This window comes from Vitis riparia, chromosome 9 (genome assembly GCF_004353265.1).
Source record: "Vitis riparia cultivar Riparia Gloire de Montpellier isolate 1030 chromosome 9, EGFV_Vit.rip_1.0, whole genome shotgun sequence".
Classification (NCBI taxonomy): Eukaryota; Viridiplantae; Streptophyta; class Magnoliopsida; order Vitales; family Vitaceae; genus Vitis; species Vitis riparia.
Window position 1 is genome coordinate 20,989,407 of NC_048439.1, and position 72,089 is coordinate 21,061,495.

At 30.0% G+C, this 72,089-nt stretch overlaps 2 protein-coding genes and 1 pseudogene across 2 annotated transcripts; all 3 read left to right on the plus strand.

The window, feature by feature from the left end:
• Positions 1–6,147: 6,147 nt before the first annotated feature.
• LOC117922780 lies at positions 6,148–9,935 on the plus strand (annotated as a pseudogene).
• A 4,864-nt stretch (positions 9,936–14,799) lies between these two features.
• Positions 14,800–19,954, plus strand: LOC117921916 (receptor-like protein EIX1). The gene is made up of 4 exons (XM_034839864.1): positions 14,800–14,813; positions 15,137–16,196; positions 17,703–18,548; positions 19,635–19,954. Exons 2-4 carry the CDS (start codon positions 15,167–15,169, stop codon positions 19,952–19,954), a joined length of 2,196 nt encoding a protein of 731 aa, XP_034695755.1. The 5' UTR covers positions 14,800–14,813; positions 15,137–15,166.
• Positions 19,955–26,217: 6,263 nt separating this feature from the next.
• On the plus strand, positions 26,218–30,002 carry LOC117921684 (receptor-like protein EIX2). The gene is made up of 3 exons (XM_034839637.1): positions 26,218–26,376; positions 26,591–27,592; positions 27,733–30,002. The coding sequence occupies exons 2-3, from the start codon at positions 26,620–26,622 to the stop codon at positions 29,907–29,909; spliced, it is 3,150 nt and encodes a 1,049-aa protein (XP_034695528.1). The 5' UTR covers positions 26,218–26,376; positions 26,591–26,619; the 3' UTR covers positions 29,910–30,002.
• The last annotated feature ends 42,087 nt before the right edge of the window (positions 30,003–72,089 follow it).

Sequence of the window (72,089 nt, forward strand, 5' to 3'; positions counted from 1 at the left end):
ATGGTAAATATATGGCTTGGGTTCCTTAGGCTTTAGGCTCACTATTTCAGACTGCACCATAAGGAGGAAGTGAGCATAAGTTGATTATTACCCCTTTAGGTGTTGGAAATGAAGTGGGTCAGTCCTGTGTCTTTGTGTCCTATAAGAGGAAATTCGTAATGATGTTGATGATCATGATAATGAGTTAGGTCATACTATTTAGAATCATGCATTAAATTAGTCTGAGAATCATAAATTGGCGCTTTTGGAGAACAATGCTCTTAATGATGACATATAGCTAGTTGTGAGCCAGAGTGGGGAAATCAGTATTGTAGATGCCCTAGGATTTCCTAATGTATAGACATGCAGATGAACCCAGTAAAGCCAGTAAAGCCAAATGGTGTTGTTTTCGTAGGATTGTTAACAACTTGTACACATGCATGGTTGGTTGAGAAGGAGGCTCAATCACCGGATGGATCTGTTGAAATCAAAACAGGATGGTCAGTGAGAAAGAGCTCTCCAGTGGCAATCCCAGATTTGGGTTCAATACTGGAATAAAAAAAGTATGAAGATCTATTGACTGCTGGAATTGTTACTGCTTTTCACCAAAAAGGATCCATTTCAACTTTTGAATATATTGAAAGTGGAATTGCGAAATTCTTGGTGAATATAAAAATTCAGTTCATTATGCATGTGAGCCCAAGCCAGTTCCCTAACTCTAGTAACCTGAACCATCAGTTTGTCTCCCATCACCATATTCAACAATCATTCCTCACACCCCCTACCTTCAATTTCAAACCTATCATACTCCCTCCATGATCCTCACTTTCCTTTCTCTCCATAGCATGTTCTTCAAACGATAAGCATAATTCAACCAGAAGCAGCTCGTGGTTAGGCCATGGCTGGCTAACCTCTCTCATCCGGCCTCTCATCATTACCCAAGATGATCCCAGCATACCCATAGCCACCGTTTAGCTTGAAGACGTGTCTGAACTCCTGAGTAGTTGCCATCGGGACTGTGATGGAATAGTGCAACCATATTTAGGGTATTCAATTTGTTGTTGACGATTTTGGAAAATTTTTCGACGTTATTGTTGATTTCCTAGAGAATATTGCGGACGAACATATAATACCCCGATAATGCTCCATACAATCTAGGGCCCTGAATCCTACATGAATCGCAGAAGTTGTAGGAAGTTTTGGTCCTTAATGCAACCTCATGATGACATAACAAATGCAGGGCCAAAAAGTTGGGCATTATATTATGGTTGAAGTTGTGTATTAGAATTCTGGCCAAATAGCTCCATTAGATGGGGTTATACAAATTAAAGGAAGAATACAGTTTATGTGTCTTATTAGATAAGAGAAATCTTGTGTTATGGAATGCATTTAAGAAGAAGGTGATTATGGATGATCCCATAGCTTGCATGGCCAGCTTCTTAGGCTCAATAAGAGGAACAGAGACTAAATTACCCTGTGTTTGTCCAAGTTGCAATTCTCCATGTTGTGGTGTGTTTTTCCATGTTTGGGTCTATGAGGAATTTAATATATCTAAACTTATTGAGTGTTGGGTTCAGTGGAGTAATTCCTTCAAATTTAGGGAATCTTTCTAACTTGCAATATCTCGATCTTTCTTTTGAGTATCCTATCTATATGAATTTTGGATATTCTAATGATTTATTTTGTTGAAAATATTAAATGGATGATTGGTCTTGTTTCCTTGAAGTATCTTGGTGCATAATATGTTAACCTTTCATTGGTAGGAAGTTAATGGGTTGAGGTGTTAAACAAGCTTCCAATTTTAATTGAGTTGCATCGAGATAGTTGTAGCCTCTTTGGCTCAATTCCATTTCCAAGCTTTGTTAATTTTACTTCACTTGCTGTTATAGCCATCAACGTCAACAAATTCAATTCCAAGTTTCCTAAATGGCTTTTAAATGTCAGCAACCTTGTATCCATTGATATAAGTTACAATCAATTGCATGGGAGAATTCCACTTGGTCTTGGTGAGCTACCCAATTTGCAATACTTAGATCTATCTTAGAATTTGAATCTCAGGGGCAGTATCTTTCAATTGTTGAGGAAGAGTTGGAAAAAGATAGAAGTTCTAAATTTGGCTCAAAATGAATTACATGGTAAGCTTCTTTGGGTTATTAGAAAAATTGATATTTCTTTGTTAATATGTTAATGTATAGTTAAATATAGTTCATAACTGTGTATATAAGTGTTGAATATGTATCAATATACTAGTATCGAATAATCACTATATTTGGGTTACCCGTTGGAAACAAAATTCTTCTTATTAAAAAAATATTATTTTTAATTGTAAATTTCTTAAAAGGAAGTTTAGTTTCTTTTTTATCAAGAGCATTTAAATTATTTTGTTGTGTGAACGTAATGTAAAGAATATGCTTGATTTGATAAGTTTGAAATAGACGTGGGAATAAAGTTGGTTTTTTTCTCTTAATTTCCACATAAAACAAAAATAGGACAAATGAAACTTTGTCTTGTTACGTGGGAAAGGAAATTATGGGAAAAAGAAAGAAAATTGCCAGTGGAATGATTTGTCACAAAAAAATTGACTTGTAGAGTTTGTTTCTTTTTTCTTTTCTTTTTTCTTTTTAAAAGAAGAATATTATATTTGTAACATTTAAACTTGATTGTTAAAATCAACATCATAAAATCCAATCATGAATGCTAATATTAAAAATAATAAATAGTGTAATTAAAGACAATGTAAATATTAGCTTAATTTTTTTAAATGACATTAAAAATAATAAAAAAATGCAATTAAGACAATTTAAATATTAATTTTTTAAATAATTTTTTAGTAATCTATTTGGATTTAATTTGTGGAACCAATTTCGACACCATTTTCAAGTGGTAGTTATCTTTTGTTTAGATTAATATAAGAATCGTAGTGATTTTCGGAAACGCTCCCATCTTTTCTAATACTTGAAAGTTTTTATTTTTCGAGTATTAGAAAAGTTAAAAATGCTTTCTGAAATCATTGTCAAAATGTATTTTAAGGCGTTATCTATTTTTTCTAGTTCTTGCAATAGATTAAGTATTGAATTATATAAGATGGAGACATCTTATGGATTATTTGAGGGCCTGTTTGGAACAATGGCAATGAAAATGAAAAAAGAAAATTCCATTTCATTTCTCATTCTCATTCTTATTTTTTGTAAAACTTGGTTCATCCATAATTTCCATTGATTTTTTTAAATGTTTTTTAGAATTGCAATTATTTAATGCATGAAACTTTTTAAAAACTTGAGAATAGCTTTCTAAAGTCTAAAATCTTTTCACTTAAAATATTTAGAGGAAATTTCTTTATGATATGAAAAGAGGCTTCAAGCTCGAATCTTCCCATAATTTTAAATGAAGTTTTCTAAATATATACAAAATGGTAGAAAATAAATAATGGTAGAAAGTCAAACGCGACTCATAATAATTATGGAGACTTCCCATCAAAATAAATTTATACAATCCATATTTTCAAATTTTATACATAATATTCATGAATCTCAAACATCAATAAAACAACTTGTAATCATAATTAACAAATTTAAATCATAAAATTAATAATTATTTTATCTACATTATAAAATTCATTTCAAGAAAGTTTTTTGGGGCTTGTTATAATACTGAATCAATACATATCGAAAAGCGGTACTAACAAAAAATGTCACATATATATTTTAGGTATTATACTTTGTATATCAATCTCATTTATTCATATCCTTATTTAACGATCTAAGTTTTACCATTTATTTTGAATGACCTGACGATTTTTCGTATTTATAATAGTGATGAAAGGGGAGGAATGGGAAAAAACAAGTATGAGATGGGCTCATGTATAATACATGATCTCTAGACTCAAATATCTTGGCTCAATATCAACCCACTTGGGATGGGCTGGTTCTTGGTCCAACCCAATAATTTAGTTAGACCCAATGAGAACTTTCTAAGTTGCAGTTGATGGTTGGGAAAGAGTGTAATTTTTAGATTTAAAAATAGATAAAGTTTGTTGCCAACGTGTCATTGGATTTTATGTTGGTAAAACTATATTTTAAAAATAATTTTATTAAATAAATTTTCATATTTTTAAAAATTTTAATTAAATAAAAATGTTTTCCCAGTATAACATTTAAAAAAAAAAAAACATTAATCTATATGTTTCTTCAAAATTCAAATGGTAAATATTTGACTCATGGTTAAGAGTTGTATTAGAACAATTTTAAAAATTATAATTAATTTTTAAACCCTATTTTTAGCATTTTGCATGGATTGAAAATAGAGTTATATTGTCTATTTGATGATTATGCTTGAAAAGAGAAAATAGTTTTTTTAAATTAAATTTAAAGAACAAATTATAATTTGTCGTTGAAACATATTTCTAAAATCAAATTTAGGTGTTTTGGGTTTGTTTAGGAATATTTTTGAAAATGGTTTAGTATGTTTTTTAGAATAAAAGTTTGTTTGAAAATTTAGAATATTTTTAATATTTTTTTTATGATCTTAAATATTTTTTTAAAAATAACTTTTATATTTAAAATTTTATTTCTAATCATTCTTTATATTTGTATAATTATTTTTTAAAATTACAGTAAAACATAACCATAAACATTAAATATATGTGTTTCAGAAAACACTGTCCTCTGAATTAGTTCTCAAAAATCTTTTATTTTTTCAAGAAATTGACAAATATATTTTCAAATTTGAAAACAACTTTAAAAAAAATCGATTTCCAAACAAGCTCTCTAGTACCATGGCTTCAAGCGGATCAAATTCGGAACGCGCAGAGATTAGGAGGAAGAAAGCACCGATTTCTAGAGTTTGGTTTCAGGAAGGAGTTTTTCGAATTTACGGAAAGGTCCTTGGAATTTACTTGAAATATTTTAGTACACCTTCTTTACCCAGTGCTTTAAAATGGGAGGCTTGGACTTCGGGTGACAATGGGATGGGTGACCCTGACAATCAACACGGGGCCGGGCCTTGGGCTTGGGCTTGGGCTTGGGTTTGGGTGCGGATTAATTTTTGTTTATATTATTTTATTTTTTACTAAGAGAAGTGTATAAATTAAAATTTCATAAATTATGAAAATATTAAAAATTTAAATAAAAAATATTAATGAAATTAAAATTTACAATGAGATTTGGGCCGAACAATACCCAGATCCATACACAGGATAATGGATCCGGAATCGGATACGGGACCCGGCTCATTTGATCCCCGACGAACACATTTGTATATCCAACCCCTAGATCCTGCGGCCAGGATCTAATCTCTCCCTGAAAAGAAATGTGAGCCGTTGGATGACTGAATACAAAGCCACAATCAAACCCTACGAAACCCTAGTTTTTCACTCTCCTTCTTTTCAGACTGCTTCTGATTCTCAAGACTCCTATCTTCTCTACTGATCACAGCGGCCACTCTCGGTGAGTAGAAGCTATTTTCCGTTTGGTTCCTTAGAAAATATGGAAGGAAATACCTAATTTTGGATCTTATTACGGTTTTTGTGGGTTTGTTTTGGTTCCTACTCGAATGAAGTTGGTGGAAGTGATTGTTTCTTGTTTGATTCCCGAGAAAATAGAACAGCAGTTGAAAGACTTTTGATCTTGTTACGTTTTATGCTGTTCTGGTTTGGTTCCTAAACAAATGAAAATCTTCATTTAAACCGAGAGATTTCAGGTATCTCAGTTTCCTTTTTTTTCTTTCTCTCGACTTTCCTGGCATCCAAACATGGTTTTGTAGTTGGAGTTTACCTATAAGTGATTGTTCATTTGTTTGTCCCTGAAAAAAGGGACAAAACCTTGGATCTTGTATTGTTTTATGTTCTGGTTTGGTTCCAGGAGAATACAAAGGTGACCGAGAAATTTCAATCTCACTTCCTTTATTATACTGTACTTTCTTGGCAGCCAAACATGGGCTTGTTGTTTAGACTTTGCGTATATCTGCAAAAAATTGCTTATTAATGTTGTCCATCTGATTTTTACACATTCTACATCTCACTGAAATATCGACTTTGATTTTTCTTCTGGTGAATCTAGGGTAATGCGTTTCTTTATTTTGCTTTCCAGTCAGTGATTTCTTCATGTATGTTTGGTGCCTGACAAAAGTTTGAATATTCAATTTTCTGTTTTTCCAGAAAATGTGAGCGCTCCTAAGTTAAACCAGATGTTTATATCAAGTTAAGTCGAAAATGGCTTTTTAAGGATTCCCGTTTTCTTTTTCTATGTAAATGCTGGTTATAGGGAAATCTAGGGTTTCAGGCTAAATTACTCCTGATAATCTTTAATTGGTATAGTTCCTTTGGTTGTTGAGAAAGTGGGGGAAAGAAAAAGGAGCCCTAAATATTATATTTCAATATGTTCTGGTATTGAAAAAAAGAATGAACTGAAAAAGAGAGATAATCGAATTAGAATAGTTTGGTTTTTAACTTTCTTTGATCCTCAAAAAAATCTAGTTTATTATTAATTTTCAAAATTTTTGTACATATTTGCAGCGTCCAATTTGTGTTCTACTCAGTGTTTTAAAAGGCTGTTGAGGCTTACGCCTTGAGGCTAGCCTCAAATCAAGACTCTACAAATTAGCCTTGGGGCTATAGCCTTAAATAGGGTAATTGAGGCTTAGGCCTCACCCTATCTAAGCCTCCAATATCCAAAGGGTCTTCAGCTTTTATGAGCTTTTGTTATATATTTTATACGAGGCTTAAGTCTCAATTTTCAATGAGTTTTAATGGGTCTATAATCTATGCTTTTGTGAACTTTTGATAGAGATTTTATGAGTTTTGTATTGGGTCCCTACTTGGTTAAGCCTTTTACAAAATAAGGGCTTAGATGATTTCTAATTAATCCTTTAAAGGGTTAATTTCATTTACCTCTCTTGAGGTTTTGGCTATTTACACCTAGTCCTCGTTGGTTTGAAATTTCATCAAATACCTCCCTTCCCTTTATCATTTGTTGTTTTCACTCACCTCCCCTCTAATTCAAAATAAGGGAGGTATTTGACAAATTTTCCAACTAGTGGGGACTAACTATATTTAGCTAAAATCTTAAGGGAGGTGAGTGAAATTAACCCATCTTTTAAATTGAAAGGAAAAAAGAGTGATTGAGAAGAATAAGGGAATTGATGTTTTTAATGGCTGATCTCATATATAATCTAATCTAATTATTGATAGATAAAAAAGATACCACTACAATTGGTGGATAAAGAAGAAGAAAGATGAGTGGATATTAACACTAATGGGGAGGATAATATAGCAATTGCATATAATAATGGTCCTTGGAGGGTCCTATTAGTGCTAGTAATAGCAATGTTGAAAATTATTTTTGATAAAATCATGAGAGAAAGCTAAATTTAATGAGAAAAAAAGAATTAAATTAGAACTATTAACAATGAAAAATAATTAGTTTTATCATTATAAAATTTGTTTACCTATAAACAAATCATTATGAAATTTGTGTTTTTTATTATTTAACTTTCTTGTGACTTTATGAGTATATATTTTAATTTTTTTTTTTGATAATTTTTATTATTTATTTGTTTAAGTTGAGGCTTACACCTCATTTTCCATGAGGCTTAAGTCTCACCTTGTTTAGACAAAATGCCTTGAGATCATCTTTAGCCATTTAAAACATTGGTCCTTCTCTTTTTGATGTATTCATATCTCTTTTGAGCTTTTGTTGTCTTTGTAGTGCTTATTAATTATAAAAGGTTTGTGATGAATTTAGAATTTGTCATTTGATTGGTTTTTGGCTTGGTACAGAGATGGGTGAAGAGGAAGCCAAGGGAGGACCAGTGATTCCAGAGTCTATGCTGAAGAAACAGAAGAGGAGCGAGGAATGGATATTGGCAAGAAGCAAGAGGTTGAGGCGAAAAAGAAGAAGAATGCTTAGAATTGGAAACTGATTTACAGTAGAGCTAAGCAGTATGCAAAGGAGTATGAGGAGCAGGTACTCGTAGTCTTGTCTCATGTATTTGTTTTTCTGTTTTACTCATGAAGATGTGGGTAGTTTTAACTAATAGATGACGCATTTTTCATGCAGCAAAAGGAGCTGATTCAATTGAAGCATGAGGCTAAGCTGAAGGGTGGATTTTACGTTGATCCAGAGGTTAAACTTCTATTTATTATTTGTATCCGTGGGTATGCACTTGGACTATAGTTATTTCCATTGATACCTTTACTTTCATATTAATATTCTGGTTCTCATTTCTGTTCACTCTGGAACTTTCAGTATCAATGCTATGCACCCGAAGACGAGAAAGATTTGCAGCTCTTGCGTTTGAGACAGGTTAGATGTCAAAGCACTGCATCTGGAAATGAGAAATAAATGGCCGTTATAAATCTAATACCATGCTTTGTGCTTGACAGCGTTAAGTTTCTTCTCATATCTTATATAGATATTCCTCTTCAAAGGATATAGTGGGGTAGGGAATTGGGGTTGAACACCAGGGTGCCCTTTTTAGTATTGCCAGTTCTTGCATTGTTAATCAGAATTGTTTTCTTACTGTATCAGATCATATATACATATATATATATATGTATATTTGTTTCACCTCAGAATCTGATGCTTATACCTTAGCACTGCGGCTGTGATGAAAACTTTGGGCAGATGGAAATTGGTATTATCTGTATTTTTTCTACGCTTTTGATAGTAGATTGTGACAGTAGTGGCAGTATTTGCCAGCTTGCTATGCCCAGGTACTATGCGTGATACTGTACCATATTGCTTCTGAGATAGGTTATGGAACTGTGGCCCATTAGCATTCATATCATGTCCATAAAACACTCTTGACACTCAAATGGCGAAGACAAACTACAATTTTCATTAACCAAAATTAATTGTCTAGTGAGAGCAAATCATCTAGATTGAAACGTTGAAAATCAATGCCTGGCTATAGTACTCAAGAAGCTGAATTAAATGAATCGAGGATCAAATATCCCAAACTTGTATTCTTGATGCTATTTTGGATGGTGAATCATTAGTTCATCTAACAAACTGCTTCCTTAGTGATTGAACGTTATTAGTTTTATGTCAAATGAATTAGTTATGCATCATCAAGGAGGATATAATGTCTCTTATCATGAGCTTACTAATCTAAGCAAGCTATCCCATTAAAAAAATGGAGTGTTCTTTGATGACATAAGATCTTCTCATTCGCTTCTTTGAATACAGATATTCAATGGGGTGTTTCTTAAACTGAACAAAGCAACAATGAACATATTGCACAGGGTTGAGCCTTATGTGACTTATGGGTAAGTATCTCTCACTCTTTTGTTTTTCTTAAAATCCTATAAAAAGTCTGAACTTGTATATTATTCATTTCTAATGTATTTATATTGCAAATATTTTCAGGTACCCCAATTTGAAGAGTGTGCGAGAACTGATTTACAAGAGGGGCTATGGAAAGTTGAACAAGCAGAGAACTGCCTTGACCGACAACTCCATTGTGGAACAGGTTTTTATGTCATTCTGTATCTTGGTTTTCTATGAGCGATTGTTTGCTATATCTTGTTGCTAACCTGCTTTTGTGATGATAGGCTTTGGGGAAGTTTGGTATTATTTGCATGGAAGATCTTATTCATGAGATCATGACTGTTGGACCTCATTTTAAGGCGGCCAACAACTTCCTATGGCCATTTAAACTGAAGGCACCATTGGGGGGTTTGAAGAAGAAGAGGAATCACTATGTTGAAGGAGGAGATGCTGGAAACCGTGAAAATTACATCAATGAGCTCATTAGAAGAATGAACTAGACAGCTTGCGGTACTTTTGGCCTTTTCTTATTGGAAGTTTGATATCTTTTGCTTCTTATTAGCAATGATAAAGTTGGAGAATTCTTTTTCGGGTCATAAATATGAACAAAGTGTTGAGAAATTTAATTTGATATTTGTTTTTAGACTTTGATAGTAGATAACTTTTTTACCTCTTAGAATTTTATCAGCATCCATGGAATTGATCAATGAGTGATTTTCTATTATAGTTGCTTACATTCAAATTTTTGTGTTGCAAGGTCAAATTTATATATGCCATTTAAATTTATGTATGCCACTTAACAACATTTTCCATATGACCCTCTTAGAATGAAATCTATCTTTAACAATCAAATGTATATATATGTATTTGCATGTTTGTGTGTAGGATAAATTATAAAATTACCCTTACAATATATGGTGCTTCAATTGAGTTTGTAAACCTCTTTATTATGGTTTTTGGAGCAAACTTGTTGGAAAACCTCTATATTTACACTTCTATTTATCTTCATATGATATGTTTGGATGTCTAAAAACACAATGTTTAGTATTAGATTGACCCGATAAAAAGTTTGTTTCAATTTAGATGGTGTTTGTTTTTTCTACTTAACTTTAAGAACTCAATTTCACTCTTAATACAATATAATAGTATTAAGTTGATTTTTTTATTTTATTTTATTTTTGTAAAGTGGTAAGTATTAATAGGGTGAGGCCATGCTGAGATCCTAGTTGGATTGTTTTAATAGTTATTTTTAGTATGCATTAAAAAGTCAAATATTTTAACTTTTTTATTTAGTCAAAAAATTTTAAAAAATGAATAATAAGTGAAAAAAAAAGTTAAAAGAAAATCATATAAAGGCTCGACATTATGTTAAAAAACAAACAATACCAGTCTTTAAATTTTTTTCTTATGTTATGTGTAAACCATGTTCAAGTTTCAAATGGATGTTTTATATTAAGATTTTTGGTCTAAACTTGTTTGACTATCACATATATAGTTGTGATCTTTTATAATATTTATAATATATGTGTGTATCTCTTTAAAAATGAAAAAAAGAACAACTTTAGTGTCTAAATTGGCTAAGTAATAATATTGTATAGGACAAAGAGAAGATGATAGTTATCGGGTGAACATTTTTTTTGCCTCAAATCTTAAAAGATTTAAGATGTTTTATTATTTTTATTTTTTTTAAATTTAGTCTTAATTCTTTAAATTGAGTCTTATTTTCAAGTATGTATATGAATATACCAATTAAAAAATTTAATTTTTATTTGGAATATGAGCTTTGAAATTGAATGATATTTTTTCATCAATTTCAATTTTAAACGAGTGTTAGACATGTTTAGACCATAGATGAAAAAGAAAAGAATAATAGTAGATTATGTGCAAAATTGTCTTGATATAATGATTAACCAAAGGATGCTATATCTTCTTCTATATGGAATTAATTTTCCTTTACTATTGATATATTTCACTATTTTTATTTTAATTCAATTTAAACAAAAATAGTCGTGTGAACTAAAATCGATATTCCTTTTATTATGGTGTTATTTGACAAATTTCTTTCAATATTATTTTTTAAAAAGTTATAATGTAGGGTAAGACATTTTGGTAAAGGTAATAATCAATTCATTTCTTGACTAGTTGATTATTTTCTTATTTTTAAGATGTAGAATGATTTGAATAAGAAAAAAGACGTAGTGAAGGTCTTTTATTTTATTATTATTTTTATTTAGAGGATGTTTTACTTGAAGACGGTTTAGCTTTTTGACTTGATAACGTGGTCAACACTACATAGAGAATAAACTTCCTTTATCATTGGTCATCATCAAACAACGTGATCTACAATTCATACAAAATTGATGGGTCGTGAAAAAGATAAGATTTTTTTAAAATTAAATTTTAGAGGATGTTTTACTTAAACATGGATTAGCTTTTTGACTTGATAACGTGGTTAATACTACATATAGAATAAAGTTCTTTTATCATCGATTATGATCAAACAACGTGGTTTATACTTCATACAAAATTGATGTGTCATGAAAAAGATATAGACTATCTTAATTTCATTTTAAATAGTTATTTATTATCTATTGTGGTCAACACTAGATAGAAAATAGAGTTCATTTATCATCGGTCATGATCAAACAACATGGTCTACAATTCAAACAAAATTGATGGGTCATGAAAAAGATGCAAACTTTTAAAAAATAAAAATAAATTTAGAGGATGTTTTACTTGAACAAGTATTAGCTTTTTGACTTGATAACGTGGTCAATACTGCATATAGAATAAAGTTCTTTTATCATCGGTTATGATCAAACAACGTGGTTTACACTTCATACAAAATGGATGTGTCATGAAAAAGATACAAACTATCTTAATTTGATTTTAAATAGTTATTTATTATCTATTGTGGTCAAGACTAGATAGAAAATAAAGTTTATTTATCATTGGTCATGATCAAACAACGTGGTTTATACTTCATACAAAATTGATGTGTCATGAAAAAAATATAGACTATCTTAATTTGATTTTAAATAGTTATTTATTATCTATTGTGGTCAACACTAGATAGAAAATAAAGTTTATTTATCATTGGTCATGATCAAACAACGTGGTTTATACTTCATACAAAATTGATGTGTCATGAAAAAAATATAGACTATCTTAATTTGATTTTAAATAGTTATTTATTATCTATTGTGGTCAACACTAGATAGAAAATAAAGTTCATTTATCATCGGTCATGATCAACAACATGGTCTACAATTCAAACAAAATTGATGGGTCATGAAAAAGATGCAAACTTTTCAAAAATAAAAATAAATTTAGAGGATGTTTTACTTGAACACGTATTAGCTTTTTGACTTGATAACGTGGTCAATATTGCATATAGAATAAAGTTCTTTTATCATCGGTTATGATCAAACAACGTGGTTTACACTTCATACAAAATTGATGTGTCATGAAAAAGATACAAACTATCTTAATTTGATTTTAAATAGTTATTTATTATCTATTGTGGTTAAGGCTAGATAGAAAATAAAGTTTATTTATCATTGGTCATGATCAAACAACGTGGTTTATACTTCATACAAAATTGATGTGTCATGAAAAAAATATAGACTATCTTAATTTGATTTTAAATAGTTATTTATTATCTATTGTGGTCAACACTAGATAGAAAATAAAGTTCATTTATCATCGGTCATGATCAAACAACATGGTCTACAATTCAAACAAAATTGATGGGTCATGAAAAAGATGCAAACTTTTAAAAAATAAAAATAAATTTAGAGGATGTTTTACTTGAACACGTATTAGCTTTTTGACTTGATAACGTGGTTAATACTGCATATAGAATAAAGTTCTTTTATCATCGGTTATGGTCAAACAACGTGGTTTACACTTCATACAAAATTAATGTGTCATGAAAAAGATACAAACTATCTTAATTTGATTTTAAATAGTTATTTATTATCTATTTAACTTGACAAACTTTACCACGTGGTCTACACTTCATGAAAAATAAATATTCTTTATTGTGGATCATGATTGAGAAAAAAATGGGCTGTTATTATTTGATTTTAAATGGTTATTCATTGTCTATGATTAAATCTAGGCAAATGAAGTTATTTCCTTGAACACGTAATAATCAATTTAGAGGATGTTTTATTTGAACACGTAATAATCAATCCATTTCTTGACCAGTTGATTATTTCCTTATTTTTAAGATGTAGAATGATCTGAATAATAAAAAGGACGTAGTCAAGGTCTTTTATTTTATTATTATTTTTAAAATTTTTAGAGGATGTTTTACTTGAAGACGGTTTAGCTTTTTGACTTGATAACGTGGTCAGCACTGCATAGAGAATAAATTTCCTTTATCATCGGTCATGATCAAACAACGTGATCTACAATTCATACAAAATTGATGGGTCGTGAAAAAGATAAGATTTTTTTTTTTATTATTATAAATTTTAGAGGATGTTTTACTTAAACATGGATTAGCTTTTTGACTTGATAACATGGTTAATGTTGTATATAGAATAAAGTTCTTTTTATCATCGGTTATAATCAAACAACGTGGTTTACACTTCATAAAAAATTGACGTGTCATGAAAAAAATACAAACTATCTTAATTTTTCTTTCATGAATTTTTTTTAATATTAATTGGATTAGCTTTGAGTTTGATGGCTGTTTAGTATTAATTGGATAGATTTTGAGTTTCAAATTATTTTTGAAAATGAATAAATCCTATATTTTAATATTACTTGATTTGGAATCTATTTGCTTGATAAAATTTTTTAGATAAGTTAAAGAAAATAAAAAAAAATGTTATTAAGAAAAAGATCATATTTGATGATTTTTGGTATGGTTGGTGAAGAGAAAATGAAAAAAAAAAGAGATCGTGTTTACTTTATTTGTTTTTATGATTTTTTAAAATTATTTTTATTTCTTTATGTTTTTTCTTTTGCTTTTAAAAACAAGTGAACACAATTTTTATTTGTTTTTTGGAAATTGTTCTCTATTTAACTTTGGTTTTAAAAATTGTTTTCAAACAACAAGGCCAAATAATGCTATAAATTTCTAAATTACACCACCAAACAACCTTATGGATTTAATACAATTTTTGTATGCTAAAGACCTAAACTCTTAACTTATTCCTAATACCTTGATTTACATTTTTTGTTTCCTCCGGTTTAGATTTTTTAGCGTTTAGAATTAATATAATTTTTTTAATTCATAAATGAATTTTCATGTTTATCTTAATCTTATTAACCTTGACTTAGTGCCAAGTCATGGTCTTTCTTTTGTCCACACCTTTTTATTTTTTATTTTTTTAGTTTTTCCTTTTTGTCCAAGTCAACGTCTTCAATCAAGGCACTTGGTTTTTGTGGTGAGGCAAAGATTCAAATCATTTTCCACTCAATTAGAATTTAATATGATACAACTCAAATAATACTAAAAACAAAAAGAAGTGAGGCTATCATTGTCATTGTTAAACCACTTTCTATATATTTTGTTGAATTGAAAATGCAAGGGAAACAAGAAAGAAGTTTCAGGTAAGGAACTAATATTGGTAAATTATTTTTAATCTGTTTTTGTATCTAATCCTTCTAACTCTAAGTGATTTAGGTTTTCTCCAATCAAAGTAAGGTTGATCTTTGAGATGATTATAATTGTTTTTCTTAATATATATTTACATATGTTGTTAGTAGATTTTTTTAGACGGGTGACGTTTGTTAAATGTGTTGTTTAAAATAAGTTCTTTATGTTGTGCAATTGTCTTTTAGATTTTGCCAGTGTTTTCATTTTTATGTTGGAAATAAAGTTTTAATTCAATTCAATAAAATGCTGATTACATATTGGAATTCAATTTTTACAGGTGCTCCTTACTAGAGAATTGCATATTTACATGGAGAAAATTTCGATTCTTGGTTTCATTTTAGCTATTCTCTATTTCATAACAACAGAACTTGCATGTAATGGTCATACCCGTATCGACAACAATGTTCAATCTGAACAAAAGGCTCTTATCGACTTTAAAAGTGGTCTCAAAGATCCCAACAATCGGCTTTCATCATGGAAAGGAAGCAATTATTGCTACTGGCAAGGAATTAGTTGCGAAAATGGCACAGGATTTGTCATTTCAATTGATCTTCATAACCCTTATCCTCGTGAGAATGAATATGAGAACTGGAGCTCTATGAACTTGAGTGGAGAAATTAGTCCTTCATTGATAAAACTCAAGTCTTTGAAATATCTAGATTTGAGTTTCAACTCATTCAAAGCCATGCCAGTTCCTCAATTCTTTGGGTCTCTGAAGAATTTAATATATCTAAACTTATCGGGTGCTGGGTTTAGTGGATCAATTCCTTCAAATCTAAGGAATCTTTCTAGCTTGCAATATCTCGATCTTTCTTCTAAGTATCTTGACGATATTGATTCTGAGTATCTTTATGAGATTAATTCTGAATATTTTAATAATTTATTTGTTGAAAATATTGAATGGATGACTGACCTTGTTTCCTTGAAGTATCTTGATATGAATTATGTTAACCTTTCATTGGTAGGAAGTCAGTGGGTTGAGGTGGCAAACAAGCTTCCAAGTTTAACTGAGTTGCATCTAGGTGGTTGTCGCCTCTTTGGCTCATTTCCATCACCAAGCTTTGTTAATTTTACTTCACTTGCTGTTATAGCTCTCAACTCCAACCACTTCAATTCCAAGTTTCCTGAATGGCTTTTAAATGTCAGCAACCTTGTATCCATTGATATAAGTGAGAATCAATTACATGGGAGAATTCCACTTGGTCTTGGTGAGCTACCTAATTTGCAATACTTAGATCTATCTTGGAATTTCAATCTCAGGGGCAGTATCTTTCAATTGTTGAGGAAGAGTTGGAAAAAGATAGAAGTTCTAAATTTGGCTCGAAATGAATTACATGGTAAGCTTCTCTGTGTTAATAGAAAAATTGATATTTCTTTGTTGATATGTTAATGCATAGTTAAACATAGTTCACAATTGTGTATATAAGTGTTGAATATGTATTAATATACAAATATCAAATAATCAGTATAAGTGGTTCACTTGTAGGAAACAAAATTCTTCTCATTAAAAAAAATATTATTTTGAATTTTAAATTCTTAGAAGGAAATTTAGTTTCTTTTTTATCTAAGAAAAAGTATATAGTTTAACAATTTATGCTTATGAAGTATTAATGTTATTTGACAATTTTTTGTGTAAAGGCAAGTAATTATAAAAAGTGTTTGTCTACATAACTATTAAAAAAAATTGTATCTTATAGGAGTATGGTTTTTTTTTTAATCCTTAACTTCCTTTTTTACTTTAAATTAGTTGATGAATGATTTATTATTTATTATTGCCAATAATTATACATTTGTTATATTAATTATTTTTTGAATGTTTTCATTTCATTTTGACATAACTCTCATTTTTTCAATTTGTTTTGCTCCTGAGGATAATAATTTGAGCATGTACTAAATTGAATATTTATATGATGGTTGAATTGATATATGATGTGCTTTGTCACTTATGTTTTAATATTTTACTAATTTAGTTTTAAATGTTTTCCATTTTTTATTCTCATGGTATACCTTCCTTTAAACTATTCTATTAAAATTTTATTCTAAATTGTTATGTTTATTTAAAGTACTTCCTGTTCCTATAAAATTTAAATAATTATAATTTACTATTCACTTATATTTGAAAAGCTTGTAACTAATAAATTAAAAAATCACATTGTATTAAAATTTAAAAATTTACTTTCTTTGTATCTCCAAAAAGAATTAAATTCCTATTTTGACAATTTATGTTTGTTAAGAATCTTTATCATCAAATACCCTTCAATCATCTCCTACATATTTTCAATTTCTATTTTCTCTCACTAATTCATCTATTATATCAAATTATTGTAATTTATATACTGAGATATGACATTTCATGGTTGAGACTAGTAATTGAAACCATAAAATTGAACATTAAGTGAATATGATATGCATTTCATGTTCTTAAATATTGTTATTGAAATTTAAAAAATTTAAGGTAGTAAAAAATTTCTAATATGTATGTTTTCTAAACAATTTTTGAATATCATTATTATTTTTTTTTATGGTAGTTTACTATTTATATTAGAGTTTCTATGAATTTCTATGTTTAGAAATAAAACATATGAAGCTTATCCAAACACAACCTTAAAGAAACAATTAATGTCAATGATTAATCCTACTAGTCTTATAACAGTGAAATCCATTACTTTATTTCATGGTTATCAGAAAAGATAAAAAAAAGTACCTAAAAAAAATCTAATATTTTTTCTTACTTTTTCTTTAAACTAATTGTTCATGAATTAATTGTTTTGTTATTTACTATTTTATTATTTGTTTGTTACATAATTTTAATTAATACATATTTTTATTCTTGGTCATTGCAGGTTCAATTCCAAGCTCCATTGGAAACTTTTGCAACTTAAAATATCTGGATTTGGGGGGTAATTACTTGAATGGAAGTTTACCTGAGATTATCAAAGGACTTGAAACCTGCAGTTCTAAAAGTCCTTTGCCTAATTTGACGGAATTATCCTTGTACAGCAATCAATTGATGGGAAAATTGCCGAACTGGTTGGGTGAGCTTAAAAATCTCAGGGCACTCTATTTATCCAGTAACGAATTTGAAGGTCCCATTCCTGCTTCTTTAGGGACATTGCAACACCTGGAGTCTCTGAATCTTGGATTGAATGAGATGAATGGAAGTCTCCCAGATAGTATTGGACAACTTTCTCAACTGGAACAATTGGATGTTTCTTCCAATCATTTGAGTGGAAGTCTCCCAGATAGTATTGGACAACTTTCTCAACTGCAAGTCTTGGATGTTTCTTCCAATCATTTGAGTGGAAGTCTCTCTGAACAACATTTTTGGAATCTGAGTAAGTTGGAGTATCTATACATGGACTCCAATTCTTTCCATTTGAATGTTAGTCCCAATTGGGATCCCCCTTTCCAAGTGAAAAGTCTTCGTATGGGTTCATGCCACTTGGGTCCTTCATTTCCGGCTTGGCTTCAGTCTCAAAAGAACCTCCAGAATCTTGGTTTCTCAAATTGCAGCATTTCAAGTCCCATTCCAAACTGGTTTTGGAATATTTCTTTTAATCTGCAATGGTTGAATCTTTCCGACAATCAGTTACAAGGTCAGCTACCAAATTCATTAAATTTTTATGGTGAATCACAGATTGATTTCAGTTCCAACCTTTTGAAGGACCTATTCCTTTTTCAATCAAAGGGTCTTTTTCTAATCTCTCCCATAATAAATTTTTTGGCCCTGTCCACTAAGCAGAGGTGAATCCATGTTAGACTTGCAATACCTTTTCTTTCCAATAATCAAATAACAGGGGTCATCCCATCAAACATAGGCGAATCCCTACCCACTTGTTTTCCTTTCTCTCTTAGGTAATCAAATAAAGGGCCATCCCATCAAACATAGGTGAATTCCTACCAGCTTGCAGTTCCTTTCTCTTTCGGGTAATCGAATAACAGGGACCATCCCAGATTCCATAGGACACTTACCTCCTTGAAGTCATTGATTTTTCAAGGAATAATTTGACTGGAAGCATTCCTTCTACCATAAATAATTGCTCTAGCCTTTTGTTCTAGACCTTGGAAACAACAATTTTCTGGGATATACCAAAGTCGTTGGGCATTACAATACTCCAATCACTGCACTTGAACCACAACAGCTTTCAGGGGAGCTTCCCTCATCTTTCCAAAATTTAACAGGTTGGAAGTTCTTGATCTCAGTTACAATAAGTATCGGGTCAGGTTCCTGCTGGATTGGAGTGCTTTCGAAATCTGGTAATTCTCAACTTGAGGTCGAATTGTTTTTTGGAAGACTTCCTCCCAGCTTTCAAATTTAAGCTCCTTGCATGTCTTAGACTTGCACAAAACAATCTGATGGGTAAATTCCAATCACTTTGGTTGAGCTTAAAGCCATGGCTCAAGAGAAATTGATATATATGGTTAAATGAAGAGCTCCTTGTATGAAGAACGATTGGTTGTGATTGCCAAAGGCCAAAGTCTTGAATATACCAAGACTCTTTCTCTTGTTGTAGGCATTGACCTATCCGACAATAATTTAAGTGGAGAGTTTCCCCAAGAAATAACAAAATTGTTTGGTTTGGTGGTTTTGAACTTGTCGAGGAATCACATCAATGGCCAAATTCCTGAAAGCATTTCAATGTTGCGACAATTGTTATCTCTTGATTTGTCAAGCAATAAGCTTTCCGGCACCATTCCTTCAAGCATGGCCTCATTATCATTCTTGAGTTTTTGAATCTATCAAATAACAATTTCTTGGTAGATCCCCTTTACAGGGCAAATGACAACCTTCACTGAGTTGGCCTTTGTGGGAAACCCTGATCTATGTGGAGCTCCATTGGCCACAAAATGCCAGGATGAAGATCCAAATAAAAGGCAAAGTGTTGTTAGTGACAAAAATGATGGTGGCTATATTGATCAATGGTTTTACTTGAGCGTTGGCTTGGGATTTGCCATGGGCATCCTAGTTCCATTTTTTGTTTTGGCAACAAGGAAATCTTGGTGTGAGGCCTATTTTGATTTTGTGGATGAGATTGTCAGATGGTTGTTCAGAGGAAGAGCAACCTATGCCAAAAATCATCCTAGAAGGCGATAAATTTTATTTGTAGATCTTTCTATGCTTTATGTATCATTATAAGCTTTGGAAGTGAATTTCATCACAGTTGCAATAGAAGAAAAGACTTGGCTTTTAATTTATTTTAACTTCAGAACATATCCTTTGTTTATAATTTGTAGTGTTTTGGCATTGGCAGAAGGCTTAGAAAAGAACTTGACACCTCTTATTCATTCTACATTCAGAAGTCTTGCTTATCATATTCCCCAGCTCCTTATCAATCATTAAACTCCTTGTACAAGCAAATATTGTGAAATTCCGTATGAACATAACCAAAGAGATTTCTGAATTTTCACTGAAAGCAAATACATCTATTATACCCTATTCAAGTTCTAAAGCAATATAGATCGTAGATGATTTCCAGAAACCCCTGTGCCACCAACACAACACAAATATATAAATAAAAACAAATTAATTAACCAAGAATAGGTAAAATTCACACAATGGCCTTTATTTAATTACTGAAACATGAATATATAAACAATTCAGCCTGGTCATGCCCACCACTTTGAATTCTGCACAGTAGCAATATTAGGTATGATGTACTTATTCTATACTGGGACTCCCCTGATGTACAGAATTCCATATTTGATGTAACAGAATCTCTCTTAACTCAGAGACAGAATTTCTATAGCCTGTTTAACTACTACTAAGAAAAACACACCGTCTTTTCTCTTTGCTAGTAGAATTTATAATAGCCCCTAAAATTAAAAATAATTGGTTCTAATTTAAAATTTTTTAATTCTCTTAAATATGTAATTTTCATTTATGTTTCCACTAGCTTATAATATTTAAATAGAATATGAACGTAATATTATAATATTATAATATTTTTTCTTTTTTCCGTTTTTAAAATTTTTTTCCCAAGTTCAAAAACTTGATTAATTATTAAGAAAAATGGCTAAAATTTATAATTCTTGAAAGAAAAATTTACTTTTTAAAAAATTTATAATTATGAATGTGATGAAGCATGATACCATTCATTGAACTTGCCAACAAAATCAACTAGCAGTTCGGTTAATTAGGTGGCTGAAACCAAGAAGAAAACATTTCACCTAACTCATGAAAACAATAAACATTTGACCCATATTTTTCAATCTTTTATCTTTCATTGGAAGTTTGTGAAATTGTTCCTTTTTTAGATAAACATTTTACCGATATTTTTTCATTAAAAATTAATATTAATACTTGAAAATTTTTAACTATAAATTATAATATTTTACATAAATTTTTATTTACTTTAAAACAAATACTACATTATAAGAAATAAATATAAAATAAATGGATAACAATTGTTTCTATAAATAACGTAATGATAACTTTTCATATATAATAAAAATATAAATTATGTATTTTTTTGTTAAGAAAATGGTAATCTTTTAATAAAAATAATAAAAATAGATATTAAAATTTTAATAAATCAATAAAATTGTATTTATTTTTTAAGTTTTAAAATTTATAGATTTATTAAAATATTAATAAAATAAAATTTATAAATTTATTGAAATATATTCATCATTATCATATTTGATATGCAAAATAAGGAGTGAAAATGGACATCTCATTCATTATCATGTTTGGAATGAGAATGGAATAAAAAATTATTCCAACAAATAAATAAATTTATGTAAACTATTTTTAAACACTTTTCAAATAATAAAAAACAAAAAACTGATTTATATAAGTTGTTTTTATAATTAATTTTTTATTTTCATTTTGTAAATTTAATTTGTATAATATAAATTTAATTTAATTTGTTTCTTATTACAAATTAAAAAAAATAACTTTATTTTTATAACTGAATTAAAAATAAATAGTTTTTAATAAAATATAAAAATAAATTAAAAATAATAATTTTATTATTATAAATAAAGTAAAAATAATTCAACTCTTTTCCTGGGCTGGGCCAGTTTGGCCCTTTTTATTTATTTTTTTAGTTTTGTATTCCCCACCAGCTAGCCTTTTGGGCTCTCTTATGGGTCCCATCTCTGGGCCAATTTTGGGCCGCCCTTTTTTAACATATATAATTTTTATAAAGCCTTTTTTGCCTATATTTTCATGTTTTCTATTATATTTCTTTTTAAAGTGATTTTCATCTAATTTATGTTCCATTATATTCTCTTTTCAATTTTAATGTGTTTTTATCATGGTTTGAAAAAAATATATATTTTATGAGGTGTTTAAAAAATATTTATTTAAAAAATGTAGTAATAATCATTTTTAACCATTGATTTACAATATTCAATTTATTAGGCATGATTTTTGAGAGAAAAATAATTAATGGAAATAGTGACACCTCTCTAGTTATGACTTAATTTACATGGTCCCATCAATTAATATGTGAGAGACAAGTAAGGTAAATGAAGAGAGAGAAAGTGAAAGAGAGAATGAGAGAAAAATGGGAAGTTGGTTGTTTTTTTTTTTTTTTTTTTTCTTTTTGACAACAAAGTGCATTTCGGGAAAATTTGAAAGGTAATGTTCTTTAACTCAAATTTCACTCTTTGATTAGGTCTTGGGTTCAAATATAAGAGATATGAGGATCTTGGGCCAATTTTCAAGTTCAAGTGGACGTAAAACATAATTTTCTCTTTAGAAAATGTGACCAAATCGGCTTATATTTTCTTTTTGTTTTTAAAAAATCGGTGAAAACAACTCAGATTTGTTCTCTAAAAATTGTTTTTTATTTTATTTTATTTTTAAAATTAATTTTAAAAAACGATGGTTAAACATTAAAAAAATTATTTTTAAAAACAGAAAATTGTTTTTAAATCACGGTTGTAACTTACTAATCCCAAGGAGGTCCATAATTATATTTACAAAATAAATGTGAGAATTGACATCAACCTGTTTATTAAAAGTTTTTAGGCCCACTAACATGCCACCTTTGATTTTCATGTTCACCGACCCGTTCTTATCTCGGGGCTTTTGAAAAACGCATCAATTTCTACTTTATTGACTTGAAAAAGTATTGAAGTCTTACTCGTTGGCCTAAATTTCATGTGACTTTGGCCGATGACTTGGAAACGAGAAAGTGTAATAAGCAGCACAACAGAGGATATGGTTTCCAAAACAGGGCTCTCTGCAATTGAAAATGCACCAGACACTCTCTTTTATTGTTCCTATGTTGAATAAGAGGAGGTTGAAAAAGCTCAATATGGGTTTTGTTTGTTGACTTACATAGATGAGTAGGAGGAACATGCAACATGGAGTCCATCTGATGATTCCGTTACGTTTTTGTTAAGAAAATAGTAATCTTTTAATAAAAATAATAAAAATAGATATTAATATTTTGATAAATCAATAAAATTGTATTTATTTGTTAAGTTTTAAAATTTATAGATTTATTAAAATATTAGTAAAATAAAATTTATAGATTTATTGAAATATATTCAAATGCAAAATAAGGAGTGAGAATGAACATCTCTTTCATTATCATGTTTGGAATGAGAATGGAATAAAAAATGATTCCAACAAATAAATGAATTTCTATAAACTATTTTTAAAAACAATTTTCTAATAGTAAAAAATAAAAAACTGATTTATATAAGTTGTTTTTAAAATAATTTTATATTTTGATTTTGTAAATTTAATTTATATAAATAAATTAAATAAAATTCAATTCTTATTACAAATATAAATATAACTTTATTATTTCGATTGAATTAAAAATAAATATTTTTTAATAAAATATAAAAATAAATTAAAAATAATAATTTTATTATTACAAATAAAGTAAAAATAATTCAACTCTTTTCCTGGGCTGGGCCAGTTTGGCCCTTTTTATTTCTTTTTTTAGTTTTGTATTCTCCACTAGCTAGCCTTTTGGGCTCTCTTATGGGTCCCATCTCTGGACCTAATTTCTGGGCCAATTTTGGGCCGCCCTTTTTTTAACATATATAATTTTTATTAAGCTTTTTTTGCCTCCCTAAGGGGACCATTTTCTGGCAACTTTGGGGCCTTTGAAATTTTATTTTATTTTTCTAATATTTTAGCTATGAATTATAATATTTTACAACTTCACACAAATATTTATGTACTTTAAAAAAGAATATTAAATTATAAGAAATAAATAGAAAATAAATATTTCAATAAACCACATACATAACAAAAAAATATAAATTATGTATATTTTTTTTAAAGATGATAATATTTTAGTAAAATTTATAAAAGATAAATATTAATATTTTAATAATTGATTTATTCTCGTGGCACATGTCATAAGCCAACCCTCCCATCTTCCTCCCCTCACCCACACCCAACCGAAGCCCACCCACATGATACCCAACCCAATAAGAAAAAATGGATTATTATGATTTAATTTTAAATGGTTAATCATTGTCAATTATTAAATCTAGGTAAATTAAGTTATTAGATATTTGTATAAGAAAAAAAAAACTAATCTATTTTAGAAAAAACTATTTTTAAAATTAATTAGGACTTAAAATTTTGTTTAATAATTTAATACTATTTTTAATTTACTAAATATTCTTTTAGTTTACCATGTGTAATATTTTTAGAAAAAAAACAATTAAAATAATTTTATATAAATAAGAGTTTCTTGTGTATTAATTTTTTTTTTGGGATTCTGTGAGAGCACAAAATTAAAATTAAATTTTTAATACATTTTTTTACACAAAATTATAATCTATTTTTTGTTAAATACATTTATTTTTATCTTTTATCAAAGTTTCTTGAATTATTAATTTTTAGATAAACATTTAAATTCTTTTTTGTTAAAAATGAATACTAATATTTGAAAAATTATAGTTATAAATTTTAAAAATTCACTTAAATATTTATCTAGTTAAAAAAATATTAAATTATAAAAAATAAATATAAAATAAATGGATAATAATTATTTCAATAAATAATATAATGAATTAATGCATAATAAAAACATATAAATTAGTATTTTTGGGTTAAAAGATTATAAAATGCATACCTTATGTTTTCCATTGTTTTCTAATTCCATGCATACCTTATTGTTTTGGGTGTTGAGGAGAGCTATTTGACACGTATCAGAGGGGATATGCTCTCCTTTTGGGGGTGTCTTAAGCAAGGGCAAGAAAAATACAGGGAGCAAGAGAAAGAGGGAGCAAAGAGTTGTGAGGGAGGGTAGAGGTGCAGAGGGGCTTAGACGATAAGAGAAGGAAGAGAAAACCAGCAGAAAAATGGGGACTGTGAGAAAGTACATAGAGAAAATGAGAAAAGGGGCAGAGCAGAGTGGAGCTGGGGGAAGACTACAAAGAAAGTTTTACTAGAGGAGGATATTCAAGGTTGAGGGATGAGCTGGTTTTAGCGAGATTTTTTAAAGGAGTCTTGGGGAAGGAATGAAAGTTGTGAGAGAACCAATAGAGAAAGAGTTTTACAGAGAAGAGCCAGGGAGGGAGAAGAAGGGAACCGACTGGTCTTGCTTGAGTTGGAAGAAGAGAAAGCTTGTTGAAAGGGGCCAACATTGCTTATGAAGAACATCCTCATTCAATTCAGAGGTCATCTATCGAATCCTAGGTTATTCTTAGGGATCAGTTTCTCTATCTAATGCTTCTATACCTGGGATGTCTAGGTCTACGAAACAATCATCAAAAGCAGATTTGCTTCTAAAATCCTCTTGCAGATAATTTCTATTTCTTGGGTGAGATTGTAATTTTATTTTCTTAACATGTATCAAAGTAAGATGCATAAGTACTTGACAATTTTTCTTATCAGATTGATGAACTTTCTTAAATGTGACATTGTTGAGTATCTAACAATTTTTTCCATATATTTTGAAAGCGGTTTGCTACAATTTGTTGGTGTGTATTGAAATTTTAATTTATGCATATTTCTTTCTTTTTGGGTTACATACAATGGACAAGGATTAGGTACCAAGAAATGACAAAAAAAATATTAAAAAAATGATTAAAGAAAAAGTGGTCATGGTGATAGAACCGATATAAACTTTGAATTAAATGGAAGAGGCAAGGAATATTCCAGTACCACAATCATTTGATCACTTGCAACCATCCCAAGGAGCAGCCAACAATATTCAATTTCATCAATCTATCCCTTTGATCAAAAGATCATAAACGATTTCCAGACTTTCCATCTCTTATAAATATCTGTTGCCACTCATAGGAAAAGGCTTCCAAATATAAAACTTTACATTAATGTTACCCAAACAATTTTGATTATCTGTAAGCATTGATTGTCATTATTCGAATTGGATCCTTATCATCAATCTTCTGCAATTTATATGAGGCATGTGGGGCCTGAAGTCTCATTCAATTCAGAGGTCATCTATCTAATCCTAGGGTATTCTTAGCGATGAGTTTCTCTATCTAATGCCTCTGAAATTCTCTCTACCTTGGATGTTTTGATCTACCACAATCATCAAAAGTAGACTTGCTTCTAAAATTCTCTTGCAGGTAATTTCTATTCTATGGATATTTTGATCTGGGTGAGGTGATTCTAATTATTTTTTCTTAACATGCATAGAAGGATGATGCACAAGTACTTGGCAATTTTTCTTATCTACTTAGATTGATGATCTTTCTTACATGTGTTATCGAGTGTCTTGATGCATTTGTTTTCTTCAATTCATGAAAGGAGATATAACATGTTGCAATTAAATTTTTACAGGTGTTCATAGTTGGTGAATTGCATAATAAATGGAGAGGATTTCAATTCTGGGTTTCCTTTTAGCTCTTCTCTATTTAATGGTGAGAGGAACAATTGCTTATAAGGATGAAACTCATTTGACAGATTGCCTAGAATCCGATCGAGAAGCCCTTATTGACTTAAAAAGCGATCTCAAATATTCCAAAAATCGATTTTCATCATGGAAAGGAAGTAATTGTTGTCAATGGAAAGGGATTAGTTGTGAAAATAGTACCAGAAGTGTTATTTCCGTAGATCTTCATAATCCTTTGTATGAATTTGAGAAAAGGAGCTCAATGAACTTGAGTGGGGAGATTAGTTCTTCATTGTTAAAACTCAAGTCCTTGAAACATTTAGACTTGAGTTTCAACACATTTGAAAGCATCCCAATTCCGGAATTCTTTGGATCTTTGAAGAATTTACAATATCTAAACATATCAAATGCTGGGTTTAGCGGTGTAATCCCTCCAAATTTGGGAAACCTCTCAAGGTTGCAGTATCTTGATCTTTCTTCTCAACATGGGAATGGTCTATCTACTGATAATTTTGAGTGGATGATGGGTCTTATTTCCTTGAAGCATCTCAAGATGAACCAAGTCGACCTTTCATTTGTTAGATCAAATTGGGTGGATGTATTAAACAAGCTTCCATTTTTAACTGAGTTGCATCTATCTGCTTGTCGCCTCTCGGGTTCACTTTCTCTTGCCTCAGTAGTTAATTTTACTATGCTTTCTGTTATATCCATGAGTTGGAACTACCTTGATTCAACAATTTTGGAATTGCTTGTAAATATCAGCAGCCTTACATTCATTGATCTGAGCTACAACAGCTTAAACAGTATTCCTCTTGGTCTCAATCAGCTACCTAATCTGCAATACTTGAACCTGTATGGCAATGGAAATCTTACTGGCAATTGCTCTCAACAATTGAGGGAAGGTTGGAAAAAGATAGAGGTCCTCATTTTGGCTTCAAATAACTTTCATGGTAAACTTCAAATAACTTTCACTGCTCTTCCTTAAATTTATTGCTTATGACTTTATAATTGGTATATATTATTATACTATTTGTTAATAGATGATTTTTTTTTTTCTTTTCTTTTCTTTTTTTGTTCTTGGTGATTGCAGGTAGCATTCCTGACGCCATTGGAAGCTTCTGCAGCCTAAAATATTTGGACTTAGGCCATAATAACTTGACAGGAAGTTTACCTCAATTTCTGGAAGGAATGGAAAACTGCAGCTCTAAAAGTTATTTGCCTTACTTGACTAATTTGATCCTGCCCAACAATCAATTAGTTGGCAAATTAGCAGAATGGTTGGGACTGCTAGAAAATCTCGTGGAACTAGACCTGTCATATAACAGGTTTGAAGGCCTTATCCCTGCTTCTTTAGGGGCATTGTCAAATCTTGAGAGCCTCAAACTAAACAATAACAGCCTTCAAGGTCCCATCCCTGCAACTTTAGGGTCATTGCAACACTTGACAGATATGTGGCTTGGAACTAACCAACTGAATGGGACTCTCCCAGATAGTTTTGGACAGCTTTCTGAATTACTTTACCTGGAAGTTTCTTTCAATAGTTTGACAGGGATTCTCTCTGCAGAGCATTTCTCAAAGCTAAGTAAGTTGAAACATCTGTACATGCAGTCCAATTCAGGTTTCAATTTGAATGTAAATTCCAGTTGGATCCCCCCTTTCCAGATCTGGGACCTTGCTTTTGGTTCATGTAGTTTAGGTCCTTCTTTTCCAGCTTGGCTTCAGTCCCAAAAGGAGCTTGTGTCTCTTGATTTCTCAAACACTAGCATTTCAAGTCCCATACCAAACTGGTTTTGGAATCTTTCTTCTAATTTAGATTTCTTAAATCTTTCTCTCAATCACTTGCATGGCCAGTTACCAAATCCATTAAATGTTTCTCAATATGCATTGATTGATTTCAGCTCCAACCTCTTTGAAGGACCTATTCCTCTTCCAACCAAAACTATTGAATCACTAGATTTCTCCAACAATAATTTTTCGGGTCCCATCCCACCGAGCATAGGTGAATCCATTCCAAGCTTGAGGGTCCTTTCTCTTTCGGGTAATCAAATAACAGGAGTCATCCCAGCTTCTGTAGGAGATATAAGGGGTCTTGATATCATTCATCTTTCATGGAATAGTTTGACAGGAAGCTTTCCCTTAACCATAATCAATTGCTCTTCCTTAAGAGTTCTAGACCTTGGAAACAACGACTTGTCCGGGAGAATTCCAGAACAGTTGGGTCAGTTAAAGTGGCTTCAATCTCTTCACATGGAAAACAACAACCTTTCAGGAGGGCTGCCCTCATCTTTCCAAAATTTGTCTAGTTTGGAAACTCTTGATCTCAGTTACAACAAATTGTCAGGTAACATTCCAACATGGATTGGAACTGCTTTTATGGGTCTTAAAATCCTTAACTTGAGGTCGAATGGGTTCTCTGGCAGTCTTCCTTCTGAGCTTTCATATCTACGTTCATTGCATGTCCTGGACCTCTCACAAAATAATTTGACTGGTAGCATTCCACCTACATTGGGTGGCCTCAAAGCAATGGCTCAAGAGAAAAATATAAACCAGTTTGTGTTATATGGGAGCTTTCAAGGCAGACGGTATGGAGGGCAATATTATGAAGAAAGCTTGGTTGTGAACATGAAAGGACAGCGTCTAGAATATACCAGAACTCTTTCCCTTGTTACCAGTATAGACCTGTCTGGCAATAATTTAAGTGGAGAGTTTCCAGAGGCAATAACAGAATTATTTGGTTTGGTGGCTCTCAACCTGTCACGGAACCACATTACTGGCCAAATTCCTGAAAGCATTTCAAGGTTGAAGGAATTGTTATCTCTTGATCTATCAAGCAATAAGCTCTTCGGCACAATTCCTTCTAGCATGGCTTCATTATCTTTTTTGGGTTATTTGAATCTATCAAACAACAACTTCTCTGGTAAGATTCCTTTTACAGGACAGATGACAACTTTTGATGAACTTGCCTTTGATGGAAACCCAGGTCTTTGCGGAGCTCCTCTTGTTGAAAAATGCCAAGATGAGGATTCTGATAAAGAGCACAGCACTGGTACCGATGAAAATGACAATCATTTCATTGATCGGTGGTTTTATTTGAGCGTCGGATTAGGGTTTGCAGCAGGTATTTTGGTTCCTTATTTTGTTTTAGTAAGCAGGAAATCTTGGTGTGATGCTTACTGGAATATTGTGGATGAAATCATTGATAAGACATTCTGGTTGAGAAGAAGAAGAAGAAGGGCAGCAACCACCGATCATGGAAGACAACAATAAATTTTACTTGTAAAGCTATATATGCATACACTTTGAAAGTAAATTTGATCGTTTTCACATACTGGGATGCCAACTTTAGTAATTTTCCATGCATGAAAAGTCTGCAAATCCAGTTCGTTTTCTTATCTCTAAGAATTTCAATTCTTCTTAACCCAAGTAACAAGCAATGAGAAAAATAGAAAGAAACACTTTAGTGTGCTCCACCATCTAAACCTTTTAACTTCTTGATGGGGGGAGGTAGGTACAATTATGTCTTCCGTGAATGATGCTATGAATGTGGAAAATTTTCTCATACTAATGAAATTTCTACCTCCTTGATGGGAAAAGTTTATAGGTTTATGAAAATTCTACAACATTATTGGCAACTTGTCCTCTTTAATCTAGAAAAAAGTCTATTTGATAGTGATTGAACAACTCCTTCACCATGTGTAAAGTTCAGTATCATTTTGACCTGATATGTGCCAAGAAAGATTGAATTGGAGATATAAAAGAATTTATAAATATTTTTTTCCTTTTTATTTAAAAATGACCAGATAAAATTTTAAAATTTACAATATCAAAATTAATTCTCAAATTATTGTAGGTGAAATGAAAATTAGTTCTGAAAAAAAGTTGTGGGAATCATTATTACTAAATAGGAATAAATTTAATAAAAAATTAAATTTACATGATTTCTCGTCAATGATTTTTTTTTTTTTAATATACACTTGATTTCATTTTATTCTCCTACAAAAATATTACTTTCATTTTCAATAAGATTTCAATTAAATTTAATTAATTACTATGGTATAAATTGAATTTAAAATGTTTTTACAAAATCAAAACAAAAAAAATTAAAATAATTTATCCAAACAAGTCTTTTTGTTTTTTTTTTTCTTTTTAAAAAGTCATTTTATAAAAATAACTTGTCAAATATCCTTATTTTTATAAAACATTAAAAAACTATTTTTGGTTCTTTAACTTAAAACAATTTCTAAAAACAAGCATAAGAAATCATACTCAAACAAGAAATTAAAAAAAAAATTAAAGTATTTATTTGACTTATATTAAAAATGAATACTAAATTATTTTTTTCTTATAATAATTTTTGTTTCACTAGAATAAAAAAATTGTTTCATAATTAAAAAAATTATTTATCTTTAACTCATACATAATTGTAAAGTTAATTTTTATTTTTTTAATAAGACTTAACTTGAATTTGATTTCATATTATTATAAATCAAATTTATAAAATTTTTATAAAATAAAAGTAAAAAATTATTTTAAAAACAATATAAATTCTTTTATCTAAACTAGTTTTTTGTTTTTTGTTTTAAAAAACTATTTTTTTAAAAAAATATTTTATCAAACACTCTTATTTTAAAAACAAAATTTAAAAAACATAGTAAGAAAATCAAATATGATTAAAATTAATTTGAAATTTATATATTTTAAAATTATTTAATCCTTATATAATAGAAATAAAATAAGTGAAATGAGTTTGAAAGATTATTTAAAAATAATTTATTGATTTTAAATGATATCTTTTTATTTTTCTTTACTTTTTCTTCTCTATTTTTTATATATATATATTTTCCTCAAATTTTTGGAAAACCAAATATAGTCTAATTACTCCAGCAACAATGTGAATTCGAAAGCAATGTTATGAGTACCATGGTGTAGGCCCCTTTTTTTGGACCAATGGACATTTTTGTTTTCTTATTTATTACTATTATTTTATTACATTTTAAGAGATTTTATTTTTGGTTTTTCCTATCACCTTTGACGAGCACTCGGGCGGTGAGCTGGGCATTTCATTTGGAAGTGGGGGACGGCTTCCTCAGGTGAGCTGCATGCATGGGACGTGTGGCATAGAAATGACCACCTTGCCATGATGGTGGTTGAGAGAGAGACATCTCTGAACAATGAGCAGTGGAATGGGTAGAAGGTTGGAGGAGAAGAAAAAGGCTTGGAGGGGAAGAAAGAGGCTGACAAGAGAAGAAAAATAGGGGGGTGAGCTGGTGTGAAGGAAGAGGGAAATAAAAAAAAGGAAGATTGAAGAAAAAGTAGAGCAGAAGAAGTTGGGTTGAAGCCGAGCAAACTCCTGCTTAAGGAGAGCATTACTTGGTAAGATTAATTAGGTTCATGGATTATCACTGATCATCATACTTCTCTTATTTCTTTTTCATGTGATTATTTTGCATTGTTTGTGAGGTCGTTTTGGTTTGGTTATGGTGGCGAGCTTCTATTTCTCTGGTTTCATTCAAGGATAATCTAACTGTGCTTTGATTGGTTATTTCATATTTGAAAACCTTCTTGTATCCTTTTTTCTTAAGGTATTTTCTTGGTTCAATCCACCAACCTTTAAACCCAAAGACAAATAAAAATGAATTGGGTTTCTTCCTATTTGTTGGGTGTTTGGTCCTAGTTTATTCTCCTTTAAAGCTTCATTCCATTATATCCTTTGTTTCTCCCCATTCTGTACGTGGGTGTTTCAATCTGGGTCTCTGTTTTGGCTTCCACACTTGAGATTCCTTCTATGAGTGAAGACTCAGAAATGTAGATTGGCTTCTTGTAATTGATAAAACAACTGGAGTCCACATTGGCTTGAATGAAGTAGGGATGTTAATCGGATTGTGATCATGGATGCTCTATTTTGGAACCTTTAGCTCTCTGCACCTGGTTTTCCAATCCTCTATTAGTTTCATTATTTTTAGAGATAGTGTTTGGTTGTGCTTGCTGCTTATTTTGTGGCTTCGGTGGTCTGCTTGTTTATTCTTGGCTGTCATCGATGCTAGCAATGGGAAAGAGACTAGTTTTGGTTTTGTTCTTACAGATTTGGAGGTGATCAAAGGGCACCTGAAAGTCAATGCAACCCTACACCCATGGAAGACAATCTGAATCCGAACCAAGGAGAAAGGCATAGAGGAGAAAATTAGGAATATTATGGAATGCAGTTCATCATTTCTATGATATGTTCCATCATGGGAAGAAATTAATGAACAAGTGGTTCCCAAAGTGTAGAAGTTTAGTTCTGTGTGTATAGTCAACTCCCTAGTAAACCCATCAGCCTTATGCTTCGATCCGAAACTCCATTGATTTGGTCACTTGAGATGGAAATGACTCACTAGAAAATCCCCCAAGTCTACATTGGTGATCTTTGTGAGTTTGAATTCCTATCCGAAAGCTTCAAGTCACTTGAGCTTAATGCAGTCGAGCCTAATGTTGTCATTACTAGGCTTGTTCTATATGCCAAGAAGTAACTCAACTTGAAAAGTGAACTCACTGTTGAGATTATTTGTGGTTATATCTCTCTTGTGGCTTTGTAATGTTTTGGTTGGAAACAAGATGATTTATGTCAACTCCAATGGGTAGATTAATTTGTGGGGATGTTGGGTTCGACAAAACTGAAAGTTGCACTCCGAATCATGCCTTTGTGCACCACTTTTAAAGCACACATAATTCATCATGTAGTTCTACATCCATTACAGGTCTCATCATCAGAAAACAGAAGAAGCCAAGGATTGGTTGCTCTGTACAAGGGAAATAAAGCTAGAGATGCCAAGTCACACGCCTGAATGAACCATCAGAAGTCGGTCCAAGATTAGAAGACCTGAAATCCATATCCAATGCTCAACCATACCACCCCGGTCCCCCAGTGCATGACCACCTTTGGGTGTGCCATTTTCAAAGCCCACAGCTAGTACGCAAATGATGAAGAGGACTTGTTCAGTGCTCCTTCCAAGAACAAGCTTGATTAGTACCAGAATTTCCAAATATCCCTCATCACTTAACCTCTTCCCCCGGGTCCCCACGTCCGCATGATAATGCATGGCCACCTTTTTGGTGGGTCAGTTTTCCTAAGCTTGTGTACCCTCCACCATTGTTCCACACTCACTCCCTAACAAACCCTTTTTCATTCATCCTCATCCTGCATGAATTCCTATGTACATCACCCCACAACATCACTCCACTAATCCCTCTTCATACCCATCACCATGCCCTATCACTCATCTTCCATACCATATTCACCACCTTCAGATTGTCACCTCAAGACAAGCCCCCCATATCCCCATCCTTCGTACCCAGGACCCATCAACTTACCTCAAGCCAGTTTGAAGAAGTTTAGGGCCGTCGCTTTGTCATAGTGGGAGAACAATGTAGAGGAAGCTTAAACACCAGGATCCCAAGGAAGTTGCATTCTTGGTTTAACTTGCTGAACTTGAAGTGCTCGGGATACAAAGAAATCAATGCAGAACATGATCCTTATTCTTTTTGCTACAACGTGATGCCCTTTCTCTCTAAAGTGCACTCTTTTGATTTAATTGGAACACCACAAATGCCACTCGGATGGGTTATAAAAATTTTGGAAAACCCGGAATTGTTCCTCCTTGATTTTTGAGATTCCTAACCACGCGAATGAGCTAATGCCTCCACCTCCACAAGGAGTCCTTTCTCTTCCAGCCAACGCCAATCTTCTGGATAAAAGGAACTCTTGTGACAAGGACATCGTCGAACAGTTCCAAGGAACAGAAAATAAATTTGTTACCCACCTCAAAGCTGACGGCATATGATAGTGTTCCTGTAAATCAGTCCATGAATACATTTCCTTATTCCGGTCTCTCAAGTCCCATTTCCGTTTCTTCTTACCCTATTGCAGTGGGTTTTAATGTGGGGTTTGATCAATGGTTACCTAGGACCTGACATTGCTTGTATGTCTGTAACAATTCCTGAGCGGGCAGCCCGACACATTTGATTTCTGCATTGAAATTGAGAGAGAGAGATAACAGTTACATGCAGCCAATCACCTGTACCCAGCCCCTACCAGGCCTCACTGCCCTACCTCCTTGGGCCCACTCCTGCATGGCCTTGCATGGCCACCCCCTAGCGCACCATCGAAAGGCCAAAGTGTCGTTCTCTTCATTCTTCATCTTTTGGAGTCAATATTTAATTTTTCAAAATTCCAAATTTAAAATTTAATTTTCAAAAATTCTAGTTTCAAATAAATTTTCAAAATTCTAATTTTCAAATTTAATTCTTAAAAAATCACATTCTCAAATAATTCTCCAAAATTTCAACTTTCAAATTTAATTTTTAAGAAATCTTATTCTTAAATAATTCTTCAAAATTCTAATTTTCAAAACTTCTATTTTCAAATTATTTTCCAAAATTTCAATTTTCAAAACTTCCATTTTCAAATAATTTTTCAAAATTTTAATTTTTGAATTTAATTTACAAAACTTCAATTTTTTTTTCAAATAATTTTAAAAAAACTCCCATTTTTAAATTTAATTTTCAAGATTTAAATTTTTAAATAATTTTCAAAGCTCTAGTTTTCTTTCAAATAATTTTAATTCCACTCTAGTTTTTAAATATTTTCAATTCTACAAATTTTCATCATTTATTAGGGTTTTAGGTAAAAAAAAAAAATCTCTTTTTTAATAAACTTGCTACCTTTCCCTTCAGGTAAGCATTTTCACAAATTTTCTTTGATTTTTAAATAATATTTTGTTTCTTTTGATTTTAAATAAGCATGAATATGATTTTCATAATTCCAAAATAATGAAATTTGTGGGATTAATTCATACAAAATCAATTAGGCTTTAGTGGGGGCCCTACATATGAGTTTTCTCTTCTGATTATCAACTGTTATACTTATTGAATATTGTCTAATCTTTGTCATACTCTTTGACATGCATGTGTCAATTTTATCATTATGAGTTAACCATATTTCCATGATAACATGTTATTTAAGGTACGATCTCACTCCCACTTTGCTTATTATCATGCATGATTCGTTTTATTATTTGATCATTTAATTGATATCCATTAATTTCTTTATCAATTACCACACTTGCTTCACCTTATTTAGTAGAGACCCATTTATAGGGACTTAGAGGGGTATTATGGTCTTTTTATCATACCTTCCTAATAAGTAACCTAACGTCCGAGCTTGACTTTGCTTTTCCACATATTGTCTTTTCCAAATAAGGAGTCACACTTAGAGTTTTCTTTCTTATTTTGTTTTTCTTTAAAAATAAAACAAAAATAAGTGACGATTTTAAGTCTTTTCTAAAAATAATATTTTCATCAAATAAATTAAAAACGAGTTCGTCATCAAGTGGAAACATATCATGCGAAAATGTAGGGTCCACATATGGATTCCAAACAAAAAGATCCACAAAGAAACAAGAGTGAGAAAGTGACTTTAATTTCAAGAAATAGAAGAAAGAAAGTGATTTTTATTGTGCAAGTGTATGTATATTTTAATAAGGATTATTTTATTAAAATGGATGAAATAATTCTCATTTTATAAATCTAACGGTCCACATTTGTTCAGTTTAAAAAATGTCCAGTTTTGAGAAAATATCCTATCTTTTTTCTTTTAAAAATAATATAATGGTCAAAATATTAAGGGATATTTATATTAAAAAAAAAAAAAGTTACTTTCCAAGTTCAAATATAATATGGGTTAAATTTACAAGTTTAGGATTATTTAATCTATTTTAGTCAATTAATCTTTTCAATAATGATAAATCTAATGAAAAAAACTTAACTAATAATTATATAGAACTTTAAAATTTTAATTTCTTATTTTTTATTTCATTTGGGAATTTTTAAAATTTTTTGTTTTAATAAAAAGTTGAAGTTAAAGAAATGGATAACTTTGGTGCAATGAAAGTTTCATTAAGCGTGACATAAATTTATGTCTTAAGTTAAAAAGAAGGCTTCACCAAAAAGTTATAATATCCTAATTTTTACACTATATTGTTCTTATGTCTTAAGCGCTTTTTAACAAAGTTATTCAAACATATCCAAAGTTGATTTTCTAATAAGCCAAAAGCTTATTTGGCTCACTTAAGAGTTTAAGTTTTATGGTTATATGGTAATATGGTAATTTTGTTAAAAAAAAAAAGAAAAAAAAAGTTGTAATTAAAAAAAAGGGTTAGTATTAAGGCATGAAAACATTACTATATGTAAAATATACGAATTAATAATTTTTTATTTAATAATTTTTTTTTATAATATCAATACTATCTTTTAAAATATAAATGGGAAAGATAATTAAACATATAAATATAAGTAATTAAGTCATTATGACAAAGGATTTGCAAAAAATAGTTTAAAGAAAAGTAAAAAATAATAATAATTAAAAAAATAAATCAAAAATAAAATATAACAATACTGTAATTTTTAATAAAATTAAGAGAAAATTAATTAAAAATGTTAATTAATATAGTTTTTTTGACCAAATAGAATAATTTAAAATCCTACTCACCAATAGTAGACAAAAAAAAACCATTTGAGTCACATAAAAGTTGAAACCATTGTCAATGACCTTGCTTTGAAGCAAAGCAAAATATATATTCTCTTTTAGTATATTTTAGTAGAAAAACTCATCATTATGATTGTGACCTTAAACAACAAAACACTAGAAAAAAATATATATTTTAGAAATTATATTTTAAAATATATATGTTTGTATTTTAATAAAACTATAAATTATATTTTTTTCTTTAAAAATAAATAATAAAATTATTTTATATAATGAAACTACAATAGGTGAACAAATATAAAATAGAAAACACAAACACCCACTTCAAATTAATTCCCTTGGCTTTTCACAACCAAAACTACAAGATTCCTCAATCCATCCGTATTAAATTCAAAACAAAAACACTCACATTCATCAATATTAATTCTTGATCATTATTAACAAATACACAAGACAAACACCCACCTCAAAAATTTTTCTGAGTTGTCATACCCGTATATATTACTATGATTTTATGGTGTTGTAATGACTAATGAGGAAAAAAAATCAACGGGTGGTAAGGGTGAGCGGACGAGAACAGATGGCGCAGAAGTATTTGGTCTTGGTTTTGCGGGAGACAGGGATACAGCAGACATGCAAATTGCAGTCAAGAAGCGTTGCAACAACAGGGCCTCCACAGCATGGGCACACAGCTCCGGCTCCCTCTCTTTTTATCACCTTCTTTCTCATATCAAACACTTGGAATATGCTCATCTTTGTCTTCTTCTTCTTCTTCCTTTATTTCCACCACTGATACTTAATTCCTTGGTGTCTCAACTGCTGGTCGAGGAATGTATATATATATATATATATATGGGAAGTTGCAAGAGATCTGTAAGGATGTTTTCCAGGAAAATTCCAGAGGAAAATGGCTGGCAAGTTCCTTGTCGATGGATTACAGGGCAACAGCTTTTTGGTGGGACCCTTCAAAGTCGGTGCATTGAATTGGATCGGATCGGGTTGCATTTGAGTGGAATTTCGTTTATAAACCATTACACTATTAAAATATTTTTTTATCATTTATTTATTATTATTATTATAAAATTGATATATTAAAAATAAAAATTATTAATATATTGTGGACCCCGCATTTCGGCTCATGCGTTTCCCACTCGATGGCGAGCTCGATTTTTATTTGAAAAATTGATTTTATTGATTATTTGAAAATGACTTGGAGTCGCCACTTATTTTTGTTTTATTTTTAAAGGGTAAACAAAATAAGAAAGAAAACCTTAAATGTAACTCCTTATTTTGGAAAAGACGATTTACGAAAAACCGGATCGAGTTCGGGGGTCAGGTTACTTATCGGGAAGGTACGGTAAAGACCGTAGCACTCCTCTAAGTCCCTAAAGTCGGGTCTCTACTAATGAGATGAAGCTGACATGACAATCAATGCGAAAATCAATGAATACTCGAATCAATCATACACATATGAGTATCAGAATATGCAATAGAGGATAACCGAAGTGGAAGTGGATGCGTACCTGATCAGCAAACGGCAACGCGCTATCACAAAATGGGATTAGTGCATAGTAATGAACACAAAGTATATCACTCATATCACCCAACCAGATAAAGGAGCACCAATATCATGCATGGTATTATTTCAAATCCATTCTTATTTTAAAGGAAATTTATTGGATGTAGGGCCCCCACCAAAGCCCGTTTATTTTTGTATGAATTAATTGCGTAAATTCTATCAGCAAGAATTACGAAAAATAAATTCACACTTATTTTAAAACATTTTGAAAATAAAAGAAAATTCGAAAGTGGCTCGTCAAAAAGAAAAAGGCGACCAAATTTTATTAAAAATGGGATTTTGAGTCCTAAAAACTCTAAGGATGAAAGCTTTGGAGACTTGAAATTATTTAAAAACGGGAATTTAGGAAATTATTTACAAAATGAAGTTTGGGAAAATCTTTTTCAAAATCAAAGAGGATTGGAGAAAAGGGAAGATGACACGTGGCCCTTGGGTTACATGCGTGAGGTGGCCATGCAAAACAGGTCGTGCTTGTGGGCCTGGAACAAGTAACAAATCGACCCCTGAGTCATTTTATCAGACATGCTGCTGGCTGTAGTGGTCTGTATCCATAATGACTGTACCCAAATTTAGAACGCTGACCTTGTTCTTCATGGGAGATATCAAATGACGTGATTCATGGTGGTGAGACACATACACTACAGGTGATGAACATACCAAAACTTGAGATGTGCGAGAACTGATCAAAAATACCCCAAGGTGACCATGTGGAATGAGGAGCCTTGTAAATCAGGTATCAATTCTTCAATTCTTCTTTGGGGCAGGCAACGTCATTCCATAAAGAAATGCTTCGGTCTTGCTCATTCAGGTCCTCTTGACCTTTGAAAAGACATCTATTTCAGGAAAGTGGATACTTTGGGTGCCACTTCCAAGCTGATTTACATGCTTGGGGACTTGACAGCTCAATGGCTCTGATCATCTGATACACGCAAATTCCCATTCTCAACCGGACTGAGCATTCCATATTCTTTTCCTAATTCATCCCTTAAAGAACTCTCTTCAGAAACACCAAATCGCATCCAAAATACATGCTCAGAAAGTACAGGCCTATAACCCAGTACCGCGCCAAAATCACCATAAAATAAACGATGATCATTTTCTGGCCATTCTGCAAGTGTTGGATCCCAATTCATTAGCTCAAGCATTCTCTTCCCGTCGTCTTCAAATAAAGCACCTTCGAATCACCAGACGTGGCCGAAGGGATAAGTCACGAATTCTGCAGGCGAAAAGTACCGTCATAGATGGAAGACAACTCGGAATCAATCTTGGATCTGCAGCCACGACTGGTAGCGATGTGGTCCTCATTGACACGGCTCTTCTCCTTATGTTCAATGGAGGAAGAAATGCGCCACGAGATTCAGCACGTGCAGATCACATTCTTGTGGGTAACAAAGAGGATATTGCGTTCCACTACGCTCAACCTCTCGGTTTTGACGACCACTTTTTCCATGAATTGCACCATCTCCTTGCAGTGCTCAGTTGGTTCAGCCAGTTTTTGGATCCGGTCCAAGCATAGATCGACTATCTCCTTCCCAATGGTGTAGTAGCCACGGGCAAAGTTATTGGCAGCATTTTCCTTGCCACTTAGAAGCCAAGACTCCGTCACTTCGATAATCACGAGGAGAGTACAATAATTGGACCTTTGAAGGGGCAAAACCAAGCATGCTGAACTACTGGATGATCAGACGACTAACTTTCAATCTCTGGATATTTCTCAAAGCTTAGATATCATCCTGTTTCCCTTTAAATTCGAGGAATTCTCCTAAGACATAATTACTACCTTTAAGTTCCAGCTTATCCCACATTGGAGCAGTGCTGAGCACACAATTAAGCCTCTGATGTATTGATTCCCGCATTTCTTTCTTTCCAGCCCTTAGACCACCCTTAAACCAACCAGAAAATAAGCTCTTTGCTTCATATAAGCTGCTGAGAGTTCTGGGATTTGATATCTTGATGGACAATGAATCTACACTCAAACCAGTCATGATGTTTTTGTAAGCTCATCTTTTACACTTCCCGGAACAAGTCTGCGAAGAGCAATGCAAGGATGCTGGGATAGGCCTGACTCTTGAAGCTTCTAGAACTGGGTCTTCCCTCTTGAGATTCTGAAAACAGTCTCCTCTGAGAAAGAAGTTAACCAAAGCTGAAGGAAATGGTTTGAGGTGTTTCGGCTGATGGTTTCAGGTTTGGGAGATGATGAAGGTTGGGTAGTGATGGAAATGATACCAAATATAGCAAATAAGGTTGGTGATGGATATCAGGGGCATGAAGAGCGAGCAGTGGCGTCATTCCTATGTATACGGGTAAGAAATAGGTATTGACAGATGAAGGTTTAAAGAAGGACATAGGTGTAATGATACGGCTAGGGAAATAATAGACGCCAGTGGTAGTGGGTATGAATTATGGCTGTTCTAGCAGACTCTTCAAACCATCGTCCAAGTGAGTTTGCAAAAGGTGGCGAATTCAAAACATCCATACAATGAATAGTTGACTGGGGCGTTCACAAAAGAGGCGAAGTGAGTTCCACAAGCAGCTTCTTGTCAACCTCTGGCGCAATCATTTCTTAAGACTGGCTGCCGCTACCACCTTGTATACGTGGTATCCATGCATGCGGGTAGGTGTATTCGGGTATGGGATGTCGTGCTCACTAACATCGGGTGAGATGACAACCCTTACATTACTGCCAGATTGTAAAACCTCTCTGATCCCGCTCATATGGTTCACATATGCTTCGATCAGTCCAAGCTCATGACGTGTCCCTTCACCCACTTGCCATATTTCAAGTTCACTTGTGATAACCCCAAGCTAAGTTCCTGTAACTAGCAAATCTCATATTTGCTCATTATAAGCTTCTAGAACTTGTTCCCCACTCAACACAGGTCACAGCAATCTCGTTAGGCTGAGGATGATTGCTACCAAAGCCAAATGTTAATTCATTATTCTCAGAGTTGTCTGCTTCAACTCTAGGCCTGCCAGTGCCATTTCTAGCACAGTTTCTGTCTCAATATCATTGTGGGGAATTCCGTTATCCTCCGGACTAGTGCAATCATATTTCAGGGATTGTGAGAAGCCAATATCTGATTTTGGGTTTTTGTTGGATGGATCTATGGTAATCCCTGTATCTGAATTCCTTGGATCAAGATAAACCAATTGATGAACAGCATCCAAAACACCTTCACTAGTATTTTCATCATTATCACTGCGAGAGAACTCAGGTTTTGATGGAACAGACTCCCCTTCGCGCTTGTCATTTGGTGCACTTATTAGCTGGAAGCGAGCTGGAGGTTTTGGATAATAAAGAGGGGATTGAAGTGCCCAAAGAGGCCTTGCATGTGACTGTTCTTGGCGAAAATGAAGCTGCTATTCTGAAGGGGATGCATTCTCATGCTTCACCTGTGATATGAGCTCCAATAAATCATTTGACCGTCCTCTGTATGCATTCTGACCAATCTTTGCTTGAATGATCTGTTCTAAAGATGGATCCAGTTGCCTTGAAGCAAACGAATTCTACTGCAATTCATGGAGAAGGCTTTTCCTCAACAAAGCCTGATCAAGCATGTTGTCTCCCCTAAGGTCCATCTTTGACTGCCCAAAACCCGGATCAGACATGCGATGATGCCACAACTATTCAAGAAGCAATTGTTGAATATGAGACTGTTGTAGCTGCTGCTGCTGCTGCAATTTCATTTGGTGATGATGAAGGTGCTGTTGACGAAACCGATGTCGTTGAGAAAGCTCAAACTCTCGCTGCTGTTGTAACTTAAGCTCCAAAAGATGTTCCATATCTTATGCTGGATGATGGATTGACTGTTGGAGAACAGGGTTCTTACTCTGACTAAAAGAAAAACCAGGAAATTGCTCCACACCTGACCCAATGACATGAGGTGTGGGATGAGGAGATGGACGGTTCTGTGGTTGAAGTTGTTCCTTTTGCAACTCTTGTGACATCAGGTGCATGCTCTGCCAAGTCATAGCTACTGAATTCTTGCTCCATACGAGATCAATGTCGGGCATCTATGACACCTCATGTGGGAGCCTCTGATCTCAGACATTAACAGACCAAAGAGATACAACTTATCATCATTATCCATAGGCACGCCAGTTTCTGCATATTCACTTGCAAAAGATGGGCGGCTGCTCAAATCAGGAAATGAGCCATGAACATTAGCAGAGAGCTTCCTTCCAGCTGTTCTCATCATCAAGTTACCATGATCTTCACTGATGAACACCTCCCCTTACAGTCACCATAAGGCTTGGCTCAAACTGTATAGTCAGTCCTGGATTCTCTTCCTCTCTCGCAGCCCATGCATTGAACAAGACTCAAGAATAAAAGGCAACCACCACAGAGAAGAAACAATAGAAACAGAGCATAGAAAAAACTAAAACATCCTCAAATGAGGCGTCACTTCACAGATCATCAGTGAGCCTTCTGGTTAGGTGAGATAAACACATCAAATACAACTATGGGCATGATTCTCGGGATATTTCACAGTAGAAGCAAGGCATATTAAGATTAACAACATCAAGCATGGGTTCAAGATTATATATCAACAAGCAACAAGTGGCCTTCATCATCCACCCCAAGCAAACCAACCAACATTCAAATATCAATAGAAAACGGGCAGCAGTAATAGGAATCCAAAACAAACAATACATCTTTGGCATCCATACCTGAGAGTGTCCTTCTATGGTAAGCTCCCGTTCAGCTTCAAATATTCTCCCAAAAAAGATACAATGCTTCAGAACATACTCTAGCAGCTCTCTCTCTGGATAACTCTCTCACCAGCAGCCTGGAAATCACCCCTCGGCAGCTATCTCCCCAAACTCCATCCTCTCCACAGAAAATATCCCTCTGTATCCCAGAAAAAAAAAAAAAAAAACCCTCCACAGTGCTCTCTGCTACTTTCACAATGTTGTCACTCTCCCCGGAAACCTCCCCTGTTTTTCTTAGCTTCCTTCCTCCAAAATCCCAGCTCTGCTGCTTCCTCTCAAGAATCCTTCCTCCCCAAAACAAACAAACAAAAAGCTCTCCCCCTAAAAGATCTCTGCAGCCCCTCTAAAAGCAACCACACCACCTGCAGCAGACGTTCCCTCTCTCCGGAAGCACCACCACCTGCAGCAGACGCTCCCCATTAACAGAAACGTACCTCTTCTGCAGCTCCCCTCCAGGTGTCCATCTCTGATTGGTCCATCAATTCCACTATTTTGATCCCATATTGACTAATCCGGGAGTGACACGTGGTCATGCAAGATGGTGACACTTGTCAAGCATTAGCTGCAAGAATGACTCCCAAAATGGGGGTCTACATATATGTAATTGAAACAATTTACTTCTTTGTAAGGTATGTAAAGTAAATCATTATTTTATCTTATTATTAAAATAATAATTTTGTTTTTTTTTAATATCCAGCCTAGAGATTGAAATGTAAAAAAATAAAATCAACACCCCTATTCAAGTATTATTTTCAAAAATATTATAAAATTATTTTATTTTTAAAAATCTAAATTTTCAGATTTCCATCCCCGAGTTTGTAACGTGTGGATGACTCACGCCTGAGTAGATTAATTATTACATCCAACAAACTATTAATTATTGCAAATTAATACAACTGTATTTTTAAAAATACAAGTTCAAGTTGGATGACTCATACAACTTGTATTTCCTTCCTCTTTCAGCTAATCGACCAATAGGGACTATCCCAGATTCCATAGGACACCTTACTTTTCTTGAAGCCATAGATTTTTCAAGTAATAATTTGATCGGAAGCATTCCTTTTATCATAAATAATCGCTCTAGCCTAATTGTTCTAGGCCTTGGAAATAACAATTTGTCTGGAATGATACCAAAGTCCTTGGGTCAGTTACAATGGCTGGAATCACTGCACCTGAACCACAACAAGCTTTCAGTAGAGCTCTCCTCATCTTTGCAAAATTTAATAGGTTTGGTTGTCCTTGATCTCGATTACAACAAATTATTAGGTCAGGTTCCTACTTGGATTGGAGCTGCTTTTGTAAATCTTGTAATACTCAACTTGAGGTCGAATCTATTTTCTGGAAGACTTCCCTCCCAACTTTCAAATTTTAACTCCCTGCATGTCTTAGAACTTGCACAAAACAATTTGATGGGTGAAATTCCAATCACTTTGATTGAGCTTAAAGCCATGGCTTAGGAGCAATTGAATATATATATGTTAAATGTGAATGTAAGTTGCTTGTATGACGAAAGATTAGTTGTGATTACCAAAGGTCAGAGTCTAGAATATGCAAGGACTCTTTCTCTTGTTGTTAGCATAGGTTTATCTGTCAAATAATAATTTTTCTGGTAAGATCCCTTTTATAGGACAAATGACAACTTTCATTGCCTTTGTTGGGAAGCTTAATCTTTGTGGAGCTCCATTGGTCACAAAATGCCAGGATGAAGATGCAAATAAAAAGTAAAGTGCTATTGAAGACAAAAATGGTAGTGACTATACTGATCAATGGTTTTACTTTAGCGTTGGCTTGGGATTTGTGATGGACATTTTAGTTTCATATCTTGTCTTAGCAACAAAGAAATCTTGGTGTGAGACCCATTTTGATTTTGTGGTGGATAAAATTGTCAAATGGCTGTTAAGAGGAAGAGCAACCTATACCATAAATCACCTGTGAATGAGGTAAATTTTGTTTGTGGATCTTTGTTTGTTTTATATATCAGTATAAGCTTTGGAAGCCAATTTTATCACAGTTGCAATAGATGAAAAGTCTTGGCTTTTAATTTATTCATAGGTAATTATTTAATATATTAGTTTCAGGCATGGATTTTATACTCTTATCTAATTTCTAATTTTATTTTATGTGATTTATAAAAAAGGGTCTTTACTAAGATGTGATTTTCAAAGGTTATACCCTATTTAACTACTACTACAAAAAAAAAAAAAAAAAAAATCAAATTCTCTTTAAAAATATAATTATTAGTTATTTCTCTACTACCTCAAAAAATTTCTTTTTGTTGCTACAATATCATGTCAAATATTTCTTTTTCATGTCCTAAAATTAGTATTCTATAAAAACATTTGATTAGTTCAACTTAAGATGTTAGTATTCTTTTCATATTTAGCCCTAGCGTTTGGTTGCCGTGAAGGTGTAGGAAAATGAAAGAAAAATCAATTTGAATTTTGAATTTTTGTAGAGTGATATTGAAGCTGCCTAGCCCTAGCACTTGTACTAGTATAAAAATTCAATTTTGTCACCACTGTTATTGTTGATTTGCTCAGAATTTTCTAGCAGTGTCAATGGATTAAATTTTTTTACAATTTCTACTTTCTCTCTCTATCAGCATGTACTAGTATAACATAGATTTTAATGTTATACTCTAAAAGTAGAAAATTCATTGGCCAGTGTTTAAATGAAATTTTATTCAGGAAATGTAATTTTTGTAGAAACTAGCACTATGGTTAGTGAGAGTGTGGTATCTGAAATAGCACAAAGTGGGCAAGAGGAGCAGAACAATGAAACCTAGGAGAGTGGGGCTCAAAGCCCTAGCCAGAGAAGGATTCAAAGTCTAGACATAATGATCTCATGCTCAAGTCTGTTGATCCAAGTCAACCCTGTTTTGGGGTTTCAAGTAAAATCTGATTCTATTTCTACTAATTCTGTGTCAATTAATGAAAAGAATGAACTAGAGGAAAAAGCCCACATTTGTGGTAGTTTAATGAGAAGGAAAAATGACTAAAATTATTTTAATGAGAAAAGAAGACTTCAATCAAGGTATAACTTTGTGAGTAAACAAAATGTTGTAACATAGTCTACACTTCATATAGATAAACTAGTTCATACAAGTATTTTCTCTTTATTATAGTAATATTTTTCTATTTTTCTTTTATTTCTATATGAACAAAGGTGATTATGTTGAGTAAAATCTATTTTCCCTATATAATGGTTGTTAGAAAGTGTCCCAAATTCCTTATTAGTATAAATTCTTTTTTTGTAAAGAATATTATATAGAATATTTTTAGGTTGATATATATTGTAATATTAGACTTCCTTATAGAATAAGGAAGGTTGTTGGAAATATCTCTATAAATATGCTAGGTCTTGAGGAGAAAAAGTTATGAGATGGAGATGAGCTTGTAAAGACTATACGAGATGAATAGAGATGTGAGGAAGAACAGGAGGTACTCGATGGAGCGAGAGGGCTCATGGTAAGGTAGGGATACAAAGAGTGGGGAAACATGGGATGTTCCAAGAACCCAATAGTTGTATCTGGTTATATCCTCTGCAATACTTTGGTTCTATCTTTTGTAATATTCTCTATTGTATAGTGGAATGATTCTCTCTCATTTGTGGACGTAGGCATGGTTGGTTGAACTACGTTAAAACCTCGTGTACCGTTTGTGTTGACTATTTTGCCTTTGTGTTCTTGATTAACGATGTTTGCATTAAAGCTTCCGTCATCGTAACAAATTCAGAGCTTTGAGTTTAAGATTTCTAGAAAAGTAAAAGATCACAGAGCACACAAGATGAAAACAAAAGGAATTTTCAGTTAAAGGTGGAGTCGATTGCTTTCTCATGGTGATATGATACAAAAGCTTATGTCATGGAGAGTTTGAAGATCGACTTCATGGAATTTTTTCCAAGGTGGAGATTGTTAGGAAGTGTCCCAAATTCCTAATTAGTATAAATTCTTTTTTTGTAAAGAATATTATATAGAATATTTTTAGGTTGATATATATTGCAATATTAGACTTCCTTATAAAATAAGGAAGGTTGTTGGAAATATCTCTATAAATATTCTAGGTCATGAGGGGAAAAAGTTATGAGATGGAGATGAGCTTGTAAAAATTATACGAGGTGGATAGAGATGTGAGGAAGAATAGGAGGTACTCGGTGGAGTGAGAAGGCTTATGGTAGGGTAGGGATACAAAGAGTGGGGAAACATGGAATGTTTTCAGAACCCAATAATTATATCTGGGTTATGTCCTCTATGTTATGGTTTTGTCCTTTGTAATGTTCTCTATTGTATAATGGAATGATTCTCTCTCATCCGTGGATGTAGACATGGTTGACCAAACCACGTTAAAACCTCGTGTAGCGTTGGTGTTGATTATTTTATCTTTGTGTTCTTCATTAACAATGTTCGCATCAAAGCTTCCGCCGTCGTAACAATGGTGTTATTTAACAATTTTTTTAAAAAATTTAAATTAGTTTATTATTAATATGATGGATTTGTATTATGATATAAAAATATTTTTTTGATGACTAAGTAGAAACTTGTTTTTATCCAATATTATAAAAAGAAAAATCATCTTAATGAGAAAATTAAAGGACCAAGTCAAAGTTTCAATATGACCTTGTGACATGACAAAACTTTTACAAAGTGGTCTACACTTCATACAAAATAAACATTCTTTATTATGGATCATGATCAAGAAAAATATGGACTATTATGATTTTATTTTTAAATGGTTATTTATTCTCCATTTTTATGTAATTTAAAATTTTTATAATAATAAAAATTTGGAAGAAACTAATCTTTTACAGCATAAGGTGATATGATTATGTGTATGTTTTTTATTACTTAGACATCAAAAATTAAGTTTGTGGATTGGATCAAATTATTTTCTAATACTATTTTCTTTTAAAGTTAAAAATGATTTCTTAAGTTGCCAAACATATATATATATATATATATATATATATATATATATATATATATAATTTATTATGCATGTATAAGAGAACAAATTGGATGCAATTAAATAACAGTAATGATGCTACTTTGGCATATGTGGATTTGAATTAACTTTCTTTATTTTAATGTTTGCTTTGACGAATTAATCAAGATTAGATGTAGTAATTTTAATATTTTTTTTTACAATTATATATAATAAATCTTTAAATTTATAATATTATTTTTCAAGTTAGTCTTCTCTCATTTCTATTATTACTTAAGTAGGCAACATTTTCCATAGATTTGAATATTTGAAAAGATATCACTACTTCAATAAGGTTATAAAGTTTTTTCATATTATGAATAATGGGATGGTTGTTAATTTAGTTGCTTTATGATGTTATATGTTTTGGACCTAATAATGGTTACATTCAATAAAAGATTATAACTTTTTCTACGGGTCATTCACAATGAGGGAAGACATAGATCAATATTTCATAAATTTTTTGACTTATATAGAAATTTATTGTCCTTTTTAATTTTTTGATAAGACATTTTACACTTTGTAGAAAAATAAACTAGTTTTTTGTAAGTGAAAAAAAAAAAACACAAGATTTATGATCTCTTTTCTTTTTTTTTTTTTTTTTTGTGAGATAAGAATATGTAAAAAAAATGATATTCAACTAAACAACCCCAATAATTGAAGCTAAATTGCCTTAACTCCTTTTAACCTTTTCTTTGAAAGCCTATCTATAATTGTGTATAATAAATCTCTAATTTTGTAAGATTGATACTTAAGGTGTTGAGTGATTTGATTAATCTTACATCATTTATGGAAAAAAATTAGTAAATGTTTTTATCATTTTCTAAGTGGCCAATAACTTTCCATGACTTATTTACCTAAGTGAAGTAAAAAAAAATTTGTCAACCTTCTTTTAACTATTCTGCATAAATAGATTTTTATTGAAATTCCTTGATAGCTTCTACTTATTAGATTTTAGCATCTTATGACTAAAATAAAAGTTTTGAACTTTTTAAGTTTTGAGTATTAGCTGAGAAGATTTTCTATTTTTTTTTATATTTTACTTTAGCTATTCTTCATTTATTATTATGTAAAAACTCTTTAATAATTATAAAAAGCTTGGCAAAATAAGATCCAAGTAGAATACATTCTTATACCTTAATAGTGTTTTTTCTAGTAGTCCTTTCCACCATTTTATCTATTTGCAAGAAAAACAGTCATATGGGATTGAGACTTTTCTAAATAGAAAAATTAATAATATTCTTTTCTCTTTTGATAATACTCCTTCTATTTTGCAAGAAAATTGATGAGTTAATATATAAGCAAATTTTTTATTTTTCTAATTAAGCATATACTTGTTTTTTTTTATTTAAAAAAAAAAGGAACTATAAGCCAAATAAGGTCTATCAAAGTTTCTTTAAATTTCATCTAATATTTTATTTAAAACATATACAACTTATTTATTTTAATATTAGGCAAAGAATATTTTTATTTAATATGTAAAAAAACTTAAATTCAAAAAATAATATTCTCAAAGGTTTCTTTTTTCTTGGTGTAAATATATCATATTCCAAGCTTGGAGCTAAAAGAGTATTTAGAATGCCTTTTAACTTTGAAGTGGTTTAATTATAGGTATATATATTATATAAAACTCTTTTAACGGTCACCAAATACCTATGGACATTAAAAAAAAGTTAGATCAAAGAAAATTATACTTACAATCTATGATTATGCTTGATGTGAAGTAGTTCATTGTTTTTAAGTCTCATACGAAATAGTTTGTGCAATAAAATAGTTTTTTAAGGGACAAAAAGTAATTGACATTGTTTTTTCGATAATCCTCCTTATTTATTTTTTGTAAGATAAAATTAATAGCCTAATCATTACAGACCTTTCTTTTATACCATAATGAGTTGTATAATTTTCAATACTATTTTGGTATGTTGAATGACCTAAGCCAAGGTCTCCCAAAGTTTCTAAAACAAATGTAGTTTTCTAACATGGAAAAGAATTTTTATTATATATATATGGATACCCCACTCATGCCTTTTTCTTTTCTCCCAGTCAAGGTCTTCTAAAGTTTAAAACAAATGTACTTTTTAATTTATAAATCAATATAGATTACTTTTCTTCTTAAATCTATTGGCACGGAGTCAAGGTCTTTGAAAATTTAATTATATTCCACATCTGAATACTACATTACCACTTTTTTTCTCTCCAAGTCTAGGTCTTCCAAAGTTTAAAACTATATACCTCATTGCCATTTTTTTCATCCAAGTCTAGGTCTTCCAAAGTTTAAAACTATATGCCCCATTGCCATTTTTTCCCACTTCAGGTCTAAGTCTTCCAAAATTTAAGACTACATATATAAAGTTAAATTATATTTCAAGCTTTAATACCCCACTCACACCTTTTTTGTCCTCCTAGTCAAGGTCTTCTAAAGTTTAAAACATATGTATTTTTTAACTAGTAAATCAATTTAGATTACTTTTCTTCTTAAATCTATTGGCACGGAGTCAAGGTCTTTAAAAATTTAATTATAATCCACATCTGAATACTACATTGCCACTTTTTTTCCCTCCAAGTCTAGGTCTTCCAAAGTTTAAAACTATATACCTCATTGCCATTTTTTTTCGTCCAAGTCTAGGTCTTCCAAAGTTTAAAACTATATTTCCCATTGCCATTTTTTTTCCACTTCAGGTCTAGGTCTTCCTAAATCTAAGACTATATATATAAAGTTAAATTATATTTCAAACCTGAATACCTCACTCACACTTTTTTTTTCCCTCCTAGTCAAGGTCTTTTAAAGTCTAAAACAAATGTATTTTTTAACTTGTAAATCAATTTAGATTATTTTTCTTCTTAAACCTATTAGCATAGAGTCAAGGTCTTTGAAAATTTAATTATATTCCACATCTGAATACAACATTGCCACTTTTTTTCCCTCCAAGTCTAGGTCTTCCAAAGTTTAAAACTATATACCTCATTGCCATTTTTTTTGTCCAAGTCTAGGTCTTCCAAAGTTTAAAACTATATGCCCCATTGCCATTTTTTTCCACTTCAGGTCTAGGTCTTCCTAAATTTAAGACTATATATATAAAGTTAAATTATATTTCAAACCTGAATACCTTACTCAAACCTTTTTTTTTTCTCTCATAGTCAAGGTCTTTTAAAGTCTAAAACAAATGTATTTTTTAACTTGTAAATCAATTTAGATTATTTTTCTTCTTAAACCTATTAGCATAGAGTCAAAGTCTTTGAAAATTTAATTATATTCCACATTTGAATACCCCATTGCCACATTTTTTTTTCTCCATTTCCACTTCTATTGACCTTTCATTGATTGGAAGTCAATCGGTCGAGGTACTAAACCAGCTTCCAATTTTAACTGAGTTGCATCTAACTCATTGTCTACTCCATAACTCAATTCTAGTAACTATCCTATATGAATAAAGTTTCACTGAAATTTCATATCAGTATCTATTTACAAGATTTTAGCATCTCGTGATTGGAATAATAGTTTTTGAAAATTCTAAGTTTTGAGTATTAGATGAGAAGATTTTCAATTCTTGCTTTTATTTTTGCTATTCTTCATTTAATATAATGTAAAACTTGTTAATGATTATAAAATGTTTGGCAAAACAAGATTCAAAAGTAGAATCTATCTTTAAACCTTAAATAGTATTTTTTTTTAAGACTATTTTTATAAACTGAAAAACTAATAATAATCTTTTCTCCTCAATAGCCCTCCTTTTACTTTGTAAGATAAAACTAATGAGCTAATCTATAAGCACATTTTTAATCAAGCATATAATTGTTAATATACATTTTTTTTATTTTAATATTTATGAAAAAAATGTTATTTAATATGCAAAAGAACTTAAATTAAAAAAAAATCATTTTCTTAAGGTTTTTCTATAAACATATCACATTGTAAACACAACCCTTGGAGTTAGAGGAGTATTTAAGTTTAAAATATTACTTGATTTAAAATCTATTTGTTTACTGAGAAAATTTGAAAATATAGCTATATGCAAAGGAGAAATAAGGGAATCAAAATTCATTTTAGGCCAACTTTGGTCAATTATTCTCTAGTACAACTCATTTTGAACCAGTTTTCATCTATTATTTTTTGGTACTTACTAGTCTATTTTGAGTTTCAAATTATTATACTCACTAACAAATTGAACACAAGTCTTACTTCATTTGAAGTCCATTTATCTAGTGAGCAAATTTATAAAATTATAGTTATATGCATAGAAGAAACAAGAGTTATTTTAAACTAAAGTCCATGAATTTCTTGTGGTGATTGAGTTTCTTTTTGAGTCCCAAATTCTTTCTTGAAAGTAAGAAACTTTTTTAAAAAGATCCAAAGTAGGTAAGTATTGCTTGATTTGAAGTCTATTTATCTAGTAAAAAAAAAAAAAGAAAACTATAGTCTTACACAGAAAATAAATAATAGAGTCATTATATACCAATTTTGTCTATAAATTTATGTTATTAATTGAGTCAATACGTGAGTTTGAAATTATTTTTAAAAATTATTAGATTCAATAAAGGATTGAAGCATTAGGTCTAGCTAGATTTACATTTTATTTTCTTAGTAAAAAAATTCATAAAAATATAGTCAAGTGTAATGAAGAAACTAGAAATTTATTCATAATAAATTTTGGTTCATGAATTTTTTTAATATTAATTGGATTAGCTTTGAGTTTGATGATTGTTTAGTATTAATTGGATTGATTTTGAGTTTCAAATTATTTTTAAAAATGAATAAATCCTATATATTAATATTACTTGAGTTAGAATCTATTTTCTTAAAAAAAAAATAAAAAAATAGATAAGTCAAAGAAAATAAAAAATTATGTGTAATTAAGAGAAATATCATATTTGATGATTTTTTTATATTGATTGGTGAAGAGAAAATGAAAAAAGAAAGAGATTTTGTTTACTCAATTTGTTTTTATGATTTTTTTTTAAAATTATTTTTTATTTTTTTATGTTTTCTTTTGCTTTTAAAAACAAGTGAAAATAATTTTTATTTGTTTTTTGGAAATTGTTCTCCATTTAACTTTCGTTTTAAAAATCGTTTTCAAACAAAAGGCCAAATAATGCTATAAAGTTTTAAATTACACCACCAAACAATCTTATAGATTTAATAGTATTTTTGTATGCTAAATGACCTAAGCTCTTTATTTATTCCTAATACCTTGATTTACATTTTTTGTTTCTTCCAATTAAGAATTTTTTTGCATCTAGAATGAGTATAGTTTTTTTAATTCATAAATGAATTTTCACGTTTATCTTAATCTTATTGACCTTGACTTAGTGCCAAGTTATGGCTTTTCTATCCACACATTTTTATTTTTTATTTTTTTTTTTGTCCAAGTCAAGTTCTTCAATCAAGTCACTTGGTTTCTATGGTGACACAAGGACTGAGGTCATTTTCCACTCAATTAGAATTTAATATGATACAACTCATATAATACTATAAAAAAAAAAAAAAATGAGGCTATCATTGTCATTACTTGAAACAACCTTCTATATATTTTTGTTGAATTGAAAAAGCAAGGGAAATGAGAAAGAAGCTTCAAGTAAGGTTCAACTCCACTAATATTGATAAATTATTTTAATATGCTTTTCTATATAATCCTTCTAACTCTCTTACAAGTGATTTCAGTTCTCGACAATCAAAGTAAGGTTGATCTATTACCCGTTGGAAACAAAATTCTTCTTATTAAAAAAATATTATTTTTAATTGTAAATTTCTTAAAAGGAAGTTTAGTTTCTTTTTTATCAGGAGCATTTAAATTATTTTTTTGTGTGAACGTAACGTAAAGAATATGTTTGATTTGATAAGTTTGAAATAGACGTGGGAATAAAGTTGGTTTTTTTCTCTTAATTTCCACATAAAACAAAAATAGAACAAATGAAACTTTGCCTTGTTATGTGGGAAAGAAAATTATGGGAAAAAGAAAGAAAATTGCCAGTGGAATGATTTGTCACAAAAAAATTGACTTGTAGAGTTTGTTTCTTTTTTCTTTTTAAAAGAAGAATATTATATTTGTAACATTTAAACTTGATTGTTAAAATCAACATCATAAAATCCAATCATGAATGCTAATATTAAAAATAATAAAAAGTGTAATTAAAGACAATGTAAATATTAGCTTTTTTTTTAAATGACATTAAAAATAATAAAAAAAATGCAATTAAGACAATTTAAATATTAATTTTTTAAATAATTTTTTAGTAATCTATTTGGATTTAATTTGTGGAACCAATTTCGACACCATTTTCAAGTGGTAGTTATCTTTTGTTTAGATTAATATAAGAGTCGTAGTGATTTTCGAAAACGCTCCCATATTTTCTAATACTTGAAAGTTTTTATCTTTCGAGTATTAGAAAAGTTAAAAATGCTTTCTGAAATCATTGTCAAAATGTATTTTAAGGCGTTATCTATTTTTTCTAGTTCTTGCAATGGATTAAGTATTGAATTATATAAGATGGAGACATCTTATGGATTATTTGAGGGCCTGTTTGGAACAATGACAATGAAAATGAAAAAAGAAAATTCCATTTCATTTCTCATTCTCAATCTTATTTTTTGTAAAACTTGGTTCATTCATAATTTCCATTGATTTTTTTAAATGTTTTTTAGAATTGCAATTATTTAATGAATGAAACTTTTTAAAAACTTAAGAATAGCTTTTTGAAGTCAAAAACCTTTACACTTAAAATATTTAAAGGAAATTTCTTTATGATATGAAAAGAGGCTTCAAGCTTGAATCTTCCCATAATTTTAAATGATGTTTTCTAAAGATATACAAAATGGTAGAAAGTCAAACGCGACTCATAATAATTATGGAGACTTCCCATCAAAATAAATTTATACAATCCATATTTTCAAATTTTATACATAATATTCATGAATCTCAAACATCAATAAAACATCTTGTAATCATAATTAACAAATTTAAATCATAAAATTAATAATTATTTTATCTACATTATAAAATTCATTTCAAGAAAGTTTTTTGGGGGCCTGTTATAATACTGAATCAATACATATCGAAAAGTGGTACTAACAAAAAATGTCACATATATATTTTAGGTATTATACTTTGTATATCAATCTCATTTATTTATACCCTTATCTAACGATCTAAGTTTTACCATTTATTTTGAATGACCTGTCAAATTTTCGTGTTTATAATAGTGATGATAGAGGAGGAATGGGAAAAAACAAGTATGGGATGGGCTCATGTATAATACATGATCTCTAGACTCAAATGTCCTGGCTCATTATCAACTTACTTGGGATGGGCTGGTTCTTGGTCCAGTCCAATAATTTAGTTAGGCCCAATGAGAACTTTCAAGCAGCTTTCCCAAGTTCAAGAAGGAAATTTTCTAAGTTGCACTCAGTGGTTTGGAAAGAGTGTAATTTTTACATTTAAAAATAGATAAAGTTTGTTGCCAACGTGCCATTGGATTTTATGTTGGTAAAACTATATTTTAAAAATAATTTTAACAAATAAATTTTCATATTTTTTAAAATTTTAATTAAATAAAAATGCTTTCACAGTATAACATTTGAAAAAATATATATATTAATCTATATGTTTCTTCAAAATTCAAGTGGGTACATATTTGACTCATGGTTAAGAGTTGTATTAGAACAATTTTAAAAATTATATTTAATTTTTAAACCCTATTTTTAGCATTTTGCATGGATTGAAAATAGAGTTATATAGTCTATTTGATGATTATGCTTGAAAAGAGAAAATAGTTTTTTTAAATTAAATTTAAAAAACAAATTATCATTTGTCATTGAAACATATTTCTAAAATCAAATTTAGGTGTTTTGGGTTTGTTTCGGAATATTTTTGAAAATGGTTTAATATGTGTTTTAGAATAAAAGTTTGTTTTAAAATTTAGAATATTTTTAATATTTTTTTGATGATCTTAAATATTTTTTTTAAAATAAATTTTATATTTAAAATTTTATTTTTAATCATTATTTATATTTGTATAATTATTTTTTAAAATTATAGTAAAACATAACCATAAACATTAAATATATGTGTTTCAAAAATCTTTTTTTTTTCAAGAAATTGACAAATATATTTTCAAATTTGAAAACAACTTAAAAAAAAAATCGATTACCTTCTTTTAAAATATTTATGATTAATAATTGAAAAAGATTTACTGTAAAGGTAAAAATAAGAGGAGGATGGACTTGCTTACCATGGCTTCAAGCGGATCAAAATCGGAATGCGCAGAGATTAGGAGGAGGAAGAAAGCCACCGATTTCTAGAGTTTGGTTTCAGGAAGGAGTTTTTCGAATTTACGGAAAGGTCCTTGGAATTTACTTGAAATATTTTAGTACACCTTCTTTACCCAGTGCTTTAAAATGGGAGGCTTGGACTTCGGGTGACAATGGGATGGGTGACCCTGACCTTCAACACGGGGCCGGGCCTTGGGCTTGGGCTTGGGCTTGGGTTTGGGTGCGGATTAATTTTTGTTTATATTATTTTAATTTTTACTAAGAGAAGTGTATAAATTAAAATTTCATAAATTATGAAAATATTAAAAATTTAAAAAAAAAATATCAATGAAATTAAAATTGATTAAAACTCATAAAAAAAAATATAAAAACACATTCTAATATTTTCATTTTTTCTATTTATTTTATTTTTATATTTGATATACATATAATGATGGATTTTTGAGTAGAAACTAATATTTTCTATTTTTAAGTTTTGAAGTTTATTTATTCTTATATTTTATTAACAAGAATGATGAATTTTAATTCTTTTAAAAAATTATTTGGATTTTTTTTTATAATTTTATTTTATGATATTTTTAATTAGTAAAATTGATACCACTTGTATTTATAAATTCTCCTTTTAAAATAATTATGTTTTCATGAAGTCTAAAGCTTCTTTAGTTTCAAATTCCCTAAGTTAATGTTTGGTTCCCAAAAAAATTGAGAAAAAATGTGAGGGAAAAAAAATAAAGAGGAAAAGTGGAAGAAAATAAAAAATAAAGGAAAGGAAAAGTAGATTTAAAATCAATAAATTATATAAAAATTAAATAATTTTAAAATTCAGAAATTTCTAACCAATTTAATTATATGCTTGGGATAAACTGGTAAATTGATTTATTTATTTATTTTATTTAAAACTTAGCTTGCTTTAAGTATAGGATATGTTACAAACACTAAGCATAAATGATGGGTTGAGAGGTATTTTTGAAAAAAGAGAAATTTATAAGGGTAGTTTTGGGAAAGAAAAGATGTAAAACACCTCGCACTTTTATAAATACTATAGATGGATAATAACTCATAGGAAATTAGAGTCCGCCAAACCATATTTTTATGAGTTTGTTGGAAATATTTAAAAAAGTACTTTTAGTTTAAGAAGTATTTTTGAAAAAAAATTAGATGTTATAATAAAATTTTAAAAACATTTTTATACCATTGAAAAATCATTACAATGTTTCTTAAAGAAATACTTGATAACTAAACTTTTAGAAAAAAACGCTTTTATTAAAAATACTTCAAAGATAAATATATATATATATATATATATATATATATATATATATATATATATATATATATATATATATATATATATATATATATAATTACCCATACAATATATGGTGCTTCAATTGAGTTTGTAAACCTTTCCTTTTTAATAAGGTTACTTGTAAGTGTCAAATCAACCTCTTTATTATGGTTTTTGGAGCAAATTAGTTGGAAAACCTCTATATGTACACTTGTATTCATTTTCATATGATATCTTTGGATGCCTATAAACACGATGTTTAGTATTAGATTGACACGATGAAAAGTTTGTTTCAATTTAGATGGTGTTTGTTTTTTCTACTTAAATTTAAGTAGAACTTAATTTCATTCTAAATACAATATAATAGTATCAAGTAATACTATTAAGTTGATTGTTTTTTTATTATTTTATTTTTGTGAAGTTGTAAGTATTAATAGGGTGAGGCCATGGTGAGATCGAATTTGGATTGTTTTAATAGTTATTTTTAGTATGTATTAAAAAGCCAAATATTTTAACCTTTTTATTTAGTTATTTTTTTTATAAAATGCATAATAAGTGAAAAAAAAAGTTAAAAGAAAATCATATAGAATAATGTTCTTTTATCATTAGTTATGATCAAACAACGTGGTTTACACTTCATATAAAATTGACGTGTCATGAAAAATATACAAACTATCTTAATTTGATTTTAAATAGTTATTTATTATCTATTGTGGTTAACACTAGATAGAAAATAAAGTTTATTTATCATTGGTCATGATCAAACGACGTGGTTTACAATTCAAACAAAATTGATGAGTCATGAAAAAAATGCAAATTTTTAAAAAATAAAAATAAATTTAGAGGATGTTTTACTTGAACACGGATTAGCTATTTAACTTGATAACATGATCAATATTGCTTATAAAATAAAGTTCTTTTATCATTGGTTATCATCAAACAACGTGGTTTACACTTCATACAAAATTGATGTGTCATGAAAAAGATACGAACTATCTTAATTTGATTTTAAATAGTTATTTATTATCTATTGTGGTCAACACTAGATAGAAAATAAAGTTCATTTATCATTGGTCATAATCAAACAACGTAGTCTACAATTCAAACAAAATTGATGGGTCATGAAAAAGATGCAAACTTTTAAAAAATAAAAATAAATTTAGAAGATGTTTTACTTGAACACGGATTAATTTTTTGACTTGATAACATGATCAATACTACTTATAGAATAAAGTTCTTTTATCATTGGTTATGATCAAAAAACGTGTTTTACACTTCATTCAAAATTGACATGTTATGAAAAAAATACAAACTATATTAATTTGATTTTAAATAGTTATTTATTATCTATTTAACTTGAAAAACTTTACGATGTGGTCTACACTTCACTAAAAATAAATATTCTTTATTGTGGATCATGATCGAGAAAATATGGATTGTTATTATTTGATTTTAAATGGTTATTCATTGTCTATGATTAAATCTAGGCAAATGAAGTTATTAGATATTTGTATAATAAAAAATAATTTTGGAAGAAACTAATCTATTATTATCATAAGGTTATATAATTTGTATGTTACTCATTAGTTGAGACTTAAAGGAATTAAGTTTGTGGGTTGAATTATATTATTTTCTAATTCCATTTTCCTTTGAATTTAAAAATGATTATTTTAGTTGCAGGACAATTGCATTGTTTAATGCATTATGTGTGTATAAGAAAACAAATTATACACAATTATATTAATGATGCTACTTTGACATATTTCGATTTAAAATAACTTGGTGTAATTTATAATTGTGGATAATAAATATTTAATTTTATAATATTATTGGCCAAGTTGTCATGTGTTATTTATAAAAATTTGAGAATATTAAACTTATCTATTATCTACAACATTTTTTATGGGCTTTATTATTATTATTATTTAAACTTATCTATTATCATCTTGCGGGGACAACATTTTTCATAGACTTGATTATTATTACTATTTTAACTTATCTATTATCATTTTGTGAGGACAATATTTTTTATGGATATGATGTTTTAAAAGATATCACTTTCAATGTGGTTGCAAGGTCTTTATTATTATACTTTTGTCTATGGGTCATGCACAGTGGGACAAGACCCTAGTCAAGTTTACAGGAAAATTTGAATTTTCCACTACAAAAAATTAATTTGATTTTCTTATAAGCCAAAACAAAAAAAGAAAATAAGAAAAAAAAAATCTATTAAGTCTATTTTTTTATGATTGAGAGATAAGAATACATAGAAAATGTTTTTTTTATGGGTGATGCACAATAAGACAAATCAAGGTTATATAAAATTTTGAATTTTCCACCAATATATATATATATATATATATATATATATATATATATATATATATATATATATATATATATTATTTTAATATTTATGAAAAAAAGTTTGTCATTTAATATGTAAAAGAACTTAAATTCAAAAATTATTTTTTAAAAGGTTTTTTCTATAAACATATCACATTCCAAACACAACCCTTGTAACTAGAAGAGTATTTAAGTTTAAAATATTTTTTAATTTTGAAGTGGTTTAGTTATAATTATATAGTATGTAAAACTCTTTTAACAGTCACCCAAATACTTGTGAACCAAACTAGTTCATACAAGTGTTTTCCTTTTATTATAGTAGTATTTTACTATTTTTCTTTAAATTCTATCTTTTTAGTTTTTATGCAAGTATTTTCCCTTTATTATAGCAATATTTCACTATCTTTATTTTAATTCTATTTAAACAAAAGTAGTCATGTGGACTAAGATCAATTTTCCATTTATTATGGTGTTATTTACCAGTTTTTCTTTTAATTTTATTTTTAAAAAAAACTATAATGTAGAGTTGTCCTTAAGGTAATGATCAATTCATTTATTGATTAGTTGATTATTTCCTTTAATTTTGTATTATGATATAAAATTAGTGTTTTGATCACTATTAAGTATTTTTTTATATCCTATATTATAATTAGATATAAAGTTGTTAGTGTTATTTTTATAGTGAAAAATGATCTTAATGGGACCAAGTCTAGGTCTTTTGTTTTTTGTTTTTTTTTTTTTTTTGTTTTGTTTTTGTTTCTTTGTTTTTTGTTTTAATTTTAGGGATGTTCTACTTGAGCATGGTTTAACTTTATGACTTGATAGCGTGATCAACACTACATAGAGAATAAAGGTCTTTTATTATCAATCATGATCAAAAGTTCCTTTATTATTGGTCATGATCAAACAACGTGGTCTACACTTCTTAAAGAATTGATGGGTAGTGAAAAAAATGTAGATTATTGTAATTTGATTTTAAATTTTTATTTATTATCCATATGACTATTTGATTTGACAAACTTTACAATGCAGTCTACACTTCATGCAAAGTTAATATTCTTTGTTATGGATCATGATCAAGAAAAGAATGGACTCCTATGATTTGATTTAAATGGTTATTCATTGTCCATCATTAAATCTAGTAAGATATTTCTATAATAAAAAAAATTGGAAGAAACTAATCTATCATCATAAGGTTATATCATGCGTATATTTCTCATTAATTGGGACTTAAGGAATTAAGTTTGTGAGTCGGATCATATTAGTTTCTAATATCATTTTCCTTTAAAGTAAAAAGTGATTATTTAAGTTGCAAGACAAATATATTGTTTAATCTATTATGTGTGTATAAGAAAATAAATTGGATGCAATTATATTAATGGTGTTATTTTGGCATAATTCTATTTGAAATAATTTTGCATAATTTATAATTATAGATAATAAATATTTAATTTTGTAATATTATTGGCCAAGTTAGACTTGCATGATTTTTAAAAAATTTGAGAATACTAAACTTATGTATTATGTAAAATAATTTTCATGAACTTGAATGTTTTAAAAGATATTAACCATCGATATGGTTGTAAGGTTATTATTATTTAAACTTATCCATCATCTTGTGTGGACAACATTTTTCATGGAGAACTTTTTTTATATAACTGATTATTATTATTATTATCATTATTATTATTATTATTATTATTATTATTTATCTTGTGTGGATAACATTTTTTATGGACTTATATATATATATATATATATATATATATATATATATATATATATATATAAATTTATCTCGTGTGAACAACATTTTTCATGAATTTGATGTTGTAAAAGATATTACACCTTTAATGTGGTTGCAAGGTTTTCATTATTATACTTTTTTCTATGGGTCATGCACAGTGGGATAGACCCAAGTCAAGTTTATATGAAATTTTGAATTTTCCAGTTTAGAAAATTAATTTCATTTTCTTATAAGGCAAGGGAAAAAAAACAAGACTTATGAAGTTTATTTTTTTATTTTTTATGCTTAATAGATAAGAAGACTTAGAAAATGTTTTCTAGGGTGATGCACAATGGGAGAAATCAAGGCTATATAAAATTTTGAATTTTTCAATATCGAAAATTAACTTGGTTTTCCTATAAGCCAAAAAAAGAAAAAAGAAAAAAAAGAAAACAAGATTTATCAAATCTATTTTTTTTATGCTTGAGAGATAAGAACACAATTATTGAAGGTAAATTTCCTTGTAACATCTTTTGACCTTTTCTTTAAGAGATTATCTATGATTGTGTTAAACCTCTAATTTTATAAGACTTGTAACTAACATATTGAATGGTTTTCTAAGTGGTAAATAATTTATGATTGGTTATACACAATGTTTTTACAATTGGATTGGTCATTGAACTGGAAATGTTACTGGTTTATGGTTCACTGGTCAGAGTGGTGGTTGAACCAATGATGTTATAAATATATATTTTATATATTAGTAAAATAAAAAATAAAAAAATAAAAAATGGAAATAATTCAAATTTTAATTGTAATAAATAAATCAATAAAAATTTCAATAAATTGAAATTTCAATATGTAATAAATAAATGGAGGATAACAAATTTTAATCAACAAAAATTATAAATCAACAAAAAATTAAAACATTAAATATTAAACATAAAATATAAAAATATTAAATATTAAAGTTCAAAAATAAAAACTTAACAGTGTTAAACTAATAAATGGATTTGAGCCATGGCTAATAGCTAACAACCACAAAAAATGGATTTGAGTCACAAAAATTATTAGTAATGTTTAATAAACTCATAGGAGGGGGGGAAGAAATTTAAAAGGGTTGAATCGTTTGGTTCGGAGGGAATCATCCAGTCCGTTTGGTTATCCGGTCTAACCGCCGATTCACTCGGTTCGATGCTGGTTCAACCCTTGGCCTACTCAACTCACTAGACCAAACCGAAATAGTTTGGTTCGGTTTTTAAAACCATGGTTCTACATTAATTATGAAAAAAAAAACTAGTAAATATTTTTAATATTTTTTAAGTGGGCAAAACTTTCCATTAACTTACCTATGTAAGTAACGTAAAAGAAATTTTGCCTACCCTAGTAACTATCCTATATGAATAAAGTTTCATTGAAATTTCATATCAGTGTTTATTTACTAGATTTTAGCATCTCGTGATTGGAATAATAGCTTTTGGAAATTTTAAGTTTTGAGTATTAGATGAGAAGATTTTCAATTCTTGCTTTTATTTTTGCTAATCTTCTTTTAATATGATGTAAAACTCGTTAATAATTATAAAAAGTTTTGCAAAACAAGATTCAAAAGTAAAATCTATCTTTAAACCTTAAATAGTGTTTTTTAAGACTATTTTTCACCATTTTTATAAACTGAAAAACTAATAATGATATTTTCTCCTCAATAGCACTCCTTTTATGTTGTAAGGCAAAACTAATGAGCTAATTTATAAGCACGTTTTTAATCAAACATATAATTGTTAATATACATTTATCTATTTTAATATTTATGAAAAAAAAAAGATTGTTATTTAATATGTAAAAGAACTTAAATTCAAAAATATTTTTCTTAAGGTTTTTCTATAAACATATCACATTTCAAACACAACCCTTGGAGTTAGAGGAGTATTTAAGTTTAAAATATTACTTGATTTGGAATCTATTTGTTTACCAAGAAAAATTGAAAAATATAGCTATATGCAAAGGAGAAATAGGGGAATCAAAATTCATTTTAGACCAGCTTTGGTTTATTATTTTCTAGTACAACTCATTTTGAACTAGTTTTCATCTATTATTTTTTGGTACTTACTAGGTATGTTTTAATTTTCAATCATAAAAATTATTATACTCACTAACAAATTGAACACAAGTCTTATTTCATTTGAAATCCACTTATCTAGTAAGCAAATGAATAAAATTATAGTTATATGCATAGAAAAAACAAAAGTCATTTTAAACTAAAGTCCATGAATTTCTTGTGGTGATTAGGTTGCTTTTTGAATCCCAAATTCCTTCTTGAAAGTAATAAACTTTTTAAAAAATCCAAAGCAGGTAAGTATTGCTTGATTTGAAGTCTATTTATCTAGTAAAAAAGAAAAAGAAAATTATAGTCTTACACAAAAAATAAACAATAGAGTAATTATGTATTAATTTTTGTCTATAAATTTATGTTATTAATTGAGTCAGTATGTGAGTTTAAAATTATTTTTAAAAATTATTAGATTCAATAAAGGATTGAAACATTAGGTCTAGCTAGAATTACTTTTTATTTTCCTAGTAAAAAAATTCATAAAAATATAGCCATGTGTAATGAATAAATTAACTAGAAAAGTTATTCATAATAAATTTTGGTTCATGAATTTTTTTTAATATTAATTGGATTAGCTTTGAGTTTGATGACTGTTTAGTATTAATTGGATTGATTTTGAGTTTCAAATTATTTTTAAAAACGAATAAATGCTATATATTAATATTACTTGAGTTGAAATCTTATTGCTTGATAAAAAAATTAGATAAGTTAAAGAAAAAAAAATATGTGTAATTAAGAGAAATATCATATTTGATGATTTTTGGTATCGATTGGTGAAGAGAAAATGAAAAAAGAAAGAGATTTTGTTTACTCAATTAATTTTTATGATTTTTTAAAATTATTTTTAATTTCCTTATGTTTTCTTTTATTTTTAAAAAGAAGTGAAAATAATTTTTATTTGTTTTTTGGAAATTGTTCTCTATTTAACTTTCGTTTTAAAAATTGTTTTTAAAAAAAAAGGCCAAATAATGCTATAAATTTCTAAATTACACTTCCAAACAATCTTATATATTCAATAGTATTTTTGTATGCTAAATGACCTAAGCTCTTGACTTATTCCTAATACCTTGATTTACATTTTTTGTTTCTTCCAATTAAGATTTTTTTGCGTCTAGAATGAGTATAGTTTTTTAATTCATGAATGAATTTTTATGTTTGTCTTAATCTTTTTAACCTTGACTTAGTTCCAAGTTATGGCTTTTCTATGCACATATTTTTTTTTTTTTCTTTTTTGTCCAAGTCAAGTTCTTCAATCAAGACACTTGGTTTCTATGGTGACGCAAGGACTGAGGTCATTTTCCATTCATTTAGAATTTAATATGATACAACTCATATAATACTAAAAACAAAGAAAAGTGAGGCTATCATTGTTGTTACTTTAAACCACCTTCTATATATTTTTGTTGAATTGAAAAAGCAAGGGAAACGGGAAAGAAGTTTTAGGTAAGGTTCAACTCCACTAATATTGATAAATTATTTTTATTATGCTTTTCTATATAATCCTTCTAACTCTCTTACAAGTGATTCTGGTTCTTCACAATCAAAGTAAGGTTGATCTATGAGATGATTATAATTGTTTTTCTTAGTATATATTTACATATGCTATTAGTAGATCTTTTTAGATTGGTGATGTTTGTTAAATGTGTTGTTTAAAATAAGTTTTTTCATGTTGATGCAATTGTCTTTTAAATTTTGCCAATTTTTTCATTTTTATGTTGGAAATAAAATTTTAATTCAATTCAAGAAAATGCTAACCACCTATTGGAATTCAATTTTTACAGGTGCTCTCTACTAGAGAACTGAATATTTACATGGAGATAATTTCAATTCTTGGTTTCATTTTAGCTATTCTCTATTTCATAACAACAGAACTTGCATGTAGTGGTCATACCCATATCGGCAACAATGTTCAATCTAAACAAAAGGCTCTTATTGACTTCAAAAGTGGTCTCAAAGATCCCAACAACCGGTTTTCATCATGGAAAGGAAGCAATTATTGCTATTGGCAAGGAGTTAGTTGTAAAAATGGCACAGGATTTGTCATCTCGATTGATCTTCATAACCCTTATCCTCGTGAGAATGTGTATGAGAACTGGAACTCTATGAACTTGAGTGGAGAAATTTGTCCTTCGTTGATAAAACTCAAGTTTTTGAAATATCTAGATTTGAGTTTCAACTCATTCGAAGCCATGCCAATTCCTCAATTCTTTGGGTCTCTGAAGAATTTAATATATCTGAACTTATCGAGTGCTGGGTTCAGTGGAGCAATTCCTTCAAATTTAGGGAATCTTTCTCACTTGCAATATCTCGATCTTTCTTCTAAGTATCCTAAATATGTTGATTTTGAATATTTTAATAATTTATTTGTTGAAAATATTGAATGGATGACCGAACTTGTTTCCTTGAAGTATCTTGGTATGAATTATGTTAACCTTTCATTGGTAGGAAGTCAATGAGTTGTGGTGTTAAATGAGCTTCCAATTTAAACCGAGTTGCATCTAGGTAGTTGTAGCCTGTTTGGCTCATTTCCATCTCCAAGCTTTGTTAATTTTACTTCACTTACTGTTATAGCTATCAACAAGAACCAATTCAATTCCAAGTTTCCTTAATGGCTTTTAAATGTCAGCAACCTTGTATCCATTGATATAAGTCAGAATCAATTACATGGGAGAATTCCACTTGGTCTTGGTGAGCTACCCAATTTGCAATACTTAGATCTATCTTGGAATTTGAATCTCAGGGGCAATATCTCTCAACTGTTGAGGAAGAGTTGGAAAAAGATAGAAGTTCTAAATTTGGCTCATAATGAATTATATGGTAAGCTTCTTTGTGTTATTAGAAAAATTGACATTTCTTTGTTGATATGTTAATGTATAGTTAAGTATAGTTCACAATTGTGTATGTAAGTGTTGAATATGTATCAATATACAAATATCAAATAATCACTATATTTGATTCACTTGTTAGAAATAAAATTCTTCTTATTTAAAAAAATATATTATTTTTAATTTTAAATTTCTTAGAAGGAAATTTAGTTTCTTTTTTTATCTAAGAAAAAGTATGTAGTTTAACAATTTATGCTTATGAAGTATCAATGTTATTTAACAATTTTTTGTGTAAAGGTAAGTAATTATAAAAAGTGTTTGTCTATATAACTATTAAAAAAAATTGTATCTTATAGGAATATGATTTTTTTTTAATCCTTAACTTCCTTTTTTACTTTAAATTAGTTGATGAATGATTTATTATTTATTATTGTCAATAATTATACATTTGTTATATTAATTATTTTTTGAATGTTTTCATTTCATTTTGACATAACTCTCATTTCTTCAATCTATTTTGCTCCTGATGATAATAATTTGAGCATGTACTAAATTGAATATTTATATGATGGTTGAATTGATATATGATGTGCTTTGTCACTTATGTTTTAATATTTTACTAATTTTAGTTATTAAAGGTTTTCCATTTTTTACTCTTATGGTATACCTTCTTTTAAACTATTCTATTAAAATTTTATTCTAAATTGTTATGTTTATTTGAAGTACTTCCTGTTCCTATAAAATTAAAATAATTATAATTTACTATTCACTTATATTTGAAAAGCTTGTAGCTAATAAATTAAAAAATCACATTGTATTAAAATTTAAAAATTTACTTTCTTGTATCTCCAAAAAGAATTAAATTCCTATTTTGACAATTTATGTTTGTTAAGAATCTTTATCATCAAATACCCTTCAATCATCTCCTACATATTTTCAATTTCTATTTTCTCTCACTAATTCATCTATTATATCAAATTATTGTAATTTATAAACTGAGATATGACATTTCATGGTTGAGACTAGTAATTGAAACCATAAAATTGAACATTAAGTGAATATGATATGGCATTTCATGTTCTTAAATATTGTTATTGAAATTTTAAAAAATTTAAGGTAGTAAAAAATTTCTAATATGTATGTTTTCTAAACAATTTTTGAATATCATTATTATTTTTTTTATGGTAGTTTACTATTTATATTAGAGTTTCTATGAATTTCTTTGTTTAGAAATAAAACATATGAAGCTTATCCAAACACAACCTTAAAGAAACAATTAATGTCAATGATTAATCCTACTAGTCTTATAACAGTGAAATCAATTACTTTATTTCATGGTTATCAAAAAAGATAAAAAAAAGTACCTAAAAAAAATCTAATATTTTTTCTTACTTTTTCTTTAAACTAATTGTTCATTAATTAATTTTTCTTGTTATTTACTATTTTTATTATTTGTTTGTTACATAATTTTAATTAATACATATTTTTATTCTTGGTCATTGCAGGTTCAATTCCAAGCTCCATTGGAAACTTTTGCAACTTAAAATATCTGGATTTGAGCGATAATATCTTGAATGGAAGTTTACCTGAGATTATCAAAGGACTTGAAACCTGCAGTTCTGAAAGTCCTTTGCCTAATTTGACGAAATTATCCTTGTACTACAATCAATTGATGGGAAAATTACCGAACTGGTTGGGTGAGCTTAAAAATCTCAGGGCACTCTATTTATCTGATAACAAATTTGAAGGTCCCATCCCTGCTTCTTTAGGGACATTGCAACACTTGGAGTTTCTGTCTCTTTGGAGAATGAGTTGAATGGAAGTCTCCCAGATAGTATTGGACAACTTTCTCAACTGCAATACTTGGATGTTTCTTTCAATCATTTGAGTGGAAGTCTCCCGGATAGTATTGGACAACTTTCTAAACTGCAAGACTTGGATGTTTCTTCCAATCATTTGAGTGGAAGTCTCCCAGATAGTATTGGACAACTTTCTCAACTGCAAGGCTTGTATGTTTCTTCCAATCATTTGAGTGGAAGTCTTTCTGAACAACATTTTTGGAAGTTGAGCAAGTTGGAGTATCTACATATGGCCTCCAATTCTTTCCATTTGAATGTTAGTTCCAATTGGGTTCCCCCTTTCCAAGTGAAAAATCTTCATATGGATTCATGCCACTTGGGTCCTTCATTTCCGACTTGGCTTCAGTCTCAAAAGAACCTCCAGTTTCTTGGTTTCTCAAATTGCAGCATTTCAAGTCCCATTCCAAACTGGTTTTGGAATATTTCTTTGAATCTGCAATGGTTGAATCTTTCTCACAATCAGTTACAAGGTCAGCTACCAAATTCATTAAATTTTTATGGTGCATCAGAGATTGATTTCAGTTCCAACCTCTTTGAAGGACCTATTCTTTTTTCAATCAAAGGGATCTATTTTCTAGATTTCTCCCATAATAAATTTTCTGGCCCTATCCCACTGAGCAGAGGTGAATCCATGTTAGACTTGAGATACCTTCTTCTTTCCGATAATCAAATAACAGGGGCCATCCCATCAAACATAGGTGAATCCCTACCCAGCTTGTATTTCCTTTCTCTTTCGGGTAATCGAATAACAGGGACCATCCCAGATTCCATAGGACACCTCTCTTTTCTTGAAGTCATTGATTTTTCAAGGAATAATTTGACTGGAAGAATTCCTTCTACCATAAATAATTGCTCTAGCCTCATTATTTTAGACCTTGGAAATAACAATCTGTCTGGGATAATATCAAAGTCGTTGGGCCAGTTACAATCGCTCCAATCACTGCACTTGAACCACAACGAGCTTTTAGGAGAGCTTCCCTCATCTTTCCAAAATTTAACAGGCTTAGAAGTCTTGATCTTAGTTACAACAAATTGTGGGTGAGGTTCCTACATGGATTGGAGCTGCTTTCGTAAATTTGGTAATACTCAACTTGAGGTCGAATGTGTTTTGTGGAAGACTTCCCTCCCAGCTTTCAAATTTAAGCTCCCTGCATGTCTTAGACATTGCACAAAACAATTGATGGGTAAAATTCCAATCACTTTGGTTGAGCTTAAAGCCATGGCTCAAGAGCAATGAATATATATCGTTAAATGTGAATGCTAGTTCCTTGTATGAAGAACGATTGGTTGTGATTGCCAAAGGCCAAAGTCTTGAATATACCAGGACTCTCTCTCTTGTTGTAGGCATTGACCTATCTGACAATAATTTAAGTGGAGAGTTTCCCCAAGAAATAAAAAAATTGTTGGTTTGGTGGTTTTGAACTTGTCAGGAATCACATATTGGCCAAATTCCTGAAAGCATTTCAATGTTGCGACAATTGTCATCTCTTGATTTGTCAAGCAATAAGCTTTCTGCACCATTCCTTCAAGCATGGCCTCATTATCATTCTTGAGTTATTTGAATCTATCAAATAACAATTTCTCTGGTAAGATCCCCTTTACAGGGCAAATGACAACCTTCACTGAGTTGGCCTTTCTGGGAAACCCTGATCTATGTGGAGCTCCATTGGCCACAAAATGCCAGGATGAAGATCCAAATAAAAGGCAAAGTGTTGTTAGTGACAAAAATGATGGTGGCTATGTTGATCAATGGTTTTACTTGAGCGTTGGCTTGGGCTTTGCCATGGGCATCCTAGTTCCATTTTTTGTTTTGGCAACAAGGAAATCTTGGTGTGAGGCCTATTTTGATTTTGTGGATGAGATTGTCAGATGGTTGTTGAGAGGAAGAGTAACCTATGCAAAAAATCATCCTAGAAGGCGATAAATTTTGTTTGTAGATCTTTCTATGCTTTATGTATCATTATAAGCTTTGGAAGTGAATTTCATCACAGTTGTAATAAAAGAAAAGACTTAGCTTTTAATTTATTTTAAGTTCACATTATAAAGGCTATAGCCTGTTTAACTGCTACTTGAAAAAAAAATCTTTAACTTCAGAACCTATCATTTGTCATAAATAATCTGTAGTGTTTTGGCATTGTCGGAAGGCTTAGAAAAGAACTTGACACCTCTTATTCATTCTACATTCAGAAGTCTTGCTTATCATATTTCCCAACTCCTTATCAATCATTGAATTTTCAATGGAAGCAAATACATCTTATTATACCCTATTCAAGTTGTAAAGCAATATAGATTGTAGAGCCTCATCTCAATCCTCTTCATAAAGAGCAGAAAAAACTGGAGGGAAAAGTTTTTTCAGTTCTGAAGTCACTCTAAGAGTAAGAAAAATTAGACTTCTTTCACTTGAGACTATCAAGTGTTCTCTAGGTAGATGATTATTTTTGTATTTCTCACTAGCCAGTCTTTTGGGCTCTCTTATGGTCCCATCTCTAGGCCTAATTTTTGGGCCAATTTTGGGCCTCCCTTTTTGAACATATATAATTTTTCTGAAGCCTTTTTTCCCTCCTTAAAGGGACCATTTTCTGGCAACTCTGGGGCCTTTGTATTTTTTATTTTATTTAATTTTTTTCTAATATTTTAGCTATGAATTATAATATTTTAGAACTTCACATAAATGCTTATTACTTTGAAAAAGAATATTAAATTATAAGAAATAAATAAAAATAAATGGATAATAAATATTTCAATAAACCACGTCATGATAAATTTCATACATAACACAAAATATAAATTATGTATTTTTTTTTTTTTTAAAGATGATAATATTTTCGTGAAAGTTATAAAAGATACATTTATATAAGAAGTTGTTAACCTTATTTTTAGGGTGAGGAGTGATCTTAAAGACAACATTAATGGGCTTAAAAGCAGGCTTCTGCACTTCAATTGGAGCTACCACATGGCACCATGTTATAAGCCAACCCTCCCTTCTTCCTCTCCTCACCCACACCCACACCCAACCGAAACCCACCCGCATGATATCGACCCAATAAAAATGGGTTGGGCCTAATTTTGGCCCATTTTCTTGGTCTGGATAGTTTGTCCCTTTTTTATTTCCCCCATCCAGTCTTTTAGGCCCTCTTATAGGTCCCATCCCCTGGCCAATTTCTGGGCCAATTTTGGGTCTCATTTTTTTTTTCTTTTTATCCTTAAAGGGACCCTTTTTTGGCCCCTTTCTGGGCA

Coding starts and splice junctions, on each gene's coding strand:
- LOC117921684 (XM_034839637.1), top strand. CDS start 26,620: ATGGAGAGGATTTCAATTCTGGGTTTCCTTTTAGCTCTTCTCTATTTA. Junction 27,593..27,732: donor GGCTTCAAATAACTTTCATG/GTAAACTTCAAA, acceptor TGGTGATTGCAG/GTAGCATTCCTGACGCCATT.
- LOC117921916 (XM_034839864.1), top strand. CDS start 15,167: ATGGAGAAAATTTCGATTCTTGGTTTCATTTTAGCTATTCTCTATTTC. Junction 16,197..17,702: donor GGCTCGAAATGAATTACATG/GTAAGCTTCTCT, acceptor TGGTCATTGCAG/GTTCAATTCCAAGCTCCATT. Junction 18,549..19,634: donor ATTCCTTTTTCAATCAAAGG/GTCTTTTTCTAA, acceptor TCCCCTTTACAG/GGCAAATGACAACCTTCACT.